At 32.7% G+C, this 62,745-nt stretch overlaps 4 protein-coding genes across 5 annotated transcripts; all 4 read right to left on the bottom strand.

Moving 5' to 3' along the window:
- Positions 1-2,052: 2,052 nt before the first annotated feature.
- Positions 2,053-15,713, bottom strand: LOC132732426 (uncharacterized). Of its 2 annotated transcripts, none has more exons than XM_060718842.1 (10): positions 15,588-15,713; positions 13,333-13,500; positions 11,872-11,945; positions 9,740-9,895; positions 8,700-9,334; positions 7,659-7,966; positions 7,224-7,394; positions 6,056-6,260; positions 4,784-5,479; positions 2,053-4,129 (listed from the first exon to the last, which is right to left on the bottom strand). In XM_060718842.1, exons 2-10 carry the CDS (start codon positions 13,487-13,489, stop codon positions 3,982-3,984), a joined length of 2,550 nt encoding a protein of 849 aa, XP_060574825.1. In that variant the 5' UTR covers positions 13,490-13,500; positions 15,588-15,713; the 3' UTR covers positions 2,053-3,981. The 2 variants fall into 2 exon arrangements, with proteins under 2 accessions (XP_060574825.1, XP_060574826.1); XM_060718843.1 differs by lacking the exon at positions 15,588-15,713 and adding an exon at positions 15,385-15,524.
- Positions 15,714-19,750: 4,037 nt separating this feature from the next.
- On the bottom strand, positions 19,751-26,191 carry LOC132732424 (rho-related GTP-binding protein RhoA-B-like). Its single transcript, XM_060718840.1, has 5 exons — positions 26,096-26,191; positions 24,557-24,741; positions 23,707-23,875; positions 22,039-22,181; positions 19,751-21,659 (listed from the first exon to the last, which is right to left on the bottom strand). Exons 1-5 carry the CDS (start codon positions 26,097-26,099, stop codon positions 21,600-21,602), a joined length of 561 nt encoding a protein of 186 aa, XP_060574823.1. The 5' UTR covers positions 26,100-26,191; the 3' UTR covers positions 19,751-21,599.
- Positions 26,192-27,990: 1,799 nt separating this feature from the next.
- On the bottom strand, positions 27,991-46,863 carry LOC132732423 (mRNA export factor RAE1-like). Its single transcript, XM_060718839.1, has 11 exons — positions 46,718-46,863; positions 39,988-40,137; positions 39,458-39,556; positions 38,979-39,071; positions 37,831-37,917; positions 36,834-36,920; positions 35,393-35,464; positions 31,029-31,136; positions 30,449-30,631; positions 29,517-29,711; positions 27,991-28,670 (listed from the first exon to the last, which is right to left on the bottom strand). Exons 2-11 carry the CDS (start codon positions 40,093-40,095, stop codon positions 28,578-28,580), a joined length of 1,125 nt encoding a protein of 374 aa, XP_060574822.1. The 5' UTR covers positions 40,096-40,137; positions 46,718-46,863; the 3' UTR covers positions 27,991-28,577.
- A 2,718-nt stretch (positions 46,864-49,581) lies between these two features.
- On the bottom strand, positions 49,582-52,649 carry LOC132732425 (uncharacterized). The gene is made up of 4 exons (XM_060718841.1): positions 52,400-52,649; positions 51,899-52,038; positions 50,132-50,275; positions 49,582-49,738 (listed from the first exon to the last, which is right to left on the bottom strand). The coding sequence occupies exons 1-3, from the start codon at positions 52,554-52,556 to the stop codon at positions 50,138-50,140; spliced, it is 435 nt and encodes a 144-aa protein (XP_060574824.1). The 5' UTR covers positions 52,557-52,649; the 3' UTR covers positions 49,582-49,738; positions 50,132-50,137.
- Positions 52,650-62,745: the final 10,096 nt, after the last annotated feature.

Below are 62,745 nucleotides of genomic sequence, written 5' to 3'. Positions count from 1 at the left end.
TTAGTTTCATTATCTCCATTTTCTTTATTTTAGCATAACTGCAGTATGCTGTCAGCATGCCTTCAATGACCAACATCCGGCTGCGCAGTGAGTACCGGAATATCTTGTTGTTATTGTCCCTTGCAAACATGTAGCGTTTACTGATTTCATCTAATTTTCCATTCAGATGAAGTATTTGTTCACAAGCTCTCTGAAATCTAGCTAATTCAATATTATGTTGGTGATAAATTTCGCTCTTCATCTCCATGATCTGTTTGTAATTAGGATATTTTAGATTAATTTAATATTGCAAAGACACAATTAGAGACCAATTATTATTGGACTAATGAACAAACAAACATATTACTTACTTATATAATCGCATCTCATTTAGATTCAATTTACTCAATAATGACACCTAATCACTTACAAATTGAAGGTGTCAAACAAATCAAACAAATAGACACAGATGGAACATACATCACCAACTGTGAAATCTTAAAATGTAACGCACGCTGCAATATTTCACAGCTTTCTTACAGACATATCTGTTGTCCTTGAAACATGTGAAAAATTTTCATCAAAAATATTATTTTTCAGTCAATGATTTATCGTTTCATCTTTATCATTAAATTTCATAGAATCCTCTTGCTAAATCAATCTGATCAAGTGTTACAGTAAGTTGGTTTATCATATTTAATCTGGATATATAGTATATCTTCATGTGGTAATGCCATGTACATTGGGAGGTAATACGTACAGAGATGTGTTTTGTTCTGTCCCTTTGAATCGTTATAAATAGATTATAAGATCTCGGCAGAAATTAATTAATACACAACTATCTAGCTAAATTATCTTTATTTAGATTGGGCGTAATTAATAAGATAAAGTCATTTCGATTGATATTTGTTATTTGTTGGAAAATATTATTATGAATGATTTAAAATCATATTTTTCTGTCGTCCGCCACGTCTTGATAATGATTTAGTATGGAACAACTAACGAACGAACAAAAAGAGGTAGTCATAGGCGCTACCAAACTGTATTTCTCCATTTTGTGAGTTTTCATAACTAAAGTAGAAATGATACAAGTATTTTTAATTTTTTTCTAATCCAGTCTTTAATTCTTTGTTGAAGAATGTTTATGTAGTGATTCAGCGAATAAACAAGATTTTAAGGGTATAATTAAGGCTATCTTTTGAAATATTTGTTTAGAATTTACCAACGATTCGGTACTTTATGACCGATTCCCGAAAGAGTTGTAATGTAAAATGTCTCTGCATGTTATTTAACACAGAATAAAATAAACTGGAAAAAATATTATTCTGCTGTTTTAAGTTTAGCGATTATTTCGTGTATGTGACAATGAGGCAATTTTCTACAAGCATTTTAGAAGTTTTATATATTTTTTTAATTAAACAATAATTTTTGCAGCAGATAAGGGTATATATAATTTTATACACTTTTATGCATTATATATGTGAATATTTCTATCTTCATTGCAAATGCAAATTATCGAATGATTTTATCACGTTGTTCTTTCTATCCAGAATAAAAGAGATAACGATTTTCATGTATTCAGGCTAGCAATTCGTTCTTTTTGCAAAGCATTGAGTAAGTTATTAAAAATGAGTAATTGCTTACATGGGCTGTTTATTGCTTTCCCATCAATAACTGCATAAGTGCCAGGTAAAGTTTATGCACCCTGGTACGAAGTGAGGGCTTGAAAGACAACCCCTTTGCTTGTCATCAACAGCCCTTATCAGGGCTACCTCGTCTTATCTTATTGACTCGGTTACAGTGTGTTCAGGTGCTCATTGACCGCTGTACAGTGACCTTCTTTCGGCTAAAATCTTTTATTTTAAATTGTACAAAAGAAAATTATCATAAATTTGTGCTTCAAAATGAACCCCTTTAGGACATGACCAGAGTGACATGCCCGGATCCGTTATTGATTTCAAGCAAAAGCTTCTTTAGATCCTTCAGTTATAGCTTATTTTCAGAAGCTCAAAAATTGTCCAACAAATAGGGATTCGAGTCAATGAACTCTGTAAATAAAAAAGAACTCAGAAACTGAAAGTTTTTTTAGTTTTTTAACAGAATATTTATTTGTCATAGCTGACTACTGAAATTTTAAATCAAACACAACACAAATCATGTAAATAATGGCATTTATAATTAAGCATGAAAAGCAACAATAGAAATAACAAGAACATAAATATAAATGAAATAAAGCAACATCATCATCCATTTTGTACAGTAGGCAAATCAACAATGTCAAATAATCATTCATTATATAAAACAATAGAACACCGTTATTTAACCCACAACATAAAACACTCTTTATTGTACTAGGTATGATGAACTGTGACCGATATGCAATCTCATTTGCCCAGCAATAACAAAGCAAACTGTCCATGTGATTCTAGACCTCTATAAACTGTTGAACTCAATGCCACTATCAGAACCTCAACCATATACCACCTATATTGTTTGACAGTATACCAATCTAACCATATCTACACATCTACAATATGCCGACTAGCGTTTCTTGAGATATCCAAAAAGAATCCATAGAACGCTACAGGCTGTTGACCTACCATCATCTAACTAAAGGACAAGCCTTCTCTTTCCTTCCCGTCTCTTTTGCTTCCAGGTAAATAAGCAAACTGTCAAGTAATTTCAAATCTATACAAACTGTTGACTACCTAAAGGACTTACAATATCTCCTGCTTGCTCACAACAAAGAAACGGACATGTCAACATCGTAAAAGTTATATGACAATATTCCAGCTTTACAGCTTAAAAAGGTTGGAGAGGAAGACCTTAGATGTTCCTCTATGCATAATTTAAGGCACTAACAACCAAACAACATTGTGATATAAAGCACATCTATATACAAAATCATTTTATGAAAATATCTGTTGATTATTGCAACATTTTATCAAATTTTAAACTAGCACAATATAATGATTATGATCTACATGTAATTGAACTAAATGAACAATTTCTTTGCTCCAAATTATCAACACTTACAAAGCAAAATGAAATAATTCCTTTAAAATATATCTTTTCTTAAGTGTATATTATAAAATAGTAACAAAATCATAAAGCTGCAATAAATAAGAACACTAGCCTACATGAAACTACGGAATATTAATGAACTATTTTTATGCAAAATTGGATATTCAAACTCTTGAAAAGGCCACCATTTTTTTTACTTGTTTATGATTTTTTAAACAGTCTACAAATGTAAAAATGCAAATAACCATGTGATAAGTCAATCATGTGTAGTCCAATTCATTGTTATTGATATTTACTGACAAAAATAGCTAACTTTATACAATGAACTGACTAAATTGGCAGCAGAGAAAATACAATAACAGTTTTTTTTTAACAAATGAAACCCTTCTATGAATTATATGAAATAATGGTTTAGTACTGCATGTACTTACAGAAAAAAAATTTGCTACAATGTACATTTACAATAAATCAATTTTTCCAAGACAAATGCAAGACTAACCTAATTATACATGTACTACATGTACTAAAAGAAAAAAATAAACAACACAAGCATCTGTAAATTAAATGAAAAATCATAAACGTCCTGCCATTATATGTTTTATTAAAATTAATACTATCACATCACTGGTTTGTTGGTAAGAACAATAATTCAAAGATTAAACAAAACTTTGCTTTTACTTATTAAGTGTTAAAACACTAACCTTACCACGCTAATTATCTTTAATGGACTGACACATTTTTTTTCTGGACAAAACGATTCATCATTTTTTGGGAATATTGATTGAAAATCTTGTGCACAGCAAAAAAGTGCAGACCATGATCTTATTCTGCAATGGGTTCATAGGTAAATGCAGTTGCAGCCTGCATTTAGAACAACTGGAGCGATACTTGATCCCTATCTATGTTAAAGCATAAAATGTTCTTGCTTTAAGTTATATGTATACATCTTTAGCTGAAATGAAAAGTTCAATTAATTATTTATAAATAAAGTTCCTCTTCATCTTTTTCCGGAACCTCTTCATCATCATCAGACACATCTGCTTCTTTATCCTTACTGGCACCACCATCCTCATCATCTTCATTAGATCTTTTCAGAGACACCTTTAAATTATGAGCACTTTCTGACCTGGTGTTGGAAAAAAATAAAGATTAACAAGCTGTGGCTTATAATGACTTTTGTATAGAGATAATTATTTAAAATTGTAGAATTGAAAAGAAAATCTATATGGATATAACATAAAATCCTATAATATCTTTAATTACCTAATTCAACAACTTGGGATTTCTAAGAACTCTTTCATTTCTATTTAAAATTTATATAGTATAACTGGCTTTATCAACCAAAGCAAGACATCATCATCTACTTTCAGATATTTATATATTTACATACATGTATTTAAAATATGAATTTAAAGTTTGTATTATTTAGTCTGTTGTTTTTGTTGAGTTTTTTCATACCAGTAATAATCTAATAGTAAAATATTTTTTTCCACTATAATGGACTAACACCTGAATTTAAAACTTTTAGGGTTTTCCGAGCTTATTTGGAGTACAAACAACTTACATAAAACACTCAATAATTTGATTAATCTATGGTGAATGGTGGTGTACCATGTAGACAAAGGTAAATATTTGTTCATACCAGGTAATAACACTGGAAAAACCCACATTTAACAAGCTCCAACTAACATCTCTTTGCTTTCAAGTGACATCATATAATTACGCTTAAGGAATATCTGTATAAAACTCTTCAAAACTGATAAAAAATAGATTTGTAAACCTGGTAGATTGAGTCTCTTTTTCATCATGTCTTCCCTCGCCAAAAGCTGTATGTTTGTCATCATCCTTACCATCACCATTGTCATCATCTGTATTTATTGCATCATCCTCTTTACTGTTTGTGTCACTGAACTTCTGTCTGTGCCGTGATTCATCATTCTTTTTATCATCATGCACATTCTCTTCCAACAGTCTCTCTTTCTCTATGTTTTCAGTTTCACTGTTGCTTTCTTTATCACTATCAACATCTTCATGTTTGTTTCCGACAGAACGTAAATCTTTATCCCTAAGCTCTATTTCTAAACTGTCATCATCACTATCTTCATCAAATGTATTAATTTCTTTCAACTTCTCACTAAATGACCCTTCGAGTTCTACTGATGGTTCCATTTTATCACCATCTTGGTTTGACCTACTTGTAACCTGACCAAGTCTTCCAGATGCAATATTTGCTTTTTTGTTAGGGGGATCCGGTTTTCTACTTTCATCATCTGAGTCACTTAACATGTCTGATTTGTTCTGAACCTCTTTGCTTGATTCTTTGATTTCTTCTTTTGTTCTTTCTCTTGGTTTACTTCTATCAGTATCATGTGCATCAGAATCTTCATCATCTGATTTATCTTTATTAGTTTCTTGTTTTACTGGTTTAGTAAAGCTTTCAGCTTGGAAATTGTGTTTTGCTTTTCTCATCCAATATCTAAGATGGGTATAAAGTAACAAAGAAAGTCAAAGAAAGAAAACTTTTAACACTAATCTTTATGGGCAAATCGACTAAAAGCATTACATTTGCCGATAACAACAGCATTACAATGAAAACGAAGGAAACAAAAGAACTGCCAATATTAAAGTAGATAGGTCTTCCAGGGGCATATTTTCTATAAACCTTTCAAATACATATATTGATTAAAAATTAGAAATGTATCATTTGGATATTCTTATAAAAGTTGTTTGAGAAAATAATGTTGATTATAAGACTGAACCTTTACATTTGTATATGATGAATAATAATATTTTGTTCTAGAACATTTTATAATCTGCTATATAAATACATGTATGCGTTACATTGAATCAAGTATCTCACACTTGCCAACAACTTCAATATATAATTCTTTCATTGTATGCTGTTTGATTCTAAATACTTTCAATGTAATTATTTATTGTATTACAGACCTTCCACTGTAGACCAATTCACTTTAATGTAAGAAAATTTGTAAATTACATGTTTAACATTTATTATATACTATTACAAATGTACTTCATACAAGACCCTTACCTATCAGTTGCAGCTGCAACAGACTGTGAGCTGTCACAGTCCAGTAGTGACTGGACAATAGTGATAGTAGCCATTGCAGAATCCTGATCAAAACATACCAAATGTATCTCTTTAAGGTGGCGCTTAGTTGTTGACTGGTCAGAAAATATAAGCAATGCATCATAAAATGCCCCAATGCACACATCCAATGGGAATCCAAATGAGCCTGTTAAAAAAAAACATTCAAACATTACTTTTGTAGTAAAATAATAAACTTTATCGGTGAAAAATGAGTACACTTTATATCACTGTCCCAAACCAATCAATACATGTACTTGGTTTGCACTTGCTATGTCAATAGAGATAAAACAAAAGAAAGAACTTGAAATAGATAAATACTTCAATAAAGTCAACACCACATCATGAATTGATGAATTGAATGTAGGTAGGCATCATTTGTTAGTAATGTTTGAACAATTTGGTGGCAGAAATCAAGACATTTTCATAAAACAAGAATGCCATTAACAAAGTAATGGTGAAAATTTCTACCTTTTAAAAATTTGAAGGTCAAGTCATTTTAGGATGCATGTCATAAATCTTTTAACTAGAAGGTCAAGTTCATTTCAGGTTCAATGTCATATATTTTAAGTTGAGTAGATAAAGATAATCCTGATCAATGTTCCTATGACAGCATGATTAGATTAACTGGCAAGATCAGCCATTTTTGCATAAATTCAATACAAATAACAGTTGTATTCTCTAGATCAATGTCATTTCAGGTTCAATGTCATATATTTCTTAACTTGAATGTCAGGATTTACTTAAGTAAACCTGTGCAGAGGGTTTTGTGCCTAAGCATAAAGGCTCTAGTCTATGATGTAGATTTTATGGCTAAGATATTCAATTTTCTGCAGATTAACAGACTGAACAAAAACAGTATGCTCCCATTCCGTCAATCTTTAGATATATGTGTATAACACAAATTTTTTTAAACATACAATAGTAATTTAAATACATATCATTGTACTGTTTAAAGATATGGCTGAAACACAACTTGTGTTAAAGTTTTGTCTCAATCAATAGAAAAGAGACTAAATTGAGTCTCAAATTACCTTAACTTTTATTATTTCATTTTCATCAATATGTCATTGTTTACAAAAAACAAAATCACAAAAATAGCCATAATTACCAGCACTGATCAAAGGTGTGGCTAAAGACTGTACCCACAGTTTTTCATCTGCATATTGGAAACAGTTGATATACGTACATACTAGCATATGTGTACAAAAGTCACTGTCTTCTTCACGCCAAGTTGGTCCAGCTGTGTGTATCACAAACCCAACTTTCTCATTCAAAGTACCTGAAACATTGAATATATTTAAAATTTAAGACTATAAAATGCTGTCAGTGAAACGTGACATTAATGTTTAACACTCTCAATTTATGATGACAAAAAGTTCACCAACAAATTTTCTTATTTTTCTTGACTTTGACTTCTGCATGTGACTGTAACCTTAAGTGACAGGGACCTGAACTTTGTGCTTAACATTCCTCATCACATTGAGCTTAGCGGGCAGACAGCTATGATCTTTCTTTTTTATTTTTTAATTAGAGATAAATTTACCTCCTGCTGAAGTATGTGTAACCCCTGCATAATTCATTAGTCCGTTTTCTTCTACATAACGCTGGCATTCCATTTGTATTTCATGTCCAGCTGATGCCACAATAGCCCTCGATACTCCATACACATTGGTGAGGTCAGGGGTTGTGGGATTCACAATTGTGTCTGTCGTCTGCTTGGTGATATCGTCCATAGCAACGTGCACTTTTATGTTACCAGCTAGCTCGAACGTAAAACTTAATGGAACCTCGCCAAAGTCTGTTTGGGCTACATCAATACCTTTGGTCATCCGTGGAACAGCTTTTTGTGGTCTTTAAAAAGTTGAGAATAGCAAAATATTAGCATGAAAAACAAATGGCAAAAAAATCGTGTCATTATACATACAGTACATTTTCCCAATCAATGTTTTTAATTGATCAGTTTTACTATCAAAAGAGTCTTAACAATGTTTACATCAAATGCTGTGGTACTAACAATATATTACTAAATTTGATGATTTTCATTCAAAAATAATTGTCAAAAGGAAACTGATATTTTGACAGCTTTGAAGGAAAATGTTTTGATTTAAAACCTTCAGTAGGTGTTGCAGAGTATTGTTTTGATATCTAAAATAAAAACAAAGTACCATAAAATTAAAAACAAATTTTTTTTGGTTGAGTTTTAGGTTTGACCAACAGTCAGTATAGGTTATATGGCAACTTTCTAGCTTAACTGATCCATCAGAAGACATTGGGTGCCCTTCTGTGCATTATTTCAGGCATGAACGGGCCCACAAGTTGAACCACTTATATTCCGTAAGCTAGCTGGATAGCTTCCGCACATGAAAGAATCCAAAGATTCTGTTGGCATTCTAATCCACAGAGGAGAGGGGCAAGTGGTTTGAAGTCAACAACCTTAACCACACTGCCACAGAGTTTTTATCTGAAAGTGAAACTCTGAAAGTGAAATACCCTCTTATTATCCCTTTAACTCATAATGTAACACAAGGGCTAATAAATGACATTATTATGAAACTGTAGAAAAAACATCTTAAAACATACATACCTCCTTTTATTTTCATCAAAATTTGTGTCACTCCCGAACGCCACTCTTCTATCATAGGCAGCAGCTAAATTAGCCTCATTCTCACTATCAGAGTCGTCCCCCTTATCAAACCTATTGTACGATTTTCTCCCTTGACCCCAATACTCATCAGCATTGAAATTGCCAGTAGCTCCATGGCTGTTATTGTAATAGTAATTATCATCCTCATTCTTGTCATCCAGATTTGAACGCATAGTTTTACTGTATAATTTACTTCCGGTAGAACGGGATTTAGCCGTTTCGCCTTCTGTAGCCAATGCATTTTTGTTCTTTCTCCCCCTTTGAACGAAATCTTCATTATAACTGGACCGGTCTCCGGACATTTTACTTAGGTTAGACATTGGAGTGCCGGTCGAGGCTGGCAGAGATTTTGGCTGCTCGTCGCCTCTAGGTTGTTTTACAATTGGAATGTTTGGACGCTTGATTTGATGACTACGAGGAGGACTTTCATCTCGCGCCTCGGTTTGTTTTCTCTGTGCCCCTCCTTGTGATATCCTATTTGTATTTAATACAGGACTACGTAACTCATTACCTGACTGCGAGTCCGGTAGATATGCATCTAACACAGTGTCCAGATACTGCATTGCCCACTCAATCTACATAACATAACAGCTAGAGAACAAACACTAATTACAAATGAATGTATACTTCCATAATATATCATTTTCATAATTATAATGAATGGGATAGTAAAAGTTCAAAAAAAAAAATATTGATTGAACTGTATTTATGTTTGAGTCTATTGACATTATTGAATTTACATTTTCCATGACTAAAACACATGCCCTTCTCTCTTTGACAATAAAATATAATGCCATTAGTCTATCTCTTTATTTCGAACAAATATTTCATTGATCATTCATTTTCATATTTATTGAGTGATCTTATCAAACAAATTTTAGTTTGTAAATTTTAAATGTTATTTCTGACACAGACTTTAAGGTCAACAAATATGGAATACTGATTCAATTTATATGTAATTAGCTTTGGTCCGTACATACCTTATACCAAGATCCATCAAACAGATATCTTTCTTTCTCATATTGAAAGTTTATGTTTATCTCCCCTATAAACTGCAACTCATCAACAAGTTGAGGGTTTACACTGAGAATGTTGGAAACATCCTTCTCTAACTCTACCACAGCACGACGGAAAACCTAAATCATAGCAAATAATTGTTTGTATTTTATAAACTTGAAACTAGAAATGTATCCATTCCACACTGATGTCCCAAACTGAACTCCATTTGCCATTCATTAAGGCATATTCACACACTTATGCAAATTTTATTGAAGGCAAAGTGTTATATTAATAAGGAATACATATAAAAATAGTATTATAATTAATAAATTTCACAAACCTTATAATGACCGAGGAAACTAGTTATTGATTAGACAAGGATTTCACATTAAATGCTGCAGTGACCTTGACATCCAAATGAATAGGGGATCCATTGGCTATACCAAGTTAAAAAAACCAAGGTTTATTCTTTCTCAAGTTATTGTTGGACAGGGAATTTACACTAAATGCCACTGTGGCATTGACCTTTGACCTGAAAATCAATAGGGGTCATCTCCTGCTCTTACCAAGAAACATAAACTACAGCTATTCCTTCTCAAGGTATGGATCTGAGACAGGGATATTACATTAATGAATAGCGGTCATCTAACATACATGGGCAATGAGCCTAACAAGTAACATAAACCATTTGTTGTTCTTTCTCAAGTTACTGACTAGACAAGGATTTAACATTAAGTATCACTTTGACCTTAACCTTTGTTCTAATAACCTCAAAATCGTGAACTTGACCCTAATGATCTAAATATCAATATGGGGGGGGGGGGGGGGGGGGGTTTACTGAACACACGCAATGTCCCTACTTAGTTACATAACCATTATTTTGGACAAGGTTAATCACTTTTGGTTCAAGAAGGTTGCAAATGTTTGTTAGTCAGTTTGTTTGGGTTTAAAGGCACACTGACCATGTTGAAGTAAAAAGATATTACCAAAATTGACACCATAAAAAGACCATGAAAACCTTTATATGATAAGTACTGTATTTTATGTCTTTCAATGTATAAAACTGAAACCAAATTTTATATTTCACTCAGTTTCACAACAGTTTGATATGACTTATATCTCATTGTTATATTCAATATCTTACTGAAAATCATCAGATAAACTACTGCATGTTTTAACATATGAGCCGCGTCACGACAAAACCAACGTAATGCGTTTGCGACCAGCATGGATCTAGACCAGCCTGCGCATCCGCGCAGTATGATCAGGAATCACTGTTTGCTATCAGTTTCTCTACTTGTTATAGGGTTTGTAAGCGAACAGCATGGATCCTGATCAGACTGCGCAGGCTGGTCTGGATCCATGCTGGTCACAAACGCATTATGTTGGTTTTGTCATGACGCGGCTCAAATGCAGAAATTCTAAATTTTCCCAATATTGATTAGTCTGGCAAACTTTCTGTACAATGTCAAAAAGAATAAAATATTCCAGTTGTAGACTTGCTATGTCTATGTAGTGAAAGCTTGCTGAAAAGCATTAAAAATGTACCAGTTTTCACTACCATAAAGTATTATTAAATGAGTGGTTTGTTGATGTCAGTTCTCTTTTTAAGCATATTTTTAAAACTTCTAGGCCAGCCTTCTAAAAAACCTTGTTACATTCTTGTCGTGACTCATGCCAATTTGAGTTTTGCAGGTGCCAGGTAGGTAAAATAGTATTTTTTATCTAAATATTTTTTTATCTGAATTGTATGGATTAAAAAAAAATATTAATGCTAATAGTACAGAACTAAAACTTAAAAGTTTCGAAGTTTTATTCAGTATATATCCCTAACTTTACAATGCAAAAAATAATTACACAGACAAATATATGGAAGTGGATTCTCATTGACTCTGCTTCCATGTTTAGCAAAAAAAATTTTTTGTTTGTTTGGCAATTATTATTTTTGGGTAGCTGTGATATTTGTGGGAAGGTTTCAGGAGGGAAAACAAACACTATTTATTTTAGGCCCTTGGAAAATCACTAGATGAAAGTACTTAGTCCTACTGTTTAAATCACAGCAATGGAACCCATATAATCATATATAAAGATGATAACTGATAGTGCATAATACCTGTTTAGGGGTTGCTGATACGCCAACAGGCTGTCCCGATAAAGTATGCTCCCTTTTAAGAACCTCCTGAACAACTGAAGAAAGATAAAGGAAAAGTAAAAACACATAAAAATTTATAATTGCTACTTTTTTTTATAAAAATTTAATGTAAAGAATTAATTTAGTTTTTTATGTCATGTAATCTAAATGCATTTACCGTCTTGTTTCCATTTTCCCATGCCCCCCTCACCTTCACACATCCCTCTAATTAGAACCCTGTCCCCCGCCACATTTTATAGAAAAACAATTAATGGCTCTCCAGTAATGTTAAAATCATTAGAATAGAGTAATCCTGTATTATAATACATTTGTAAACATATATTGTATCTTTAATAAACATATTTCAAAGCACATTTTTTTTTTTATAGTTCTAATTAGTGCCCCACTTCCCCACACACCCACCCCCCTTTGAAAAAAATGCAATCCCCAGGGGTGTTATATGAAAACAATACGGTAAGTGATCATGACGCTGTTTACTTAGTTTGGTGTTGATTAAATGACTGGCTTGTTAGTTCCAAAACATAACCTTATTTTAACCTTGGCAGCACCTATATGTCATGCTTAGATTAAAGTTACATTAAATAAATTTCATAAAAAAAGAAATAGCGACATTTCATTAATAAATTGGGTTTCATATCGACTCCAGATCTTATTTTGGTGTCCAGGCAACCAAAATGAGTTTAATGAGCATACAAATGTGCAACCTCATTGTGGCGAATTCGGAAGTACAATTTCTGTTTGCATGAGAAACACCGCCTTCAGATCACCCGTACATCAATATTAAATCAACAAACATGACTATAAGTAGCAGTCCTAATTTAACGGTATATTTCCGCATTGTAACGGATATTTTCATACAAATTTAATCTGTTTTATGAGATGATTATTTTTTCTGAACCACAGGCCTAGTGCACCGTGAAGCTTAAACGGTAAAAGTGTGTTTGCACAAGAAAATCTTATATTTGCTGTGTTCCGGATAGCAACTATAACTGCGTGAAGTAGCGCATACACGAGCTGATTATAGTCTTCATTTGCATGTTAAAATTTGTATATGAACTTTAGTGTAACCGTGGGGTTTTCCATTTAAAATCCTAATTTATGAACAATATTTGATGAGATTTACAACGATACTGTTAAAAAGGTTAATGAAACTGTAGAATGCTTGGTTTTTAGGCCGACGGCAAAAATATTTTAACATATTTATTTAATGTAACTTTAAGTTGATAAAAATTAAATAAACATTCAAATTTCATGCAAAATTTAAGGTTTAGTGATATAAACATTATACACTGACTGAAAATTGATGAATTGAAATCTGTTTATTTTTCTTCTATTTCATCCAAGGTATTATGTACCTGAGCTCAGTAATTCTTAAAAAAAAATTTTCATTCTCCAAATACCGTAAAAGTGTGATATCAGTACCTCTTTTATCATCAAAAATAACAACAGCTGTTGCATGGGGTAGGGGATGATATATATTCTCTATATGACCTCCACCATTCCTGGGGTTACTGAAGTACACCTTAAGGTGTTTGTCAGTAATATTGTCCGGTAAGCCAAATACTCGAATCCCATACATATTTTGTTGAACTGAAATAAAGTAAAAAAGATTGAAAAAAACTGATTGATTTTATGATGTTATGGAACAAAAGATGGTTAATTGAATTTAATTGTTCTTATAAATCCTTCAAATTAAGCATGAAATAATGAAATTATAATTAATAATAACAATGAAGCAAATAATTATATTCTTGCACATCAGACTGTTATTTCCATTAGTTTTACCCACACTACAAATTTTATCTGGCATGGGGATGCCAGATATTTCAGACTCAGTGGTGTTTCCATTAGTTTTACCCACACTACAAATTTTATCTGGCATGGGGATGCCAGATATTTCAGACTCAGTGGTGTTTCCATTAGTTTTACCCAAACTACAAATTTTATCTGGCATGGGGATGCCAGATATTTCAGACTCAGTGGTGTTTCCATTAGTTTTACCCACACTACAAATTTTATCTGATATGAGGGGTGCCAGATATATGAGGTCATGTTTCCATTAGTTTTACCCATGCTGCAAATTTTAACTGGCACAGGGGTGCCAGATGAGTTGCGTTCACCATTATTTTGGCGCATGTGTGCATGTCACTATACCCCCTATTTAAACAATGGTGAATTATTGTGTTCGATTATTCGAAATCAGAATGATGCAAGCATCGTTTATCGCCCAATGGGCAAGTACCCTCAGTACGGATATTCCTATCTGAAACTCTGCAATACATGACAGTTATTATCAGTCTAGTAAAATGAGGCAAGACAGGCAATGTCTAGTAAATAGTATCCCTACATCAAATACAGATTTCCTCCAACTTTACCATATATTAGTACTCCTTCTTTCATAGCATTTTACTATTGGATAAAGTCCCTGGCAACATAGCCACCCTGCCTGACTTAGGTCTGTTCAAGGGCAAAAGAAGTGTTGCAATAATAGCCTAGCTCTAAAAGTGTTTTAACTAATTTAATCTTTTGACTTTTTCTCTCACTATAAACATTTTAACCATAACTATAACACTTCCAGTCTCACCTTTCCACATGTTAAGTTGTTAACAATATCTGGACTTAATTTTGTTCACCTTTTACAAAAAGTCCAACACACACTTTAATAATTTCCTGTCTATAACACTCGCAAGAAGGGTTATTAATTGATATTATATAGAGGATATTTGTTTACTTCAGTGCAAGATCGGAATATATTTCACTGAGTGAGCACCAAAAGGTATATTTCACAAGTGGCGCCCGAGTGAATATGAACTCTTGGTGTTCACGAGGTGAAATCTATTTCGATTTTACATTAAACTAAACAAATTTTCTTTTTATTATATGCAAAGAAATGCTTAAAAAGACATTTTAGCCTAGTACTAAATGAAAAGGGCGCCAAATAATAGTACAACGTGACATCATTTACGACGTCACATCATTAAGTTGGTTTCCAGTACTGTGAACGCTTGTATTTCACTGAAACAATGTAACGGGCTCAAATATTCAAAACAGTGAAATTATCAAATTGATAATTTCACTGTTTAAAATAGTGTGATTATCAGTTTTTATTACACTGATATATTTCTATAAACCACCGAAAAGCATGTAATAAATAATATTATAGTGATCGACATGCTAATAAGTCACTTTATCTCCATTACAAAAGTTGTCAGTCCTACAATACATTTAAATATTAAAACCAATTGAAATGGATTGAAAATCTGTGTCAATCTTTTATTACAAAATAACTTTATAAATAAATCCCACAATATGTTATCTGAAATTGGGACAAATATTGTCCCAGCCAGGGTCTTTCAAATTCTATTCGCTGAATATTAACTGACTTGGCGGGGTACGTGTGCCTTCGATAAACTTTGTTCTTTTTTTATCGTCCGAGTGACTTTATTAAACATCAACAATTCCATTAATACTTACAGAAATAACAGACTCCAATCCAGTACAATAGCTTTTCAAAGCAATGAAAACGTTTTGTCTTTCGGTTTACCTTACGTCCTTAGTCTACTTTCATTTTAACTTCCTTTTAATAAAACGAGGGATAATTTTTAAAATATTACAAATAGCAATAAAACAGGTTTGAAAAATTATAGTCTGGTTTAAAGTTCACTTGTGCAACTCACCAACTATCTTTCCTGACCAAAAACAACTTATAGATTAAACCGGAATTTTCCGAAATTACGTTCCTAAAAAATTGAAACCGAAAGTGGAAATTCCCATTTTATGTTGAACACCACTATTTTTTCGAAACCCATCTTCTGTTAGTATAAGAAAAGGACAGTACTGTGTTATGTTATAACTTAATAATTTGCCGAAAAATCATTACATTATACCTTGAAAAAATTAGTACAGAAATCTGGTAGTTATGATACTTGATATTAAAAACCAAAATTAGGTGTTTTCCACAAATCTATTTCTGAAACAGTGACCTTACCTGTGTACATTTGTACATCTCCAATATATCAAGGGAAACTAACTTAGATTTATCTTGCTTTGCACGTATACGATTTCTCTCCCTTTTACCAACAGATACCAGTATGAATGAATACCAAAAATACCAGTTCGATATCATTTGATTTTGTCACCAATGTGATATCATGAGACATGCATCTTCACTTCAGCTTGGAGGTTGACATACATGATATGTTGACCCCATATATGCCTATATTGACCCCATATATAAGTATGGGTGGGGCTTCTATAAGTTCTGTACACAGCAACCTTTTTTCTAAAGGAGAAATTTGTTTAAATGAGTTGACAGTTAATGTCATTTAAAAGTCAATTAAATAGTTAGTCAAAAATGTTTCAATTATTTTTCATTATGTTGGTTTGTCAAACAATGGAAAAAAACGTCCAGTAACTAGGCCTATAAAACACAATAATTTGACCATCAGATTCAAGTCCTTTATGAGTCTAGGTCAAGATTAGTTACGTCTTATTGATATAATTTGACCATCAGGGTCAAGTCCTTTATGAGTCTAGGTCAAGATTAGTTAAGTCTTATTGATATAATTTGACTGTCAGAGTCAAGTCCTTTATAAGTCTAGGTCAAGATTACATGTAGTTAAGTCTTATTGATATAATTTGACCATCAGGGTCAAGTCCTTTAATTATGAGTCTACATGTAGGTCAAGATTAGTTAAGTCTTATTGATATAATTTGACCATCAGGGTCAAGTCCTTTATGAGTCTAGGTCAAGATTAGTTAAGTCTTATTGATATACATGTAATTTTACCATCAGGGTCAAGTCCTTTATGAGTCTAGGTCAAGATTAGTTAAGTCTTATTGATATAATTTGACCATAAGGGTCAATTAAGTCCTTTATGAGTCTAGGTCAAGATTAGTTAAGTCTTATTGATATAATTTGACCATCAGGGTCAAGTCCTTTACGAGTCTAGGTCAAGATTAGTTACATGTAAGCCTTATTGATATAAATTGACCATCAGGGTCAAGTCCATTATGAGTCTAGGTCAAGATTAGTTAAGTCTTATTGATATAATTTGACCATCAGGGTCAAGTCCTTTATGAGTCTAGGTCAAGATTAGTTAAGTCTTATTGATATAATTTGACCATCTGAGGGTCAAGTCCTTTATGAGTCTAGGTCAGGATTAGTTACATGTAAGCCTTATTGATATAATTTGACCATCAGGGTCAAGTCCATTATGAGTCTAGGTCAAGATTAGTTAAGTCTTATTGATATAATTTGACCATCAGGGTCAAGTCCTTTATGAGTCTAGGTCAAGTTTAGTTAAGTTTTATTGATGTACATGTATTTCTATAACAGGCTGTTGTGTCCTAAATTACAGACAATTCATTCATAAATTACAAAGTTATAGCCAGTTGTAACAAATATCAAGCAAAATTCAAGTCTGACCTTGAAGGTCAAGGTCATTTATAGGTTAAGGGCAAGTTCAGTCTAGTCAACTTGAACGTCTTGTCTAAATGGTTATTGTATTTAAGAATGAAGGCAATCCATTTCAAATAGAAATAATATGACCAATGTTAATAATTTTTCACAAGGCCATAGCAAACGGCAACATCATGACTGTAGCAAAAGCTGGAATATCATTAAAGAAAAAGTTGGGCTCAAAATACTTCTGTGTTAGCATATGTTTTAAGTTACACCAACACTGAAAATGTGATATGGTGACTTTTAAGCATTAATACTGGTGGAAGAAAATGTAAGGCGTTCCTCTAGACATGTGTAAAATCCCTGACCCTATTTAAGCTACATGCAGCTTAATAGCTTAGACTGCACATTACAAAATCTAAAATTATTAAGAGGATTTCATTTGAATCTATAGAGTATAAACATGGAGCTTAATAAAGTATGTATATCTGTGGTATAAAGTGGTAAGGGATAAGTCATTTGTTCAAGGTCAGCAGTCTCAGCCACTATGTTATCCCAGACTTATATCTACATTAAAGTCTGTGATGACTAATTACATTTAAGTCTGTGATGCCACAAAAGCCCTTATCTGATATTATCCCCCTTTTTGTGATGAAACAAAAGCCTTAAATGGAAGGAGCTTGAGCAAAATTCTTCATAAAACTACAAGATGACTACAACAAGAGCTGTCCGTAAGACAGCGCGCTCGACTTTTTTATTGCTTGCCAATAAAAAAAGTTTTTGCAGTAAAAGGCAATACAAGAATCTCTGTATTTTTAAAGTGAACAATGGCCATGAGCATTAAGATATTTAGTGAAGAATTATTTTACTGAATTGTGTGATACCCTTGAACACTGCAGCAAAGTTTGAAATGTTTAAGTCAAAAGAGGGCTGGTAAGAAAGAAAAAAAAACTGAGTTGAGCCTTAAATAAATTTAATAGTATTAAACCCACTTTGAGAGAATAAGGTATTTTTACGTCACTCAGAACACCTTGGTAAATGACATAATAACATAATTTTTCAAGAAATCTATGCCAAGGAAGCAGTATATTTTTGTACAATCAGCATAATATATAGATTTGACTTTGTATGTGAAAGTATTATAGTTACTTATAATACAAGTAATAGATAAATTTTATCAAGCTTTTTTAGATGTTGTCAGTTGGTCACAAGTGGATCTCTTTCTCAAACAGTTCAGTCAAAAAGTGGACTGGTACTAAAAACTTAACCAAGATTCTAAGTCGATAAAAGGCCTTAATTTTTAAAACAAATCCTTGACAGAGTTACCTTCTCTTGCGTACAGATGGGGGTAATGATGTGAAATAGCATTAAAAGTTTCAAAGCAATATCTCAAAGGGTTAAGGCAATAAGTGGATTTTACCCATATTCAATGTATTTTCTAAGTCAAAAAGGGGCATAATTCTGTCAAAAAACTTGACAGAGTTATGTCCTCTTGTCTGTTGATGAAGGTCGTGATGGTAAACAAGTATGGTCAGTTTCAAAGCAATACCTCCAATGGTTTTGAAATAAAGTGAGGTGGTACAAAAAACTTAACCAAGCTCAATACACTTTCTAAGTCAAAAAAGGGCCATAATTCTGTCAAAAACCTTGACAGAGTTATGTACTCTTGTCTGTAGATGGAGGTTATGATGGTGAACAAGTATGGTAAGTTTCAAAGCCATACTTGTAATACTTCTGAAATAAAGTGGGGTGGTACGAAAAACTTAACCAAGGTGTGACGCCAACGCCGACGCCGACGCCGGGGCGAGTAGGATAGCTCCCCTTTTCATAGAAAAGTCGAGCTAAAAATTGATGATATTTTTTATTTTTCAATAATATATAAGAATATCAATCTACCATTATTCATATAGGTAGTTAAATTAAAATATTAAATTACAACAAATTACAATATCTTAAAATATACAATGGCATGAGTATGCTTCCACAAACATTTGCCTTTCATAAACTACATGAAGTCAGGAAAGATAGATAATTCTCCCTATACATTGAACATTTTCTACAAAGTTCAACTTCATGTCATTTTAGAAAAATTGTTTTTTGTTCATGTTTCTTTGTTTTGTTTTTCTCTCAGAATTTCAAGAAAAATTAAGATACAATAAATTTCACAATAATTATTATAAATCATTATACATGTATATAAAAAAATTCATTTGATACCTATAGGTCTGTCTTTAAGTAAATTGTTGTTAATTGATGCAGGGTCTGTGAAATCTTAACTTTTACCATGGAAACAACAAAGCCATTGTGATAGTTTATTGACAATAAGCAATAATTATCTTTACATCTATATATACATATATCAATATAATTATCATATGATATCCTAACAATCAGTTACATGTTCATGTATATCTAATTATAACTTTTTATTGCACATGAAAATCAAAATCACTTTGTTTGAAACACAAAATAATGCCTTTTTATGAATAGGAGAAACTATTGCAAGTTTTGGGGCAAGTTTCTACCCAAAAGTCTGTTAGAAAGGAGAGAAAATGGGTAGGGGAGAATTGCATTAACATAAAACATTTTATTTTAAGTTACACCAGAACTACAATCAAAGTAATTAATACAAGTTTTATTAAGTTTTGTATATTGCCTCATTTTTAGGGAAAGTTATTAACTGAAATAACATGGTTAAGACAAATTTTCCCACAAAATAAACAATTACAAAGATAACAGTACTTAGTCTATAACTATGGCAAAAGTACAAAACTTCTTGCTCAGCAGTAATAGATATTATCCAGAACTCGGCAAATGTGGGGTTTTCCCAGCAAATCCGTAATTACAAAAAACTTTTACCAATATAGCTTCATGGTGCACAACCCGTCAAAATAGATTAGTTAACATGCTGCACTTATTTTTGAATCTGTAACTGTAAAAGTTTGTTTGTAGCTACGGATTAACTGGGAAAAACCCAAATTATTCTTAATTCGAGAGTTAGTCTTTTTCTAGCAGTGGTAAGCAGTTGAATGAAGCTTTATTCTATAATTCATATCCTCTAAAATTTCCTTGTAATAAACACTGAATAGACAGACAGAGGGATGAACAATCAGACAGAAAGACACACAAATGAACGTAAATAAGAGGAAAATGCATGAAATACAATGTACTCAAGTATTAGTTCTGAATACAATGTCTCATTTCTGAATGTATAAATGACAAAGGGATATAGAATATATATGGTTATACATTTGTATTACAAAAAAAAGAAGTTTGATTCCTTGTGTGGATCTAATATATAAGAAAATAGGTCTCTGTGAAATGCAGAATATAAATATTGTTCACTTTTTGCAAGTTTATTTCTGTGTACTTTCTGAATTTCCCAGAAACCTATTTTTTATATCATGGTTATATTACTAGACATGAAAAAAAAATTCATGTGCTAAAAAAATATACTAACACTTGTCATGATTAACAGCAGTAAAGAAATAGTAAGACCATAATTTATGTTGACAATTTTTGTTTTTTCTTTGTATCACAACAGGCGATAAAAATTTATAGTGGAAAGAATAGGCAAATTTGATGGGTAAAGGCAGAGTAATGAGTGAAGATTCCATTTTGAATATTGCCGAGCTAAAAATAATATAATTGGCAAGTAAATATGGTTTGCACCATTTCTAATATTGACTGTACTTCCGCCTTTATGATTGATATGAGATTCTGATAGGGGTTGAATGTAGATAACTTTACAATTATATACCTGTCCAAATATTTTTGCATTTAATGCATGTATTACATGCAAAAATTTTTTACAACTCAACATTTTTAAAAAAATTATATCACATTCAAGTATGATCTGGAATGATGTTGCTAGCCTTAAACTAATTATAAAATTATTATGGTTGAATATTTAGTCTAAATTTGACAAGTATTTAATAAAAGAGTTATTATTAGGAGAACATTTATCTTGATTTATTACTCATGGACTTTACTAGAACAGATCAAGCTCGGAGCAATTTCACCTTGTCAGATCATATCCTAGTAAAATCCAATCCAGTCAAACACAAGTTCCAGATCAAGACACTCCTTTAACAACCCTATTACACAGCTACGTTAGATACTGTATCCACCCCATAGAATCATGTGATAAAGTTTCAATAAAGTTTTTGATTACATTTTCAGAATGTTAAAAAATTTACAGCATTTATGTACATTAAGGCTGGCTAATGGTCTTGTGGATCTCAATGATCCGAATTCCTCTTGACAGATGTCCAAGTGTATATACTCAAAGTATTGTACAACTGCAGCCATCTTTAGAACTTGACTTGCCTGTAGCCACTTTAACCTACAATAAAAACATTCAAAATATATATATTAATAGTTCAAGTTTTGATTATTTTCAACATTAAGCAAGGACACTGTATTCAAATAAAAAAGTTCCCTAGAAGTTATCATTGTATTTTTTTCAAGCATTTGAATAACAATGACACAGTCAAGGTTAAATGGCCACTTTCCAGCTTTACCAGTGGTCCTATTTATTTTCATAAGACCTAAAATGTCCTTCTAAGCATTTTCCATGACAAGTAGAACCACTGATATAAGCTTGCCGGATAGGCTATTAGCTGCCTCAAATGGAAAACTGAAAAGCTCCTGTTGGGATTTATATTCAGCAGATTTTTTTTTAAATTGTCAAAATTAATTTAATTACGAAAATTTTTACTCACTGCTTCTAAAAAGCATTCTTCAACACCATATTTCTTCAAGGCACTGCATTCAACATAACCTGCGGCTCCAATTTTGCTCTTCATTTTCTTCCCCTGACCTTTCTTTATAATTTCCTTGTTAGGATCATTTCCTTTCCTTGTATCTGTAAGTGATCAAGTGGATCAAATTATAGAGGATATTAAATGAGAGTGGATTCAATAATGAATTTATTAAACAACATGAATGAAAATATATTGTTTAATCTTTTGTCAAGCATAACTTTATTTTAATTAACAAGTTCAATAAATTTATTAATGACACTAAATAATTGTGATAGTTTATTCATCACATGCCCAAAATAAGAACTGTGAAAAATATTTGTTTTCATTGATGCACTCCTAGTGTAATGCTAACATTAAGTGTATCTTTTTCACTATGTCTGCATAAGGGAAACTATATGCACAACCATAGAAATACCAGTTAATACCATCACAAAAGCAGCATAGGTATGTGTTATAATAACAGTATATGGGAATAATGTTGAGAGATAATCACAAAAAAAAAATATAGGACAAAAGTTTATGTGGAATTATTGTACTTATCATTCATATTATCCTTAAAGGGACTCCCACTCAGGGTTTTTTTAACATCATAGGAAAAGAAATAATTATTCGAGATTAAAGATCCATTTGATGTAGGTCTAGACCAAAAACTGGTGTGCAAAATTTCTGATAATTAGCATACTCTGTTTTTTCCAGATTGATTATAACTGTGAAAAATGAACAAAAATTTTAAAATTTAAAACCATTGAAACAGGCTAAGAATATCACAAAATAAACTTTCAATTCATTTCTGTGTATATTTCTTAATTATCTTTCGCATATCTTTCCATTTTAAGTGTCCCAGTTAATATATGTAAATAATTCAAGGCTTTTGGACGTCAGTGGAGTTCCTTTAATGTATTGATCATCCTACCAGTTAAGAGTTACATCAGCATGCATACATTTTTTTGTATCAGTGCATTACAACAGTTTACTTATAAATATTATCACATGACTTCCCTTCCTTTCTATGTACATGTAAAATAACAATGATGTATTTCTTTATGTTACACATGTGTAAAATAAAAATAATGAAAGGGCCATAACTCTGACAAAAATCAATGAACCATAAAAGCCAATGATATGCACAACTACAACTTGGTACTGATCATTCCTGTAAAGTTTGGATGAAATTGCACAAGTAGTTTTTGAGAAGTAGTCCCGACAAGCTTTTGTGTATCTGGCACCACACAAAAAACCCACCTTTTTCATTGAAGGGCCATATCTCGGCCAAAAATCATTCAACAAAAAAAACCTGCAATATGCCCAAGGACTTGAGCTACAGATCAATCCTGTAAAGTTTTGTTGAAATTGCATAAGCAGTATATGAGGAGTAGTTCAGATAATTTTTTTAAAGGGCCATAACACTGACAAAAATAATTGAACAGGAAAATGCTGATAATATGCACAACTAGACTTGGTAATGATTATTCCTGTAAAGTTTGGATAAAAGTGCACAACTAGTACCTGTGGTTTCTGAGTCCAGACAAGTTTTGTGACGGACGGACAGACAGACAACGGAGAAGTGATCCCTATATGTCACCACTACTCTGTAGAGACAACACAATATTAAGGGTCAAAGTTTACCTTCTTTGCAGCCTACAAGTAATATTGGAACGTTTGGAGCATGTTGTTTTAGTTCTGGAATCCATTTTGTTTTTATATTCTGGAATGATGTAGGTCCTTTCACGGAGAAGCACAATAAAAATACGTCAGCACCAGTATACGATTCCGGTCTAGTGGCATCCATGTCTTCCTGAAAAATGGAACATACAATAGTAACATGTACGGCACACAAACAAGACATTCGAGGCAAGTGAAAACACTTCATAAGAGGAGCTAGCTGACCATATGAAACCATTCTAAATATGTTATCATCTTTAAATATGTACCATCTTCTGAATGATTTTATGAGCAGAATAAAATAACAGTCAACTTCATTTGAAACAATATTCATGAGACCACGAAATTTATATTTTATTAAGGGAACTGCCAAATTTATATTGTTAGATCTGGATATCAGTATATCCATGAGGAAATCAATTTTAAAATAAGAGTCCAGACCCAGCAAAAGCTTTGTTAAATAAGTGGTATATCATTATCAGCGATATATTGTTATAAGTGGAGGTTACTTATGATACAATCAAATGCGAAGAACAAGTTACATATTGACTTTGACCATACATGTATTGTACTCCAACACCAAAGAAGCTGGAGGAGATCTCCGGCTGTTCATATGCAATCATCCATGGTATTTTTAGAAGCAAGAACTCAGCAAATTTTGTTTTCCAAGTTAATTGTTATTTTTCTCAAAAGATCCCAACTGGTACATAGAATTCATCCTGTTACTCAGTCAAAACTGTAGTCACTGTTTGGGCTTAAAATTACCTTGACATATTGAACTGCAATCCAATAGACCAATACATATTTTACTTACATTACCCTCTGTATCTGTACATTTTACATGAATAGTTTCTGAACCAAGTGTTATATCTTTCTCATGTGGTACACGATTGCATTCCATAGGAGTGAACAAGCTTGGAAACTGGCCAGTAGAAAATGTTATACATAATGATGTTTTTCCAACATTATTGTCCCCAACAACAACCATATGAACATCCCCTATAAAAGAAAGAATAATTTCATGTAAAACTCAGTATAATGTGTATTTAAATATTTATGTTTGAACTGCTAGATCTGAAAGTTGTTCATTGTCTTGGCCTTTAATGAGCAACGCCAGCCTGAACATATGGTTCATTGTCTTAACCTTTAATGAGCAAAGCCAGTCTACACATATTGTTCATTGTCTTAACATTTAATGAGCAAAGCCAGTATGCACATATGGTTCATTATCTTCACCTTTAATGAGCAAAGCCAGCCTGTGTATATGGTTCATTGTCTTAAACTTTAATGAGCAAAGCCAGTCTATACATATGGTTTATTGTCTTAACCTTTAATGAGCAAAGCCAGCCTGCACATATGGTTCATTGCCTGGGCCTTTAATGAGCAAAGCCAGCCTGCACATATGGTTCATTGCCTGGGCCTTTAATGAGCAAAGCCAGCCTGCACATATGGTTCATCGTCTGGGCCTTTATTTTTAATGAGAAAAGCCAGTCTGCACATATGGTTTATTGTCTAGGCCTTTTATGCCACCATGAATGTAAAACCAAGACAGCCTGCATATATGTTCAGTCTTACCAGGCTTTGTAATGTAGGTAACTCAGTTTTTAAATTTGGTCATTGAAATTCAGTTAAAATAACTGTCTGTTACTGGTTCCATTAAATTCAAAGCAGTGTTAATTCAACAGTTCAATATACAAGACAGATTAAGCAGGCAATTGGGTTCAACTCAAAAAGCACTGTCTAGTAACAATGACAACAGCTACTGACAAGTCTATGCAGAGTGTTTCATATTCTACATTAAATATACATGTATATTGTTTAATATCTAATTCTACATTAAATATTTATTGCATGCAGTACATTTAAACTTGTTAGGCTTCCCTTACTTAATGTACTGACAAATTTTCCTCATATTGTTAGACAGTCTTACAAATAAACTCATAGAATCAACATCTTGTATGGTCTGCATCCACATCAAAATAAAACTTAAACCATCAGACAAGTGAAAGGTCAGTCTGCCACTGTTCAAAATATTGATCAAAAGTAAAATTTTCAATATAACTTGGCAGTCTTAAGGCTATCTCATACAGATTATATTAAGCATTTCATACGGAGTTTTATATTAAGTATAAGATATAAGGCACGAGAGCAAAGAAATTCCTTTGTGGTATTTAACTCTTCTTTGAGGTAAATACTTTGAGTATGACTAATAATTAATATTATATGTCATTTGATACAAAATATTTAGGGTAACAACCCTATCCGCTACATATATAATGCTTGATTGGAGGTTGTAAATTTATCCAATATACATTCAAATGCATTAGAAAATATATATTTTACCATTACTCACCCATTTTATCTGTAATGGGTACGAAAGTTTTGAGAATAAGTCGCACCCAACATTAATCGAAACCTCTCGGTTTTTTCCGTATAACATATATTCAGGTTGAACACCGTTAAATATTTTTATGCGGTTCTCAAGTACTAAATAATGTCAGAAGTCGGGAAGGAATTTAAAGAATAACATCGAGCATTGAATTAAATATGGCTTTTCTTGAGAACATATGCGAAACTGAAAGTAATTTTGTGCGCAAATCTCTTAAAAGCTTTAACATTAATTGTACAATTTATCATATACAGTACATTAACATCATTCTTATTTAGAAAGATAGAAAAAATGAGTATTTTTCAAAATGTTTTAGAAACTTGGGACTAATCAAATTAAATGTATTGCCAATTCTTTTTTTCAATTTATTGGAGGTGCAGGTTATCTTGTCCACTGTATGTTTTAAGTGAATTCCATTGAGGAATTTGTCTACAGTAATGACTTTGTGATGCAGTGAAGAAAACAATACACCTCTATGTCACTATAATTCCCTGCCATTAATGTCATTGTATTTATAGTTCCATTAGTTAGTAAGGTTGGGTATCTCTCATTCATGAAAAAAAAATCATATTGCCTTTTAAAAAAGTCATTTAAATGATATGAATAACATCTCGAGTCTATAAATTGATAGCATTTATAATTATCACTGTTGCTGCAGACTACAATCATTCTCACAAATCTCTGTGGCCAAGTGTCAAGGTCATCCTCTACCAGTAAAGTTACTAAATGACCTTGAAAATCAAACAAACATATTCTCTTGCCCATCTGCTTTGTATACTTGTATATTGCATGGTTTGCAAAGGAAATTGTTGACTATGGTTTGTAGCATGTTTTAGAAACAAACAAGGCAACCATTCATTTTTGTATTTTTGTCTACAAAATGACCATATGACCTAAAATATTATACATTACATTGACTTATAATTGATATATGTTTTGAAGAATATAAATTGATTTGTTTCATTAAATGATTATTTCACAGTCTTAACTGCTATTAATCAGTACAAGAAACTCCTAAAATAAGAGAACAGACTGGTTTTCCTCAACCAGTAAATGCTTGAAAGCCTTTTTATGACAGTATCAGTGTTCCATGAACTCAAATTTATTGTGAAGCAATGTTTCAGATACCTTCCAGTTATGGCTTTGAGTGTTATTGATGAATTTATTTGCTTAACAGTATAAGTGTGCCATAAGCTCAATGCCATGGTCAAAATCAGTTCCAGTTGTAACTTTTTGAGGCATTGATGGACAACAATTGTGAATTTAAGCCTAGCAATAATAAGTGCATAGCATGTTGAATTTGTATAATATATTTGCCCATCTTTGAATTTGGATAAGTCTCTTGGAAAATAAAAGCAAGCTGGTCTGGCTCTATACTTGTGGCTTAGACATCACTTTCAGCTACAGAATGTCCAGAGTTAAGTACTTAACTTTCATTGAAATTTTATCAAAGTTTTATACATTTCAGAGAGAGAAAGCTATGCAGCTAAACATTAGATTCCACATTTTGTGCTCTTAAAACTGGCCAACACTGGCCTGCACTTTTCTTATTTATAAGAATAAGAATCTCTATGAGAGAGACTATGAAAGGCACACCTTATTTCCTTAGTGCAATAAAACTGGCAAGGTAGAAACTCAGGTCATCCTTCAGAAAAATACCTCTTTGCAGTAACATGCCCCATTGATATTTACTGTACATTGGTCTATTTTTCCAGAACACTTCAAAATTTTATGTTCAAGCAATTTTCCTTATTCAGATGCAAACAATCTTTCAAAGCTGCATGAAAACTGTTGAGTCTTATAACTCATTATTCATCTTCTTACTTGGGCTTCTTTAAGATATCTTTGCTGCAACACTATTTTCAAGTTAATTATTTTATTAAATCTGAGTCAGCAACCAACAACCCAAACTAATACAACAGGTCAATATAATACATTGTATTTATACATCCATAGCTCCATGCTGTTAAAGTGTTCACATATTTACATCTTACATTTACATCATATATATGCTGTAAGTTATACAACAACAATAAAGCACAATATAACTGACCAATCTTTTCTCTCTCTTCTTTTAAGTGTCATAGTATGTTAACTTAAGAAATATCATTTTTACTCAAGATCTGTTTTAATTTTACTCTAGAAGTACTATTATTTTCACTCAAGAACTTTAATTACAATTTCTCTCATGAACTGTTATTATTTCCGTCAAAGATTTATTGTTATTTTACCTGAGAATTTTTATCATTTTTACTCGAAAACTCGTTATTTTTACTCAAGACCTTTTTATTCTATGGGAAGGTAGAATGTATATTCCTATTGTCTTCAATTGCAAACAATGATCATTTATGCAAGTCATGTAGTCTGGAGGTTTTTGATTTTACAACTGACGAAGATAATGCTCTCTCCAGCTGGCTCATTGCTCTGTGACGCCATGGCAGTTATTTTAAGATTTTTTCGTTGATGGTTTCAACTCATCAAAACATTTTCTCAGGAATATATGAGGCTTCATCTTCTGAGGGTCCAGGCCTTCATGACCCTGAAATAATAAAATCACCATGTCTCAATGTGAAGATTAAAGTAATAAACTATGTCAGAGTTTGTTTGTTTGCTAATTATGTTTCAGAAAAAAAACATAAATAAAGGAAATAAATTGTTAAGGGAAAATATTTGTTTATAAACGTTGTTTAACATCATTAAATAAACCTTGAACTTATCCTGTCTTGATTGTTTGTTCCATTTGCATCATTTTTCTCAGTATTTAATAAATTTCATAAATCAATTATGCATACAATGTCAACATATGTCAAACGAAAAGAACATTTATCACACAGCATAAATCTTAGAACACCTAAACTTGAAGGCATTGCACTAAATTATACTATGCTCGTTTGAATTTTCTTCTTTCCTCCTAGATATTAAAATCAAAGAAATATTACAGAGTGAAACAGCAGTGGTGTAGTATTTACCACGCTAAATATCTTAAAGAACTTGTCCATTTATCAATAATTTTTAAAGAAAATTTCAAAATATGTATTCACTGAATAGCAAACAGTGTGGACAGTACAGACCATGATTAGACAGCACTAGTCATATAGGTAGATTCAGTCATGGCCAGCTTGTTGAAGATCAGTCCTTCTACTAAGTACTCATTGTGCAATAATGCAATAAAATGCATCTCTCCCACCCAGTGAAAGCCACATATAACATTTACAGATATGGTGTGACTTAAAAAAACATTTACAGATAAGGTGTGACTTAAAACAACATTTACAGATATGGTGTGACTTAAAACAACTTTTACAGATATAGTAAGACTTAAAACCAAACCATTCACATTCATTTTTATACATCAAAATGGGAATACTGGAAATACAAGTTTTACCTTTGACCAATCATAACTGGTGGCATATGCAAAGATATTTCCTTGTGGGTTGAAGTTGCATGCAGTCAGGGGTTGATCAAATTGTTCTGAAGTTTTAAGTTTAATTCTTGCATCCTTGTCCCAGAAACTGAATCTGCCATCAGAACCCACTGTTGCCAGGGTACCGTGGACGGGGTGGAATGCTATATCATTCACCTAGAATTAAAATATATACAATAAATTTCAGAAATTAAATAATGCGTTACATCAAAACATGAAATAATGTTCAAATTTGCAGACCCAAACTTCCAACTAAGCTTTCACTCTACAACTAAGTTTGTGTAATTCAGTTACTTATCCTACTCTAAAGTTCAAATGATGTAAATTTCAGTGCTTCAAAAGTTAAAATACTTGTAAGTTGAGTAGTTAAAGTGACCTTATGCTCATGTTTTCTTTGCTTTTCTTTGTCAAGTTGAGTGAAATTACATACATACATGTATGTTTAGTTAAAAGATTGACCATTACAATGGTTACTGACTTATAACAGAGGAGACATTTATGATACTGCTATGGTTAGCAGACTGACCAGGCTCTTTACACTGAAAACTTTCAGTGTCAATCAACAAGGGGAAATCAGTCAAATTTGCTGACACTCTTCCATATACATATACAGTTTTACACTTTACTAATTTACCATTTTTTTACTTGCTATTATCTTTTACAGATATAAAAAGGCTACATAGAAATAACACACTAGCAAAAGCACAGACCCCTTTATGAAGTTTTAAAAGGTTAAAATCACTATCTATACCCAAATATTTATTCATAAAGGTACAAAAATGTAATGTTGAAGCAAAATAAATTATGAAAACCAATTTTACTTTTCCCATACCAGAAGCTTAAGCTTTACAACTATTATCTGTGAAATGACAAACAGAATCTCAAAGACTTACAGCATAAATATCTTGCATATTGTTTGATGTGGAACCATTTGCTCGATGGCATTTAAATGTGAAGTTATCTTTGGGATTTGTTGGATTAACATAATGAATCGCCACCCGGCCTTCAATACTGCCGAGGGCAAATCCTGTTGGCTGATTGGTCTTCTTGTCCATGAAAATGTTGACACATCGATGCTGAAATATCAGAAGTTAATACTTTAATTTATTTCTGTTAACAAAGAAAATTTCATCCTTCCATTTTCTTAAATTTAAATTTGTGTGGAAAAAAATCTTTAAAATATATAGCAAACACATTCACAAGTATGCATTTGAGAATCCGAAATTAAAGCAGCACGCCTCCAGATTCATGCTAATTTTCTTGAAATTTAAAAAAAATGTATTTACAAGTAAAATATTGTGAAGCAGACAAAGAAAACAATTGTACACACTGCTACCTGTATCAGGATAATTAAAATATGCAACCAATGTTTATATTTCTTTATTAGACATAATTTTTACGAGAGATTTTTAAGCTAAAACATTCCCAGATCAGCTAATTGAAAGGGAGAAATGTTACACTTTAATATGGTACCTGATATTTAAGTGGTGACTCAAATTTTCGGAATTCCTGTGGCTGATTTTCCAGCTGGTATATAATCAGTCCTCTACCAGCTGTGCCAACAACTGCCATTGGGTATTTCTATGGAAAACAATATAAAGTCATTTAAATGATGAAATGGTTCCTTAAAAGAGAGAATGGTTACTTAATCAAATGATACAAGAGCCATGTCAACATGGCCCTCCCCCGCCGAATGTGTTTGCTCATTGGAAGAATGTATATGTAGTAGAGCAGAATAATTCCATTTTAAGAGGTCTTTTGGAAATGAAAACTGATGGCTATAGTGATTACAGATTTGAAACCTATGTGAATACTGATGGCTGAAAATAACAAAGGGCAATAACTGAAAAATAATGCAGGGTAGGTTATCATTCTTGTGTGCTGCATCCCTCCTCAGTAAAATCTATCCACCTATGAAGTTTCAAGTTGATACCTCAAATACTTTTTGAGAAAAAAATTGAATTGAAAAATTAAGTATGAAAAATAACAAAGGGCAATAACTCAAAAATTATAAAAGGTAGAGTTATCATTTTTGTGCACTGCACACCTCCTGAGTTAGATCTATGCACCTATGAAGTTTCATAATGATATCTCAAAGGCCTTTTGAGTTATGCTCTGGACAAAAATTAATTTTGAAAAATAAAAAAAGGGCAATAACTAGAGGTGCAACGATACCTTTCGATGCATCGAAAACCGGTTTTATGAGCGCCGATTCAATTCCCGATACCAACTGTAACATTTTCGATTCGATTCCCCACCCACAAATAAACATGGAAAAAAGTGAGAGTTTTAGTCTTTCCCTTCGCGCTTCATCACGTTACATACGATTGGCCAGTTAAAACTCGGTCATCCAATCAGTGGGCGCGTAATGTTTTATTTTCGGCAAGCAAGTCAAAATGGCTACCAACATCAATGTTGATAAAATAAAATTAAAAAATCCTCCAAAAAATTAAAATCAAAAGTTTGGGAACACTTTGGGTTTCCGGAAGGCCAGGACACGGATAAAGCTACTTGCAAAATATGCTTTACGGACGTGTCATATCCAAAGTCCGGCAGTACGTCTAATTTAATGCAACATATGAAACGAAAACAGGATGTCATGGATGTGGACTTGTTTTGTAAGCTTTATCCTTGTCCTGGCTAGAGGTGCAACGATACCTTTCGATGCATCGAAAACCGGTTTTATGAGCGCCGATTCGATTCCCGATACCAACTGTAACATTTTCGATTCGATTCCCCACCCACAAATAAACATGGAAAAAAGTGAGAGTTTTAGTCTTTCCCTTCGCGCTTCATCACGTTACAATACGATTGGCCAGTTAAAAACTCGGTCATCCAATCAGTGGGCGCGTAATGTTTTATTTTCGGCAGCAAGTCAAAATGGCTACCAACATTCAATGTTGATAAAATAAAATTAAAAAATCCTCCAAAAAATTAAAATCAAAAGTTTGGGAACACTTTGGGTTTCCGGAAGGCCAGGACACGGATAAAGCTACTTGCAAAAATATGCTTTACGGATGTGTCATATCCAAAGTCCGGCAGTACGTCTAATTTAATGCAACATATGAAACGAAACACGATGTCATGGATGTGGACTTGTTTTGTAAGCTTTATCCGTGTCCTGGCCTTCCCGAAATAAGTTTGATTAGTACTACAGTAAGTAGGCATATTTGGGATTGATGATTATTTCTTTAGTCAAGTGTGAAAAAAGTGATAATTTCATGAATTTCATTTTTTCTGTATTGTTTACTAGACTAAGAAATTACATATTATGGGAATTATAGACAGAATATCTAAATATCAGTTCTGACAACCTTGTGAAACTTTGTTCATTATTATTTACTTTACAATTTACATATTTTGTTAAACTTCTAGTCAGTAGTCAGCAGAAGGTATCTGTGATAGTCATGTTACTGAGATTAATGATTATTTGCCTGATTAAAATTATTTTCCAAATACACAAGAGCTTTTTATTCTCATAAACACAATTATTAAGTCAAATAAGTTTATATAATAGTTATATTACAACAGAAAAGCAAAGCACTAGGTTGAAGGCCACTCACTTTTGGAACAGACAAGCAGAATTATATACCAAAGATAAATTAGTAATCAAAAATGTATCGAATCGAAAAAAATCGAATCGAAGTGTCTAAAATCGAAATCGAATCGAATGGAACATTTGGTGTATCGTTGCAGCCCTAGCAATAACTAAACAATTATGCAAGGTAGAGTTATCGTTCTTGTGCACTGCACTCTTCCTCAATGAGATCCATCCACCTATGAAGTTTCAAGTTGATACCTCAAATACTTTTTGAGATAAGCTCCAGACAAAATAGCATGAAGAAGAACAAAGGGCAATAACTAAAAAATTGTACAGGGAAGAGTTATCATTCTTTTGCACAGCATTCCTCCTCAATAAAATCTAACCAACTATGACATTTCATGTTGACATCTCAAACACTTTTGAGTTATGCTCCACTCGGGTGAAAAATTATGTATGAAAAATAACAAAGGGCAATAACTCAAAAATTATAAAAGGTAGAGTTATCATTCTTGTGCAGTGCACACCTCCTGAGTGAGATCTATGCACCTATGAAGTTTCATTTTGATATCTCAAAGGCTTTTTGAGTTATGCTCTGGACAAAAATTAATTTTGAAAAATAACAAAGGGCAATAACTAAAAAATAATGCAGGGTAGAGTTATCATTCTTAAGCACTGCACTCCTCCTCAATGAGATCCATCCACCTTTGAAGTTTCAAGTTGATACCTCAAATACTATTGAGATAAGCTCTGGACAAAATAGCATGAAAAAGAACAAAGGGCAATAACTCAAAAATTGTATAGGGAAGAGTTATCATTCTTGCGCACAACATTCCTCCTCAATAAGATATATCCACCTATGACATTTCATGTTGATATCTCAAACACTTTTTGAGTTATGCTCCACTCAGGTGAAAAATTAAGTATGAAAAATAACAAAGGGCAATAACTCAAAAATTATGAAAGGTAGAGTTATCATTCTTGTGCACTGCACACCTCCTGAGTGAGATCTATGCACCTATGAAGTTTCATGTTGATATCTCATAGGCTTTTGGAGTTATGCTCTGGACAAAAATCAATTTTGAAAAATAACAAAGGGCAATAACTCAAAAATCATGCAAGGTAGAGTTATCATTCTTGTGCACTGCACTCCTCCTCAATGAGGTCTATCCACCTATGAAGTTTCAAGTTGATAACTCAAATACTTTTAGAGATATGCTCTTGACAAAAATGTCGGACGGAAGGACGGACGGACGGAAGGTCGGACGGACACTATTTCTATATCCCCCGCCGCCTTTTCGGCGGGGGATAAAAATGGTTACTTAAATGATGACAATTTTTACAAAAACCTAATATACAAAATTGTTTTTATTAATTTGGTTGGTGTCACAGGGTGTGAAAAATGTGCAACCAGACCCGGACTTGAATCTCGGACCCTCAGAATACCAATTTGCAGTTCTTCCAACTAAGCTATCCAGCGGCTTACACATCTTCTCCCATAAATAGTGAACAGTTCTGAACCATGACAGCATGTCACAGCAATATATACACAATGTATTGACTTGGCCAAATAAATTCAATGAACTTTTAAAAAGGTTAACCAAACTATCTTCAGGACTTGTAACTGTTCATAACACAAAACTTTTTAAAGCAATATGAATCACATGAAAAACTTTTCTAAAGGGACATTACCTCTAAATCTGGTCAGACATTTTGCTACTGTTACATTTGTTTTTGATTTTATCCATAACGTTTGTATGAAAGCAAGTGTTAATTATCAGCATTACTCTAGCACTTCTGGGTCATTATATTTAAAGGCCCCTCAAGTCCAAAAGTGCTTTTATTTCATTACTTCTTCTTTTATATGTAATAGGAGACACTATTTTTGTCTTTGAAATTTGCAGAGCCATGTTGACAAAACTGTCATTTGTTATCATCATTGAGTCACACTTTTATGTTCCAAAAAATTTAGAGTTCACTCATAATTTTCCTTATTGTAATTCCTTGATACTCAGGAGGATATTCCTTGATATCTGTACTGTTACATATTTCTAAGACAGATACTATTTCACATTAAGGACCACATTCTTCATGTGATAAGCATCTAAAATTCTCTGAATCTATTATTTATATAACATAAAACATATTTTTGTCTTTTATAGAGAGGAAAAATTATAGTCATTTCTAAGAAAATAGAACCACAAACATGTCTTTTATAGAGAGGAAAAATTATACAACCAATACTGACAAGATAATTAATATTACTCAATTATTGTAAAATTTTATGTTTTCTTACCACATCAGCACAATAGCATCTTTCTGGTAAGGCAATGTTCATTATAGGAGTGGCTTGTCTGGTATCCCAGAACTGTAAAACATACACACAACTTATCAATATTCTGTTCATGTAACAATATTAACATTACAAACTTTGCAGAGCAACATTATTTCATGGGATACAAAGATTTTGATTGCTGCCGAGTAAGGCCAACATATAATCGTTTTGAATACAAGATATAGTATAACACACAGAAGTAAGGCCCCCACGATTACACGTTTAAACGGATTTGTTTCGATTTTCATTCATAAACGTTTACGATATTGTTTACCGTTTAATCGAAATGACCATACAATTTCTTAATCATTGCCTGTAATCATGGATTTTATCGATTCTAGTAGTTTATTCCAAAGTAAACAAACGGAAAATAGGTGTTTACAACCCTCCACACAGCATTACGGTGCAAAATTGCTCGTGACATAATACATTTTTGGTAAAAAAGGGGGTTACAACGCAAAGCGTGTGTGCTGACTCAATCGTGATGAGCCCTGCACATTCTTTATTTGTACACGTGTAAAAAATAGAAAGAAAGACATCATTTGGCGACTCAAATACATGGTGTGTATAGTACATAGAGGTACCACCGTTTAAACGGTATCGTTTCGGTTCTTAGCAATCGTGTAAACGTTTACAAAAAATTGTAAACGTGGGAGCCTTACACAGAAGTACCATCGTTTTCAATTATTAATAATCGCATAAATGTCTACAAAAAATTGTAAATGTATGAGCCTTACTGCTTAAAGATCTTGTTCTATAGATCTTGCTCTATAGAGGTTAAGATTTATTGCGTAAAGAATTGAAAATGTTGCTGAAAAGAAGTTTTTGCTGAACAGAAGACTATTCTGCAGTGGTCTCACTATTTGTTGAAATGCATGGCAAATTTTTTATGCATTGAGCACTTTTTATAGGAGAAATATTGTCCCTGAATTATTGCTGAATTATTACAACAATAGAGGTCATTTTCTAAATGAAGGTGATCATCCTTTTAACCCATAACCTGCAGAATTCATTAAATGGATTTGTCCAGCTTCCATTTTTGGATATGACCAGAATCAATTTTAAGGATAATAATGAAGATGAAAACTTTTATAGAGCCAGGTCAGATGGCACTGCTGAACAAAAGTGCAGACATACTTGACTCTGGTGGCAAAGGCTATCACTCAGTTCCAGTAGGTTAAAAACAACGCAAACACAATTTTTAAGCAAACAAATTGTATACAAAGTGGAGTCCTTCAAACAATCTGTTCTAATTGAACATAAGCAAAGAGCTGTGCCTGGTTTTGGAGGTATACTTAATATCACAAAATCTGTTGTTTTTTTTCTGAACAAATACAAATGTGTAGTATTAGAATGGTTGACGGATGAAAGGCAACTGTTATACCACAAACAAAATTCAAACCTTCAGAGTTTTATCCCAGCTGCCAGTCATGACACAAGTGTAGTTTGGAGCTTTCACCCAGTGTACAGTTTTCACTGGAGCATCATGCTATAATATAAAACATTGTGATTATGAAATACCTTTACATTATCACTTCACAAAAAAAGTTAGTTTATACAAATTTACTTTAGTTGGATTGTGTTGGAAGCTATAAGCTTATTGAAACACTCTTGAATCCATTCCTGGAATCAACCAGTTCTAAGCAATTTTCATTAAAGTTTCTGCTCAAGGAAACAACGACTCGACCCTGACAGGGTTTGAACCCATGCGGTCAGAGATACTTAGATTACTAGTTTGACACACGTCGCCACAAAAAAAGAGTTGAAAGCAGAATAACTAGTAAGTAGCTTAAGGCTTTATTTTCATTTTGTAATGTTAAAAATACATTAGTAACTTTAGACGGCCTTATTTTCATGACAATGAGGTAAGGTTACGAACACTTTTAAAATATTTTAGAAATTCCAAAGGATCTGATTTTGAAACAAATGATTTTCTAGCAGAGAAAATTTTATAACAAACATAGAGAAGTTATTGCACATTTTCAGCCTAAATTAAATTATTTTCTCTTCAAAAACAAAACTGTTCAACATTTCTTAATCATATATTATGGTTGTAATTGAGGTTGCACTAGCAATAACAGATTAGTCTGATTATAAATACATTTTGTCACCTTATTGCAGTTACCCCTCAAGTCCTTCTAAATTTAATAAGAGTTAACCAGTTATTGCACTAAGGTGATGATTTGTACTTACAAGCAGTAAGAGAAATGAATGAAAAACCTTGATTCTTCACTTTATACTAATACATCAAATTAAACTATACATTAAAAATAAAATCATGTAAAGCACAAATAAAACAGAGCCAAAATTGAAACAAATAGCAAATGAAGAAGATATTTACTGAAAGTTTCATTGAAATCATAATGTTCATTTTAGAGCTGATTAATTCCTACACATACCTGAGCTATTTGTACAAACTGATTACTGTTCAAATCCCACATTTTTGCTGTCTTGTCACATGATGCTGTGAATACTTTAGTTCCATCCTAAAATTAAAATAATGTAAAGAAGAATATGTTAAAAAAAATTAATATGCCATCTAGCTGCATTTGTTTGATTTCTTACATTTTTAAGACACATCAGTACAAGTCAAAAGGCTTTACTGGTGCAGAAAGACCTCAGGTGCCCCTCTGTACATTATTTCAGGCACAAGTGGGCACAAGAGTAAAACCTCTGACGATCTGTGCTTCCTCACATGGAATTATTTCAAAGTCTGAAGCAGGACTAAACCAACACTGAACAGTTATGAGGGGCAAGTGCTTCAAAGTAAAAAATCTTAACCACTTGGCCACACAGCTACCATAAAGAAATATAGCTCAAAGAAACAAGTGTGTTATAATGGATCTGAAAAAAATCATTCGAGTTGAATTTCTATTTACTCTTGCACCACTTAATGTATTTATTGGCTTTACAACACTATATAATGGAACAGTCTATTAAAAATATGTCAAGGTTATTCAGTCTCAGAAAGGTATAACTGAGCAGGCAACAGTACAAAGTGGGGTAGTATACTGCATGTTTACTCTTAGTAGATAGTTTATATCACGCATAACCACCACTAAAGTCTTGTATTCAAAAAGTTAAAATGACTTTTGCATATTTACAAATTAGGAATAATCAATTTTGTTTGTTTGTTTGTTTGTTTCATTTTACGCCTTTTCCGAACAGTATTTCAGTCATATAGGCGGGTAGTTTCCTAACCAATGTTCCTTGAGAGTTATACCAGTACTAGACTACCTTCCTCCGCACTAAACTACCAAAGCATCTCCCGGGGATCGAACCCACGCCAGAGAGGTAACTGGATTAGAAGTCATCGACTCTAACGGTTACCCCTCGACCACGGAGGCGGTTAAAATCAATTTTGTAACTCTACATATAGATCAACCAGAGTTGAACTGTCAAATGCTGTGCAATGTTAAAGCATAATCAAAGATGGTCAATGGGATAAATGAACATACTTATATAAAGGAACAACACGAGTTTCAGACAGAGGCCTCAAATGCATTAAAAATTTTAGATCTGATACTTCACAAATATTTCTACTTACATCACTCCAATCAGCATCAAGTACTGGCCCAGTATGCGTTTGTTGAGCCTTTAGCACAATAGTTCCAGATTGTTGTACCTCCCAACATCGTACCTGTAATTATTGTTGAAGAAAAAATCCTTAAAAATACAAGCAAATTTAGTACAGTGTGGCCTGATCCATATTTGATTTAATTCAGCTCATTGTAATTTGTCTTCTCATTTTGGGTACATAAATTCTTTTCCAATAAAAGTCCCATGATAACGACTGTATAAACACATTTGTGTAACAAGTTACTCAATTAAAAAATAACGCAATTTTTATTTTTGAAACTTGAATTTTGTCTAAGCCAGTGCTAGGGAACATAGATGGTAGCATTCACTATTGTCATCTGTGAACATGCTAAATTAAATTAAACCAAACTTTCAACTTAGTCATGTTGGATGATCTTCAAGGTTTATTATATCAACTTTAGATATCTTAAAATCTGATATACATACATTGTTATCCCAACTACCAGCTACAAGATACGTTGACTGCATCATAGATTCTGGACTGAACTTAAGGCAGCTGACACTATCATCTGGAGGAGAGGTTACCTGTGAAAAAATAAGTTAAGATCTATAGACATTTTATAAACTCATCTTCACATTTTGAGCTTACTTCAATTTAAAATAAATTGTCAAGAAGACTCAAGACATAAATGTATTTATCAATAATCTTAAAAAAATCTTCAAAAGAGCACATTCCAATCAAACAAGAGGAAATCTAAATATCATAAACATAGAAAGTAATGACATCTGTTGCTCTGATTTTTTGTTTGATCTGAATGAACTATAAGTGACCAATACATTTACTCCATAAACTACTGGCTAAGAATGGCCAAAGAATGTTTTCAAATTTTTCACCAGTCACAATGTAACCTCTATAAGTTACTGTCACCATCTCCACATCAATCATTTAAAAAGTAATCTGTTCATGATGGAAAACAAATTTTTATGTAAAGCTAATGGTATAATTCACTTCTTACTTCAATGTCTTTCATGGCATTATAATTTGTAGCACTCGCTGCCCCAAACATTCCCCCTGCACTACTTGTGTTCCCAAAAGTTGAGGAAGTAGACCCAAAAAGACTCATGGTTTCTCATAGAATATAGTCTAATTGTAGCTGAAAGAATTTCTGAAATTGAAATGATTCATATATAAATAATTTATAAAGTTTAACATGTCTAAGAAGCACTTCAATTCACTGAAAATAGCCATTTAGTTTTCTGAAATATAAATGCAGATACATGTATATTTTTCTCACTAATCAGCAAGGTTAGCAATGTAGTTCCGTTCTTTTGTTTGTTTTTTTTTTGCAGACAGAAGGGTAGAATCCTTGTGTTTTGATAGCAAACCTGGACAGCTGAACTCTTAGGCATTCTGCAACAGTTAAAAGAATGGGTTCAGACACTCGAGAAAATGATGAAAATTTGAGTATTCTACCTTATATTACACAAAACATTTATTTCATTACAAATGTCTTTGATTGGCAGTAAAGTGTCAATTCAGTCTTAAACCAACTCCGCACTCGTCAGCTCTGCACAGATCAACTAGGCCAATTATCAACCTAGTTATCAACATGTCAGCGGCTAGCCATACAAACCCATATTGCAAGCCAAAAGTTCTAACCGTATATGAGTTGTGTACATTTAAATAGCCTACAATGTTGAGGCTAGTCATATGGCATTTTTAAAATAAATAAACTAAAACAATAAAGAATATCATAATCAATGCAACTTTCTAAAAGATTTGATTGAATATCATAAAAGCTTTATATTATAAATTGCAGTAGGACAGTTATTTTCAGTGTTTCATGATCAGAAGTTTTTTTCTTCTTAAAATCATTGACTTTTATAAGTAGTCTGTGTGAAAATACAAAGAGAAATAAACTGAAACATTATTGGACAATATAAAATTTATATGTAATACATTTGACTTTTGTAATAAAAATTACATCTCGGACATTTTTAGTGGGCATTGAAAATTTCAAGCTAGTTTTTTGTTCATCATTAAAAGAGGCAGCACACCTGTTTTTCATGATTTCATAACAATGCTTTAGGGTCAATCACTGACATTAAAATGATTAAATGACATTTAAGTCTGTGGGTGAATTTCCAGCGGTAGTTAAATTATGAATATGACCAGGCATTTTTAATAATTAGAACTTGTAAATAATAGTTCTGCCTTCCAAAACTTTATAAGCCGCTTTTTTACATTATTGTTTTTCATGTGACACGTCATGTCATATTATATTAAGTGGTAGGCTGAAGACCTTAAGCTAGTAAATAACACAGAATTTCCATCTGCTCACAAAAACTCTTTAATTAAAGGTGAATTTGTTTCTGATAGACCTATCCGATATCTTGTCAAAATATACATGGCTGAACATCATCCCTAAAATTCTTTGTGAAAATGTTATTAAGACGTGCAATTAAGTTACTGACTTCATCATTGCATTTATTTTATTATTGAAAAAATGACTTACGGCTAGCCTCAACAGTGCGTATAGGCTAGATGTACATGACACACAAACTGCTAGAACTTTTGGCTAGCATTTCGGGCCCTATCAACATATTCTTTTTTTCGTTCATCTTTTACTTAGTGGTTTGATTACGATAAACTTTGTGCTTCGATTTCGAGACATTTCGGCCCCAAGAAGTATCGGACCCAAATTACCCAAGACGTTTCGGCCCCGGGCGTTTCAGCCCTTTACCAAATCGGCCCAATATTTAGTTAAGAATAAGTCTTACCTTATTGTGTTTTATACCAGAATTTTAATATGAAAGAATAAAAGGAATGAGAGCATTAATTGAATAATTAAATTATGATTTTTAATTGAATGATGCTAAAATAGTAGTAGTCAAAACAAACAGAACAGAACATAAACTTTATTAAACAAAACATACTACACGAACAAGAAATTTTTGGCAAATTTGAACGATTAAAAAGCAAGACACAGAACAATACAAACATTTATTATCAACAACTATTAAATTAATAGTAAGTGACGAGTTTTAGCAATACAATACAACACCAGGCCTCGACACTTACTTTTTTAGCAGGTGGTTAGCCGGACCACTAGATTTGAAATTAAGGTGGTCCTTCCAGGAGTCAGGTGGTCAATTATTATTATGTCATTTTACTGCAAAATTAGAAAAAAATATGTTTAAAATTGATGACAAAGATGTATCATTAACCTTAAGAAAACAGATATTTTAGATATATATTTTTATCTAATCAGAAATAAAGGAGAGCAAGTTAGTAGGTATTTTATCATAAAGTTATTTGTTTTTTATATGTCATTCAAAAATACACAACAGGGCTCTTATTTATGTTTACTTTTATATTGAAGTGATTTCTCTCTCAACTCAAGTTAGGGAATAGTGAAACAATTTGTGTCTGTAATTTTCTTATTCAATTTGTTATTCATAAATTCATTGCTGATATGTGGTACGACTTTAATTATGATAATTACATGTATCTTTTATAGATTATCATTTTTAATAAAACTAATAAATTATCTTAAAACAAGGAAATAGCTAGAGGATAAAAAAATAATACTAATGTTATATATAACTATAGTTTAGCTTATTTTTCTCACAGATCATGAGATGTATAATACCGAATTTTTACCTCCCTGTTGCTTGTTGGTTGATATTTATTTTTAACATGAGTATTTTTAACCTTTTAAAGTCATGTTAACTCTAGAGGAAATGGATCTCTATCGTTAAACAGTTAAAATAAAGATAAGTAGCAAAGAATTACTAGATGTATTTTTCCAGTTCCTTTTGTTGCCATTATTTAAGTATATGAAATTTTAAGTTTATCGTATATCCCATACAATATCATAATTACATCGTCGGATGCCCACGGTTAATTAACATGTAATATAACATAAATGTTACTGGTTCCACCGTAGGTATCCGACGATGCATAATTATTAGCATCATTTGAATGAATTTTGTACCTTAATTGATATCACAAAGTCTAAACTCTTTTAACTTGCATAAACCAAATTTTAGCGACTTAAAATGAAAGTTATTGACTTAAGAACTTCTTTAACTAATCAGATAATTAATGAACCATATACTTGACATCGGACAAATGATTTTAAAGAAAATGTTAATAACATGTTTTTGACCAAATCACCATTCTCCCAAATGAGTCTGCACCAACCAGAAAATTCAAGAATCAAGTGGTCCGACGGACCAGCGGCTTTTAAAATTAGGTGGTCCTTGCAAAAATCTGGTGGTCTCGGACCAACGGACCACCGTTAATGTCGAGGCCTGAACACATAACAGTTAAAAAATATAAGATAAAACAAACAATACTTTGTAAACAGACTTTTTTTTAATATGTATAAAAACAAACATTTTTTACCATAAAAGTGATAGATTTTCAATCAGAGCATATATTATCAAGAAGTATATCAAATCATAAGTTTAAAAAAATCTTTGATATTACTATCGGCTTATTAGCAATACGCTATAAATAATTAATTTGTTAAACCTCGAAAAAAAACATATCATCTAAATTAATAGAGATCAAAAGATAATGATTTTTGAAGTATATTTGTGATTAATTTTGTTAATCAAAAAGATTTTGCATTTGTCAACTGTCTTATAAATTAAAGATTTAGTGTCTTTATTTAGGTGTTTTTATTGTTACACCTTGAAAAAAATCATTTATCTAAATAGCTATTGATAGATCTATAATGGATTATCAATTTGGATTAAAATGTCACAATTGTTTGTGTGCCATCAATCAATCAATATACCACAATTTTTAACGATTTTAAGTATAAAAATTCCTTTTACACTTAAATATCAAAGCACAGAAGGCGCTGAATTTGTTTTGGTCTCAGAATGTCAGAAAGGTGAAGGTTGTGAGATTATAAACCAATTTGTTTTTGTATAGTGTCACCAGTGCTTTCCAGCGTTTTAATTGTAGTTAATTGGCTTTAAGACTAATTGCAACACTGATATTCAATTCAATGTTTATTTGACTTAAACAATTTGAAAAAAAAGAGTTGCCTTCCTGGATTTGAACTCCAGACCCCTCGGCCACGGTGAAGTTATATGTAAAAGGCCTGAAGAAAACCATATTATTCTAAATTAGGGTTTGTAACCCTTATTATTTCGACGCTAACTGTTGTTTAACACAGATGTTAATAATCATGGAGTTTATTATAAGCATGTATATCTATAAAGGACAAAACAATATTAGAAATCTTCGACCATTCGGGAATTATTTTGCTTGAAAATTAATGCGCCTGTCATTTGACCATCTTTACGCAGTGATCTCCCCTGAATATTTTCGGCGTTAGTGTACATATAAAGGGAAGTAACCGCTTCAAAAAAGCGGCCTACTTTCGGCATTTGCAATTAACTCAGGGGTTTATTTAAGCGGACGCCCGCTTGCCCGCGTCGGGTAGAAATCGCTGCTGGCAAGTGAAATTTGAAAGCAAATTGCCCGGCGGGCAAGTGAATTTTCGTTATGCCTTCTATTAGCTTTGATATCCTTTGCCGATAATACTTTTCTTTCCATTCATATTACAGTCAAACAAGTGTATTTTTAACTGTTTCTGATTGTAGTTGGACTCCTATCAACCCATCAAATTACGTAAAAAAAACTTTTTCCATTTTGCTTTCCTTTCAAAATGGCGGGTGGCGCCGAAATTTTTCCCATTTTAAAAGAAAAAAATCTACAGCAATTAAAGAAAAAGCCACGGCAAAGAAAACATCTGATTTTCTGAATAAAAAGCATAAAATCACAAAAATTCAAGATGAGTTATGTCAATAAAGACTGACACAACTGCAAGGTTCAAGAAAGAACAGAAAAATCGGGCCGTAAAAATCTACTCCTTTGAATCCTGTACGCTATTGTTTTCTTCATACAGTCAAAATTTAACTAACTGGCGTCAACTCATTTGCAATAGGCCTATAGAATTTTTTAAAAATTCGTCACCAGTAATCTTTTTTACACAAATCTTGATGAAAAATCATAATAGTCTTGAACTGTTGTTAATGTATTTTCCTTTCTCCCCTACGGCAATGTTTAAAAATATTCTTACCTATTAATAAACAAAATAAAATAATCCATAAAATGTTTAAAATCCTTTTTGGTAAATCACAGCATATTGTGTAACTATAAGTTATCTGAGGTCATTCTAGGTCATGCCTAATTAACGACCAAAACAGAAAAAACCTCCTTAGGTGAAACATACAGCAAATGACGTATATTTCGTCTGACAGTTCTTTGAACCAGTCAGTGCTCTGAACTGTATGATTACTGCATGGGGTGAGTCCCTTTGATGTGACATAGGTTAAAACTTCAAATAAATTTTAATACAAACAGGGAGGATAGGAATCAGACAGATCAATTTAAATTGAGTATAACACATCCTGTCATGGACTTGGAGCAACTTGTTGTTTTTAAAAATGACATAAATTTGAAAGGTACATTACTAGGTTGGTAATGCAAACAAATAAAAGTCAAAGCAAACATATTTTTGATATTTTACATTGTTTGAAATCAACAATAAACATTTAAAACCTAGCACAATTTTAACAATCAATGTACTGTTTCCTTTTTAATGTTGTTTTAGGGAATAAATATTTTTAAGGTGATAGCATCTGAATGTTAATATATTTTAAAAGTCATCTGGAATAGGGCCTAATTATTACCTGTAATTTTTATAAGCCTTAACAGATCATGTCGGACATGACTATTGTTAATCTTCACTTTCATTTTACTATTTTGATGTGAGGAATCCCTGACATTTAGGAGTTTTTCTAAATTAAATCTCAGGGATTTCTATTGGATCCCTGGCAAAGAAAGTTGTGTCGACCCCTAGACTATTGTGAATTAGCAAAAAAACATATACAGTAGGGAATTTAGGACTATTTTACTATCTGAGGCATAAGTTGATAGGATCTGCAATAAATCTTATTTTTACCCATAATTTTTGCTTTGATTATTAACAAACTTCACATTTAAGATCGGGCAACCTGTTTTTCCTGGGGGCAAGTAGATTTTCAAAGTTACTTGCCCTTCGGGCAAGTGAAAGTCAAAACCTTAAGTAAACCCCTGTAACTGCATCAGACTCTGAAATTTCGCTACCATTATTTGTTTGGTCTGACGACCCAAACAAATAAAAACTGTAATAAAACGTCCAGGGGCCGATTTTTGCACAGGGGCCGATTTGGTTTGGGGCCGAAACGTCCTGTTTGCAGCTTCATAATTCCCAGTTTAAATCACAGGCACTAGACACAATTAATATACCTATATACACTTATAATACAATATATAAAGTATTATAAGCGTATATAGGTATATTAATTAAGTCTAGTGCCTGTGGTTTAACTGTTTAACTTAAATAAGTCATGACTGTTGACATTTGGAGGATCCATTTTCTCAACACAGAAAGCTTTTTTATTGTGCATTAACAGGCAAATGGACACTCGTTAGGTAATGGAGACAAGACAACAGGGACAACATCATTGCCTGCTAGTCATAATCAGAATTGATTGTTAAACAGCAGTACCTTGTATGTAGATGACATGGACATGATAAATAATTTAGGCGGTGTGTTCTTATGTTTAAATGATGTGCATCTTTAATATTTATAAACAGATAACCAAACAAAAACAAAAACATAGGTAAGGAAACAATACAACTATCAGAATGTATGAGAAGGCATAAATATATCCTACTTTTTGTTTTCTTTTCTTTTCCTGCGTAAAATTTACAAAAATTAAGGTCCGAGTACACCAAATCTTCCGGGGAAAACACTAAAATGCTGACGAATACTCACGGGTCAACACCAATAAATATATTCCTTCCGTATTTTATTACAGCCTCTAAAGAACTAAAAATACATTACCATATTATCTATCTGTGAATTTATAAATTGCTATTACTCACATTTATTTTACAGTAATTTATTGTAATATATGTACCATTTGATATATGTTTGGACAAATAAATTAACATTCGCTCACTCCGTCTTACCAGAACAATCATTTTAATTGTTCAAAAATGACGCAAAATTTTACTAAAATCGCACAAGAAATATATTTTTATTTTTTTCCAGGTACCTCTTTTATTGTCATTTTCAACGTTGTAAGTGTGACTGTGTCCAAGTTGATTTATGATTTTGTTTTTTCTTCAAAATTATTTTTTTTAGGTTTAACAACATTAGTTTAGCTGCTATACTGTAAATATTCAAAACTTAAAATATGGCCAGTTTGCAATATACAAGAGCTCTTAGTAGGACAATTTTTCGGCTGCTCTCAGTTTTTGATAGTAAAACAAGAGTAGAATTTTCAAAAAGAATCATAATTCTGTCAAAATCCATGTTTGAGTTATGTGCATTGGGTAGCCAAGTCCAATTATGCTCTCATATACATGCACCTGCATGTGAAGTTTGGTTAAAATTCATCACGCATGATGGTCGATTTTAGTGTGTACGTGACAGAGCAGTCATTGGAAGAATTTTTGTATATTGATAATTTCTGTAAACTTCTCAGATAGAGAGGATGACTTCTTTCGATTTGATAAATATGTTTGTCAGAGCGAATTCTCGAGTCCGTAGCCGTACCTTGCTTTTGTATATATTGTTACCATAGTTCATGGATTAGTTGCCCAGGTCAAAGACCCGAATGTCTTCCGCAACTTAGCATTTGATTCACACACAGCTAATTTGATGCTTAAAAATGGTCAGATATGATTCCCAAATGTATATTTGAAGACCCTGCCGGAATAAACTCCACACCAAGGAAATATCCACTAATTTTATTTATATAAGTATCATTGTATGAAACAAAACAACACATTGTTAATAGATGCCGCTATTTAAGCAGAATGATGTCCATCATACCTTGGAGACGATATACGGAATCGGCTAAGTCTGGGACAGGAAATGTCGTGCTCATAACAGGGCTTCCCTTATTTAATCGTGGTATTTGCCAGTTCAAGCTGATACTCTGATGTATGTCAGTTTTCCCTGTTTATATTTAATACCTTGAAAGGGTATATAAAGCTATATCTAAGAAAAAACATTATAAAATTTATTAATAGTAAAATAACGTCGTTTCCATCTGACGGTGGATTCTCCAACGTTTTTTTTAATGAAAAATGTACAGAATAAAAAGCTACGGAACAAAATATTATGTCAGGCTATTTCAAGCTTTTTTAACCGTGTAATAATGACTTCGTGCATGTGCCTTTCGTGTTATTTAAGGGAATATACTAACACATTTCTGTCATGCATGAATTTGGAAGAATTCATTGATTGAAATGCCTTATTTGTAATGAGCATGCCCTGCTTTGAATTTAGAACAGTCCATTACTTAAAAGTTTAAGGCATTTGAATCACAATAAAAATACAAAATAAAAATGTGCAAACAACAGTACAGATCCTAGTCAGATTGCGTGGATGATCCGGTGTAATGTACATGTAATAAATTTTGACCCCATTAAAATGTCATTTTTCAATGTTGAGAACTGAACCGGGGCCATTTTTGGACGTTGAGAATAGGCCCTGCCTACTTATCAACAATAAATTTTGATCAAAAAGTCGTTGAGAAATAATCAATCGTTCAATTTTGATCAAATTAGGGTCATTTTATAACTTTTGTTAAATTTTACTTTTTTTTTACTTACATCTTTTAGTAATACAGAAATATAATGATGTACTGTATACCCTGTGATAAATATAATATCTTCCGAATTACATTGTCGCAATATGACCAAATTAAGGTTTGCTGAAGGTAATCAAAAATGTGCACTTTAACTTGTGACTAGTTTACAACTCTGCTACAAGTATGCATGAATGTAGATTAAGTATTGATATGTATGGATTAAGTATTGATATGTACCTGTGGGACATTAGTATACTTTAACTGACATGGACATTAACAGAAAGATTAGAAAATCTTTCAATTCCATTTTTTGAGACAACACCAATCTTTTTTCTTTTTTTCATGCATTGTAACATAATTGTGCAATATGATTATTTTTATGAGTTTATCATAAAATGCAAAAATATTTCAGATTTCAATTTTCTTTTTGTACTACTTGTAATGAAATTTATTTGCACCAACATACAGAGAATACAGAATTTACATTGCCTACTTATATTTATAATCTACAAAGGCAAAAGGCATTCTAACCTTTTTTTGGTCATATGGTCTAGTGCACTAGAAGTGCACACGGTGTGCACTTCTAGTTCAGCTCTAGTGCACTAGAAGTGCACAAGGGTGGGAAGTTTAGTGTGAACTAAACTGTAAGCGTGTGAAGTTTCAGCCCATTCTTTTCAATAGTTTAGAGATATCATGCAACATGTGCCAAAGTTTGACGGCGGCGGCGATGACGCCGCCCGGGCGACCTCTTCGATATTCTTAGAATAGTCGAATTTTTAGGGTAATATACAATAAAGCAGCAGTGATACTTGTTTGAAATGTTGACGGTAAAGATATAACTTAAGAAATAAAAATGGAAAACATATAACAAACATAATTCATTTTTCAATAAGAATTGAATATTTTCTTTTTATTCGTTAAAAACATATAACAGCACAAAAACAACAATAGAAATAACAGCAGCAACAAAGTAAAAAGAATAATCAACAAAAACACATAATTATACTACACATAAATACAGTGTACATGTATAATGATTGCAATCATATCCATATACAAAACGATGTCACTAAGTCTTCCAAAGTCACATTTCTGAAAAGAAAAAAATGAGGAAATATGTAAATAATTATAATTATCCGTATTATACGTTACGTAATTATTATCCTTCTTTACTTATGTACATTGTATTAGCATGTCAGTAATTTTTCCATGATAAATACAATTAATGATATGCAAATAGTTAACATTAAAAGTTATACATGTTTATAAATTTTCCTTACTTTAGATGGAAAGAGTCTTCCCAGATTTTACTTTACGGCATCTGGGCATAATAAGTTGTTTTTTTCGGCAGGAAGATGCTAGCCTTTCATTTCAATCAAATCCTTGATATTACCAAAATTAAATGTCCGCATTTTTGTAAGTCACATTTAAATACTAGTATATATCTTTCTTAAAACATTTTTTTAGAATTAAATAGCTACCTACATCTACTTAGATGTTGTAAGCAGCACGGCGTCTTGCTGCGTCATAAAGCTGTACGTCTCTACGTGCCTTCACGCTCTTTTCTCTTAAAATATCCTCGCGCATTAATTCTGCCATCAACTCTTTTTCAGCGGCAGTGTAGTGAACCTAAGAAAACAACAGCAAAATAAAGATTTCTGGGCAGGAAAATGTCGTTTAATTGATCAAAAAATAATTTATTCGATTACTATCAATAACAGCGGTCGAAATATACAATTTTTCTTCAGGAATTAATTTACTAAGGACAGCCGATGACTCGACTTTCGTCAATGGCTCGACATTTCTGAATCACTCGACTTAATTATGTCAATTGCTCGACTTATGTCAACCACTCGACTTATGTCAATGGCTTGACTTTGCAATTCACTCGACTTATGTCAATGGCTCGACTTTGTCAGTCACTCGACTTATGTCAATTGCTCGACTTATGTCAATGACATAACTTTGCAGTTCACTCGACTTATGTCAATCAGTCGACTTATGTAATTGCTCGATTTTGTCTATCACTCGACATACGTCAATGGCTCGAATTAAAGAAAAAACTTGTTTTTCGTGAGACAGACTAACTTGGTATTAGTACATGTATCTAAAGATTTAAATTATTTTTAAGTATCACATTTGTCATCAAATAGGCGTGAATCTTGGCATGGAACGGTATTAAAAGATTTTTTGTTTTCATTCTGGTCATGATGGCTCGATCATACAAGATTTATCCTTTGTAATCAGTCGTTTATTGTTTTACCGATAATGTCAAACCACTTTTTTTAGTGACCTACACATGACAATTATGCTAGTCTAGACGATTTTTTGTGGATATCGAAACCAGTGATCTTAACCGGTGTGTGTTGTCAATGAGCATAAAAATACAATGTTATTTTAAAACATAATTTAATTTGAAGTTTATCCTGTCACTTGTATCAATTTCGGCCCGATAACAAGGTGCCGTATATTTTTAGTGATCTACGGCACTTGATCACGTGGTATGCATGTTTGCCGGACTACTTTTCATGAAAAAATATAAAAACTGTCGTTAAATCTTCTGTGTGTAGAATAACGAATTTTGAAAACGTTGATAAAACTTTGTTTGTTTATTTTAATTCACTCTATAATTTTTTCTAGCGAAATAAAGAATATTAAAAGTGAAATAAATGTAAAACTTAACTCGTTCGCGACATTAAAATAGCGTACTTGATTTGATTGTTTTGCACGTGCTGTTTGGCGCTACATTGTGACGTCACGTAAACAATACTTTAAACGTCTGTACAGCGTTAACGACTGAATAAAAGATATTGGTGTTCGGATTCATTTTCTTAGTTAGACCATTTTCTTTCATTCTAGATAGTTTTGACAACAAAATTCGACAAAAAATTGTTTTTATTTATCAGATTTTTCAAACAAAATGGCGCCCTCAATGTGAAAATACACAGGGAGATAATAAGAACGGCGAGTGCATTGTTGTAGAAAAATTACGGCCTTCTTTGTTTATATAGAAACATTTCCGATAGTGTGATTACAGGTAGTTTGCCTAATAAAATTCTTTAAAAAAAACGGTGACAGGATAAATAGAATAACAGATTGGTGCCGTGGATGGAGAAAGTTTATCTGGCTCTGCTCTGGAATTTATTGGGTTCGCCTTCGGCTCACGCCTTCGGCTCACCCAATAAATTCCTCCGCCTCGCCAGATAAATTTCTCCATCCACGGCACCAACCTATTATTCTCTATATATCTACCTCCTCTTCGTTCTGGGTTGGGGTTACCGCCTCATCCAAAGCGTCTGCCAATCTTGAAGGCATCCTACTTGGGTCACCCGTGTTGAAATCAACAGTACAAGAAACACCTCCCTTTGTCATTTTTGACTCCTCGATTTCAGCTTAAGAAAGAGAAAATGAAGGGAATAAATAAGAATGATTAGTTAACATTCTTTATATGAATGATACTAAAAATTTGAAAGACGAATCAGTGCTAATAGAATAATGACGATGATGATTATGATGATGATGATGATGAATAAATCATAGAAATGCAACAAATTTTCTTTCTGTCCAAAGTAAACATGATTGAAGTTGATTGATTGGAACTGATATTAAATTATCATTATTATTAATATCATTGTTATTATTATTATTATTATTATTCTAACTTTACATATTGTTATTATTATTATTCAGAATAAGTATCTGGCTTACATTTAATTCAACATTTGTAAGGGACTGAATTACGAAGTGATTTACCCTCTTGCAGCTGTTTCACGATATCCTCCGGGTTGATCGGGTCCGGCGCCTTGCGTCCCGGTGAATTCCTTGAATTTCTCTTTCGTATTTCCGCTTCTGAGTAAGAAGGAGAAACGCTGTTCTTTTTAAGTTTACTCTTTACAAGACAACTGCCCATTTTGAGATTTTTTTTATTATTTTTATCTCACAAATCGCTTATGTGTGTCAAAACAGAAATGTTGCCGTGTATTACGTCAAAATGAACAACGTTAGGGTCAAAGAAACAACGTCAATATTACGTCATTACGTTAAACGTCATAAATAGAGGATATTGAATGAGTGTTAGTTAAATACTGAATTTATTGCACAGAGGCTCGCATAATATTATTTTATTCAACGAGTGCAATAAATTAAGTAATGAACTTACACGAATTTAATATTCTATTTATCACATACCCCAAATAAATACCGTTTAAAGTGAAATAAGAGTCATTTTTCATTGACGCGCCTATAGTATAACGCTAACATTTAGCGCGTCTTTACACTATGTTTGTATAACGCTAATGACGTCACGTCAAAATATATGCACGGCCGTGCAATACCATTTTTACGGAGTCGCAAAATCGGCACGGGTGTATGATAAATTACGTTAAACGTCATGACAAAACCAACATAATGGGTTTGCGACCAGCATGGATCCAGACCAGCCTGCGGATCCGTGCAGTCTGATCAGGATCCATGCTGTTCGCTTACAAACTCTATAACAAGTAGAGAAACCGATAGCGAATAGCATGGATCCTGATCAGACTGCGCAGAAGCCCATTATGTTGTCATGACGCGGCTCATATTAATTTGGTTTTGCTTTCCACATTATTTTGACATTGTGTTGATGTAATCTAGCCATCCGTCTAAAAAAAAGTTACTAAGAATTTCAATTCTTGCAAAAATCTGCACAGCAGGTATAGTATACGGGAGAAGAAAGGACAAAATCACAACGCGCCATGATCAGTGCGCAATGTATAAACTAGCTTACAGCAATGACGGCATCGTAAGTTCATTATCAAAACATTCTAGTCGTGTTACACGAGCAATGGCGCACTGTTAAAAGTCTGGCAGTACATACAATTTTGTTACATTTCCATCCTTAAAAGTATGTATATAAAGCTATACATCTTCTGCCTGTAGACCCTAATTTTCCTTGACTAAAGAGTGTGTAGATTCTAATTCCAAATCACCGATATGATAGAAACCTGTATGTATTTTTCCTTAAAATCGAATTACGCATGACATATAGTCATAAACCGATTTTGATATTGAAAGAATAATATTTGTTCCAAAATATTTATTCTGTTACATACAGCATCTATGTGTGTAAAATAATAGAAACATTATATATAACATCTCTTTTTTAATCAAGCATCATGTTATGAAAACATTATTTTTTTAGTCTATAAATTTCATGAAAAAATCGTAAGATACCGCATTACACATACTGCAGTATATACCTTTTAAAGGATTGTTCGGCGCTCATCCTACGTCGCCTCCTTATATACATTGTAGTTGATTTGAGCCGCGTCATGACAAAACCAACATAGTGCGTTTGCGACCAGCATGGATCCAGACCAGCCTGCGCTTCCGCGCAGTCTGATCAGGATCCATGCTGTTCGCTATCAGTTTCTCTACTTTAAATAGGGTTTATAAGCGAACAACACGGATCCTGATCAGACTGCGCGGATGCAAGGGTGGTCTGGATCCATGCTGGCCGCAAACCCATTATGTTGGTTTTGTCATGACACGGCTCATTTGGTTTCATTTTAAATAATAATGCACCAATGACTGAATGACAGGTATTATCTGAAAACTAAAATTGTCAGCTTTCAGAACAAATGCAGACCCAATCACGCCCGTTTAACTCACAACGAGTGAAAAATGTCCATCGGTTAAAATGTTGTGAGCAACTTCCGTTCCTCGTTGTGAGCATCCATCTTTGACGAGTGACACGATAAACAAGGTGTGTTTTTCATAATTTTTGATGATTACAGACATTTATGTAAAAATATCGGAATGCAGTTAGTTAGCGATGTGTTTTCCGAGTATGCACATGTAAAGATATTGCCTGTTGGTGGACAATTTGATGGAAATACCGTGCGACGCAGTCACTCGGGGTAGCTGGAAAACTGGAGACAACTTCTCTTTGGACCTAATTTAACATTGAAAACGTCGATTCTGGTGACGTTTTGTGCATTCTAATCTAAAACAGATGCCCACAAGTCTTCAGCTGAAATTATTATCTGAAAGTCTTCATAGAAACGAAGATATACCCCTTTTGCTTTAATCCTCGTTGTGAGCACCATAACCTCGTTGTGAGCAAGACGAGCGCTGTGTGTGTATGGTTTGAATATGTAATTCAGATGGTAAAAATATAATTTTCAATCTACCACAGCAATTTAAACGTTTTTGAACACAGCATTACTTTGCAAGACGTTGTGCATACCCCAAATGGAGGCATATTAGTTTTGAACTGTCCGTCTGTCAGTCCGTCAATCTGTCCGAAAACTTTAACATTGGCCATAACTTCCTTATTAGTAAACGGATTTGATTCATATTTGAACACAACATCCCTTAGCACCTTCCTACGGACCTTTATTTTCTTACCTTGACCCCTGAATGGCCTTTACCTTGAAGGTCAAATTGTCCAAAAACATTTAAGATTGGCCATAATGTCCTGGTATAATGTTTAGGCACAACACATCTTTGGACAAGGCCTTTCTACTATCCTATATTATTTTGACCTCGACCCCTGAATGACCTTCACCTTGAAGGTCAAATTGTCCAAAAACTTAAAAATTGGTCATATCTTCCTTATTAGTATACGGATTCTTCTCATATTTTGAAACAACGCCCTTTTAGGCAAGACCTTCAAACTGATCTGGTTTTTTTTTACCTTGTACCGTGAATGACCTTCTAGAACATCCAAAAACTTTAACATTGGTCATAACTTCTTTAAAAGTAAGTGGAATTAATTCATTTTTTGACACAATGCCCTTTGGACAAGACCTACCAACTGACCTATATTTATTTCACCTTGACCTTGAATTACTTTCACATTGAAGATCTAATTGTCCAAAAACAAATAATCTATCTGGTCCATAAATCAAAGGACAAAGCACCACTTCAGGGGCATTGTCAACTTACCGTGATAGTTCTTGATACATTACTTGGTCTGTCTTCAGCTCAGGATAAACACATGTATGTGTGTATCACACAGATTGTGAAATTGTTGAAATATTCATAAACACCCCGTGATGTCCACTCGTGCCACACTAGCTGTATACGAAATAAAATACCTGATTTACCTCCACTGATTAGTTCTTCTGTTAATCTGATGACTTGTGAATATGAAGAATAATTTTCAAAAAAGAAAAAGAGGAACTATTGCAAAGAAAAACTATGGTACAAAAACGTTTTGATTGCTTTTGGTAGATTGAAAATTGTATTCTTGCCATTTGAATTACATATTAAAACCAGACCAGCACTGCGCTTGTCTTGCTCACAACGAGGTTATGGTGCTCACAACGAGGATTAAAGCTAAAAAGAGTATATCTTCGTTTCTACGAAGACTTTCAGATAATAATGTACGCTGAAGACTTGTGGGCATCTGTTTTAGGTTAGAATGCACAAAACGTCACCAGAATCGACGTTTTCAATGTTAAATTAGGTCCAAAGAGAAGTTGTCTCCAGTTTTCCAGCAACCCCGAGTGACTGCGTCGCACGGTATTTCCATCAAATTGTCCACCAACAGGCAATATCTTTACATGTGCATACTCGGAAAACACATCGCTAGCTAACTGCATTCCGATATTTTTACATAAAATGTCTGTAATCTATGGAAGCCCTGGAGGGACATTTGAAATTAATATTTAAAACTTAAAACTTATTATTTAATTCTTAATATTTAAAATTTAATTCTTAATATTTAAAAATTAATTCTTAATACTTAAAAATTAAGAACAGAATACATAAGACGCGGGTATTTGAATTCAACGGTCTCTTGCAAAAGGTTGCTACACGAAGAAAAATTGGCAAATTCGATATAGCTGCTTACAGGTAATTGCCATTTTTTATATATATACAATAAACATTCCGAGAAATATTATATCTCGATTGTTATATTTTTCATGCTAACAGTTGAAACCATTAAGATATGTTAGTTTTATCATGGTGCCGCTTTACATTTTATTGACTACATGGTGTCAAAAGCAGCAGTTGAGAAAGTTTATCAATACATTTTGTTCTGGTTGAAGCTTTAAAACTGACAGAAATATACCTGCTTGTCAGGGGTTAGGTTTGTCTAACGATAATGTTTAGTTGTTGGTGGTGGATAACAATATTACATGTTTACAGCCCCAGCCCTTTGTTTTTATAACGCTATATTTCATTTATTTATATTTCTTTTAAGGTCGTAAACATGGAGATCCCGTTGCTGTTTGCCTTTATCATTTTATTGAAAGTGACTCCTGTGTCAACAGATGTGTCATCCCTATTGCCATCTGGAAACGGAAGCACCAGGTTAGAAGTGATTACGCAGTACTTTCATGATGACTTCAAGTACGCATAATTTGTTTTACCACAACATACGTCTTGGTCTCCGTCAGATACTTCGTTGTAATTATTACGTGCGTCACCGTGTCATGTATAATCCAAAAGAAGTAGGAAAAGAATCGCAGTTTAGCGGGGACGGCTTATGGTACCAAGGTGGATGAATACGTTGAAGGATTTGAGAGCTCGTGGACGAATTGATATGTCAAACGCTATTCATGCAAAATGCTTGCGATTTTATTTAGCGGATGTTCTTCAAGCGGGACTTTATCGCATTGTATTCACTGGAATTTACACAATGTGCGACCACAGAAACATGTAGACATGTGCACTTGGAAGACCAGAAATTAAATGTTGTTCAATGTACTAGAACTATCAGGTTCTACTGATTATGGTGTTAATGTTGATTTGTGGGATATTGAATATGAAACAAATCCAGATGATTGAATATTAGACAGTAATATATATACTTTTTAATGAATAAACATTGATGTTCATAGTTTTCCGAAGTATGTGCTTTTTATGTTTAACTGCTCGTTAAAATTTGTAGGCCGATCTCGAGTTCGCTTTACTTTTTGTTAGAACAGGTCATAAATCAAACGGAAAAAATAATAAAAGAACTTAAACATGAGACCTCTCTTGAAACATTCTGATTCTACATTGATGATTGCATGACAAATCTTAGAATAAACATTGCTAGAAATCTAAGCTAAATCGTATATGTAGGAAATTAGAAAATAAACCATATGAGCTTTTTTTAGGCAGTACTAAAAATTTGCCAAAATGTTCTGCAGAAGAGATCAAATTTTAGCGCTTTTTAACCCCAAAAGACAAAGTTTCAACTTTGACCTACATATATGACCTATTATGAAGTTTCAAGTTGTTCCAACTGAAAAAAACATGTAGTGTTCAAAATATTTCTTTGATTTTACCTATTTTTTACCCCATATGACCCAGATTCAAACTCGACCTAAAGATTATCCAGACAAATATTCTCATAAACTTTTAAGTTGTTCAAGTTGAAAATACAGCATTTAAAGTGTTTTGATTTAAACTAGTGACCTAGTTTATGACCCCAGATAAACCAGATTAAAAATTGACCTAGAAAATCAATAAAATAAACATTTTGAACAATGTTGATGAAGATGGGATACAAAATGTGACCTGTAATTTGTTCACAAGGGAAATGTTGAGAAACAAACCGACAGACGACACACAGTGGGCAATGACAGTAGCTCACATTTAAGCTTAGCTAAAAAGGAATCAAAATATATCAGATTTTCTCTTTATTGAATTAAACACAGAGCTCTATTCATTTCTGAACAGTTTTCAATGCAAATAGTAATGCATCTAAAATGTTGTTTTAATAAACTGGCCAACAAACGTTTGTATACTACTGTTTGATCCACTAAGTCTGTGACAAGCTTTTAAACCATCTATATCTTGTTTATTTTGCGTTTATTGTAAAAAAAAATCTAAATCTTGTGAGCTTAAATGGCTGAAATTACCAATGACGAGAAACCCCATCATTTTTGACTTTTTTTAAAAACAGTTGGTTACAAGAAATTGATATCTGGTCACAGATTCCGTGATAGAAATTGTAGTACAGTACTTTGACATCTAGGTATCATTCCTTATGCTACTGTTGCCAAAGTAACACAAAATAACTGTTTCCATCAAATGGAAAATGTTCCTTATGTTTTCCCTGAGCATTAATCATTTTCACTGATTTTACAGTGCAGTCAGCAGGTAAACCGTTCAGTTATGCACTGCTACTTTAAGACAAATAACAGCAAGAAAAGTATGGATGATAATATTTGTTTCCCTTACTGATGGCGTATAGATAGGTTATAGTTGTTTGTTAAAAAGTATAAATACAGTCCACTTAGAAATAAGGCAGCAAAGTCAGTGTAACAACTTTTACTCTTTTATTACAGTGACTTATCAAAATACAAAATCAAAGCTAGGTATCTACACTCATCAATGAATAATCGCTTCAGGTCCAATTTCCAATTGATAACAATTCGGGGTAACTACCTACAGAATACAACATAAAAATAAAAGGGTATTCATTCAAAAGTTAAAAACATAGCAAGTTTTGCCATGTGGGTGAGAACTGAATGCTCAACTAGGCAAACTCTACAAAATGATTATTTTGCAACTAAATAGAACAAGAACTGTCTAAAATAAACATATGCCACAAATGTGCTTTGGGCATTTGGCAGGTACAAAAGAAACTAACCTTTTACATTGATAAAAGTGTTTTAGAAGCAAACATTATTATAATAATTACATCATCATCTATAATTGTCAATTAGTTTGTATGTTTATAATTATCACAGGACTACAGTCAGTTGTATACAATTTCACATGAAAACAGAACAACGATTGATACCACTACAAAATAAATTTCCGTTTATCAACCATTTTTAAATAAATGTAATTATTATTTTTACCAAGAATCAAACAATTACTATCATCAACTTAAAAACTAAATATTTGATATGGCCCACTTAATACAAAATGTTGCTGCGATGAAGCTTCTGAACAATTATAAACGTTTCCATCTCTTTCTAGGAAGACTGTGTTCTGTACTTCTGTTCTAGAAACCACATACCCATCTTCAAACGGATCACTTTCATGAATTATCTTTCTCTGGACTCCCAGACGCATTAAAGCACCGCAATATTGATTGGCAAACACGTCAGATTGTTCTTCAGAATATAATGAGTGCTTAATTTTGCTGTACTTTATGATAATAGTTCTGTCGCCCTTTTCTATAGGGACTCCATTTAGTTCTCCTTTTTTTCTCAGGTATATACAGCACTGTGACGCATACAAACTGTTAGCTCTTAAATACTCTGTGAAACTGCATAGATTTTGGTCTACAACAGTATAACTGTCAATCACTTGCCCTGATGCTTAAGCCAATGACAAGTCGTAGTCCTCCACACTGTCCATGTTACTTTCTCCGTCCGGGAAATAGTTACTTAGCGCTTGATATCTTATTATTTCTACTGCCAGACTATCCCCAAATGTGTAATACATCACGCGGGCTTATCCACCTTTTGCTTCAGTATCAACTCTGTACTTTCCATCTCGGTAGTTCTGCCATCCCATTTCCATTGTATATGCACTGCTTTGTCCTCTGCTTTTCTTCACAGCAGTTGCCTAAAATATATTAGAGCTTTTATTAACAACCAATTTCATACAAATTTGGCCTAGAGGGACATACTCTACAAATGATGTCAAACTAAACAAACTCCAAAACATATATAATAGAATCTTTGAAAATATTATAACTTAAATTTAAAGTTTAAGCTATATATTCCCAATCATTATCGATAAAATCAGCTGATAAAATATGTTTGCAGTACTGTAAAAATAATTTATGTAGAGTTGATGTACAATTAATGGGTTGAAGCAATTTATTTCAGAACGCCTCTAAATTGATAAATTGTGGTAAAATGAGGTTTCGTTCAGCATAGATTCTTCTTTGACATTGTATTTATTTATCATTTTACTTTCATTGAGCACAAACTTTATGTTTCGAGAATATAATCTGCTAGATGTACGGAATTTCCCTTTATATCTACATCTAAAGTTTTGTTTACCAAACCGGTGGCAAGGTTTTTGCAAACTGCAGGCATTTAAAAGCACACTATACAACCTATAAGTCTTGTAATAAAACTTTCCAATGCAAATTAATGATCAAACCAATAGGATGATGGTAGCCCTAAAACACTTGTCTTAAAAACAAGAAATCAAGGCTTTTCATTTAAGATTTACAGTACCTAAATCCCAAGGGCAGCATGTCCAGCCTGCTTGATTGTAATGTTTATTTTATAGCAGAAAATGGACTAGTCAATGTAGGTATAAACAAGAGCTGTCACAGGAGACAGCAAAGCTCGACTAATAAAATACTGGACGCAGTAAAGAAGAAAAAACTATGTAAGAAAAATAAATTTTGTATAATTATGTATTAAGTTATAGTAAAAAAACATAAATTCCAAGTTCAAGGGGGAATAATTCTGGAAATAGTCATGCTAGAGTTATGAACCTTGTCACACAACATGTGTGTAATGATAAGAAATATATATTTGAAGTTTGAAGTAGATACCTTAAAAAATAAAGAAGTTATAATATTTCTTAAAGAAAATCCTAAGTTCAAAGAGAGATAAATCTGAAATAATGCTTCAAGAGTTATAAACCTTGTCACATAAGATGTAATTGATGATGAGAAATAAGTTGTAGATACCTTTAAAACTAAAGAAGTTATAGTAAAAAATAACATTTTTCAGTAAAAAAATCTAAGTTTATTGGGAGATAATTCTTGCAATATTGGTGCTATAGTTATGAACCTTGTCACATAACATGTGGTTAATTATAAGGAACATGTTTTTGAAGTTTGAAGTTGATCCCTTAAGAAAAAAAAGAAGTAACGGTAAAAAATAATATTTTTTAAGAAAAATTCTTAGTTCAAGGGGAAAATATTGGTGCTAGAGTTATAAACCTTGACATATAAGATGTGGTTGATGATAAGAAACATATATTTGAAGTTTGAAGCAGATATCTTAAGAACTGAAAAAGTTATAGTGAAAAATATTTAACTGCACCAAAACTTTAATCTGAAATCTGGACGCCGACGCCGGGGCGAGTAGGACAACACTCCAGATGAGATAAAAAGACCGCTAAATGTGACCTTGACCTTTGAGCATGTGTCTAACGTGCGACACACCTTGTCATGGCGGTGAACAAATGTTATTTTATATTCCCCTCAGCCCAATTCTGACCTTTAACCCCTTCAATCTGGGACGGATTGTCTTTTGCAATAAATAAATAAATAAACCCGCCCAAGCCAGTCCTCACCATGAAATTAAGTGCATGTGCGTGTCCTAGTGTGATTTAAAACAGTTTTTCTTGTATCTAAAGTCCAACTTACTTTACTTCCTTCACTACTCGTATTCTCGCTGTCGCTACTTGTGGCGTAATCTGTCAACGGAATGGTTTCCCGCGTCCATTTTTAATGATGAGAATTAATTATTAAATATCAAAAAATTTAATTTAAATATTAAGAATTAAATTTTAAATATTAAGAATTAAATTTTAAATAATAAGTTTTAAGTTTTAAATATCAATTTAAAATGTCCCTCCAGGGCTTCCATAGTAATCATCAAAAATTATGAAAAACACACCTTGTTTATCGTGTCACTCGTCAAAGATGGATGCTCACAACGAGGAACGGAAGTTGCTCACAACATTTTAACCGATGGACATTTTTCACTCGTTGTGAGTTAAACGGGCGTGCCAATGTCGCATACTCGTTTCTGGTGCAAACGGTGGCCATTTCCAACACATTTTCTGATTTGCGTGTTAACAACAGGTGTTTTTTTTGTTTTCTGCGTATTAAGCCAAACGATTTTTCGGAAATTACCATAGAAATTAATACCATGGTGCGTAATCGTTTCAGGCTGATTTGGAACATTTCCCCGTTCCTGAACTGATTTGGATTTTTTGCACCGGATTGATTACAAATGGATTAAGATAAAATGGATTTTAAGCTTGATTCATATTAAGGGAACGCAAGGCAACGGGCGTTTCCAACTGATGCAAACAATATAATGTTGCATATGAATTCCTTACACATTGCAATGTTCCGTGCAAGTAGAATATTCCCAAAGACGAAAAGATGTTAATGTGTTTATTTTATATATTTTTCTTACCTTGTCAAGCGAAAAAATTCCATTTTATCTTATTTAAAAATTTAA

This window comes from Ruditapes philippinarum, unplaced genomic scaffold (assembly GCF_026571515.1).
Source record: "Ruditapes philippinarum isolate M1 unplaced genomic scaffold, ASM2657151v2 ctg4886_1_1_1_1, whole genome shotgun sequence".
Taxonomy (NCBI): Eukaryota; Metazoa; Mollusca; class Bivalvia; order Venerida; family Veneridae; genus Ruditapes; species Ruditapes philippinarum.
This window is presented reverse-complemented; position numbering and strand designations above follow the sequence as displayed.

Bases quoted from the DNA above. Each gene is read 5' to 3' on its own strand.
- LOC132732426 (XM_060718842.1), bottom strand. From the start codon at position 13,489: ATGTATGGGATTCGAGTATTTGGCTTACCGGACAATATTACTGACAAA. The intron at 11,946-13,332 runs GTACTGATATCA...ATCTTTCTTCAG, and splicing joins TATTTTTGATGATAAAAGAG to TTGTTCAGGAGGTTCTTAAA. The intron at 9,335-9,739 runs GTATGTACGGAC...TATGTTATGTAG, and splicing joins TTGATGGATCTTGGTATAAG to ATTGAGTGGGCAATGCAGTA.
- LOC132732424 (XM_060718840.1), bottom strand. The intron at 23,876-24,556 runs GTAAGTAAAATA...TCCATTTTTCAG, and splicing joins GTACAGATACAGAGGGTAAT to GAAGACATGGATGCCACTAG. The intron at 22,182-23,706 runs GTAAACTTTGAC...GATCACTTACAG, and splicing joins ACTTGTAGGCTGCAAAGAAG to ATACAAGGAAAGGAAATGAT.
- LOC132732423 (XM_060718839.1), bottom strand. From the start codon at position 40,095: ATGAGTCTTTTTGGGTCTACTTCCTCAACTTTTGGGAACACAAGTAGT. The intron at 30,632-31,028 runs GTACCATATTAA...CTGATATTTCAG, and splicing joins AGTCACCACTTAAATATCAG to CATCGATGTGTCAACATTTT. The intron at 28,671-29,516 runs GTAAAACTTGTA...TTATTATTTCAG, and splicing joins CCAGTTATGATTGGTCAAAG to GGTCATGAAGGCCTGGACCC.
- LOC132732425 (XM_060718841.1), bottom strand. From the start codon at position 52,556: ATGGGCAGTTGTCTTGTAAAGAGTAAACTTAAAAAGAACAGCGTTTCT. The intron at 52,039-52,399 runs GTAAATCACTTC...CTCTTTCTTAAG, and splicing joins CGTGAAACAGCTGCAAGAGG to CTGAAATCGAGGAGTCAAAA. The intron at 50,276-51,898 runs GTAGATATATAG...TTGTTTTCTTAG, and splicing joins CAACCCAGAACGAAGAGGAG to GTTCACTACACTGCCGCTGA.